The sequence below is a fragment of the Enoplosus armatus genome, chromosome 11 (assembly GCF_043641665.1).
Source record: "Enoplosus armatus isolate fEnoArm2 chromosome 11, fEnoArm2.hap1, whole genome shotgun sequence".
In the NCBI taxonomy this organism is placed as follows: domain Eukaryota; kingdom Metazoa; phylum Chordata; class Actinopteri; order Centrarchiformes; family Enoplosidae; genus Enoplosus; species Enoplosus armatus.
In genome coordinates, this window is record NC_092190.1 from 12,429,863 (window position 1) to 12,501,951 (window position 72,089).

Below are 72,089 nucleotides of genomic sequence, written 5' to 3' on the forward strand. Positions count from 1 at the left end.
GTTTAATAAAAGAGAAATATAAGAATGTATTAGAAATGATGTCTAGACGGTTTTTGCGTCGAACGGAAGCTTTTTGCACCAATGGAAGTACGACGAAATTCAGCGTCTTTCTTTTCTTTTTTCAGTAAGCGGCCTGTGCACTAACTGTCAACAAAATATCACATGATATAAGGAGATAGTTTATTAGGCTTAATTATAACCAATACTAGTGTGTAAATAAAAAAAAATAAAATGTGTCCTCATCAAAAAGAGTCTAATATTGTGACTTTGGCCTTTTCACTTGATGAAGACTTATTGTTCAAGACGCCAAAATGTGTTTTAAATTGACAGGTGTGTCTTGTGCTACTGTGCAGGAACATGACTGCATATCTTCGCCTTCTCTAAACGCTTTTTACAGGCCCGCTGATATTCATAAATATGTTGACAAAATTAAGGAGAAATAAATTATGACATGTGAAAAATGTTTCACGCTATTGACCCTCGAGATTTAAATGCTAAATATTGCATCTGCAGCCCCCGTCCATGTGACCATCTCTGCAGCAAAGAGGAATTTCTTTCATTTCATTCTCGTTAATCTGGTGGCCTGCCAGAGTCAGCACTGTGCGATTTATAGTCCGGCTATGGCTCGGTCTCTGGTTTCCTGTCTTATAGCCGCGTGTGTGTGTGTGTGTGTGATGCAGGATTTGTTGCATTACACAACTATAACATTAACTCTATAGTCCAGGGTAGTCCACTGGGACAAAGCCATTCTACTGGATGAAAATAAAACCTGGATCAACACCGCTTTAGTCTCGGTGCACAGATACAGGACTATGTGTCTGCTTCATTCTTCTTATATGACGTTACCGTCTTTTATTTAAGGTCACCGATGGCTAAGAGAGTCGCCACGTTGCACTGGGTGAATGGCATTAGCTCTCCAGTTGGCCTGTATGTGATATGGTGGCAGACCAGTGCACAGTAAATGAATGATGGAGAGCCAAAGACAAATCTAGCGCGCTCACACTGGCATTTCCTTTGATTAGAGAAAACAAATGGTGTCTGCGACAAAAAAAAAAATCAGACGTTGCCAGCATTTCTGCTACCACTGCTTTAGTTTAAGATTCCTGACTGATATTGAAAAAAAGAAAGAAATAAAGAAAGACATGGGGTCGTTGGGTGGGGGTGGACACCTAGAGGACTAATAAAGATGTGGCAGCCACCCGGATAGCAGGTCTCCATGTTTGCATATTAATTCATGAGTCTGGTGGGCTTTTCTTTCTTCCTGCTCTCTCACAGTATTACAATTTATCCGGTTTAAGAATATGAAGCCAAATTAGCTTCCTTTCATGTCAGGTAAATTAATAAAGTCAAACTCAGTAAACCGTCCAGCAATGTAAATTAGCTGTTGTTTAAATGTCCATATCCTAAGGCTCCTTGTTTTGAGTTGGGGGCAGACTTCTCAGATTTATTTTAAATAAAAGCATAATAGTTACTACAGCAAATTTAAAATCAGCTAAGACATTTGACACGTGCTTTAAAAAAAGGAGATGTCTAACAGGAAGGTCTGGGTTATGGTAATGTGACATAATCAACTTATAATCAACTTAGGCTCAAATGATGTGGTTTACATTCATCACAGTGCTCTACTTGTACTTTCACACGGCCTGATTCTTTGGCAGTTAACCCAAATATGCAGAGGTCGTTATGTCTCGTAGAAGGTTAAAAACAATTAAGTGATTAAAAAAAAAAAAGGTTACATCATGTTGGTTGCACTGACAATTTCAGTGCTTTATGTTTACATTTTTTTCCCCAGCCACATGGATTCAGAATTTGGAAATCTAGTATCAAAAGTGAAGAAAGTCAAGATTGAGTGATTTGATATATTGTTTACATGCACACCAACACCTTTTTATTATTGCCAGGCAGACTAATGATACTATAAATCCGTTATTACACCGCCCCAGATCCACTGTAGACTCTGCGCCCACCTCGTGATTCAGCATGCATTCCATACTAAAGCTACAGTGTTGCACTCTGTGTTCCTCCTCAGTCTCTATGTGATGGGATCACATTCTAAAGCACCTGAGCGTTCTACAGTGTTTCTCTCCCCATTCTAAAGCACCTCTCTGGTCACGTGCTTCGGAATGTGAAACGTTGCCATTCACTCTGGAATATAGCTGTTTGTCAAACTGCGTCATATGACCTCCACTGTCTCACAGTTATTGTGGTTTTCGTCGTGAACGAAAAGCAGACTAATGGATGCGTCAAAAAGACAGCCAATCAGCTCACACTGGCGCGTTAAAGGGTTGGATTAGAGACAATATAATATAGATTTAATGCGGTCTGTAGGCTTGACAAAAGGAATAACTGAAGTATGGTTTCCAGAATTAGGCTCAATTCAAACACACACACAGTGATGAGGGAATGTCTATAACCCCAAACTGGTAGCCTAGACTGCTTCTACTCTCAGAAACACGCACAATAAACTGCATTGATGTGCTTTCAATGGGACTTCTTCCGGTTAGCCGACATATTGTCCACTAAATGTATTTTTCTGTTACTTTGAGGGTCGCATGCCATTTAACATTGTTCTGGAAAAGCCCGAACATTAGTGTGTGTTCCCAAATCGGTTTCAAATTTCCACAGCTATTATCTTGGCCTGCGTTACAGCCTCCGCAGAAGTAACACTGGACAAAGTGTGGTGTATGGATATGCAGCCACACAGCATCTGCGGGTGTAACGTGACTGCAGCTAATGACAAGAGTGAAATAGCTGACCCCACCCATGGCCTGTAAGGAGAAGAGGCACGTGACTATAACGGTGCAGTGAGGATGACTGTGGAGAAGGGGCATATTGACAGAAATCCCCCCCATCGCATCTTCCTCATCATCAAAGGAAATGTTTGATCCAGTTGTTGTGTGCGTGTAAACACTGTGTCATCACTTAGCCATATATGTCTAAATAAAGAAGCTGAACATCACTCTGGGGTCAAGTTTTCATCCGTGACTGTCCCCTTACAGTCCCCACTGCACTTGATGATGGGCCACTGCTTTTATCACACACTTAAAATAAATACGTCAAAACGTCAGATCAAGACGCAAATAATCAATTCAACATTTTCCTTAATTGCTTCAATATTCTGCGTCCATTTTGTGCTCTCCGAGCGCTGCCATTGGCTGTCAGTGTTTGGATGCTTTTTACAACTGGAAACCTCATGACAATCATCACTTTTAATGGCGATGACTGAAGTAATGTTCACTGTAACTCCTCAGGACACACAGCAGTATAGACTGAAGGGAGGCGCCTCTTCTTCTCCCTGCAGACTGAAGTAAGAAAAGCAGATATACACTGCTGCGTTTTCATCGAACATGTCCACTTAGAGTCCTGCGTAGTTTCTAGCTCTTATGATCTGTTTTCAACTGTAAGTTAGCAAAAACAAATGTGTGTTAAATGCCTCAGCCCTTTAAACTTGATGGACAGTTTTGCATCAGATAATAGAAAGGAGTCCATTTAGGGGCCTAATGTTTGTTTGTTACTCAGTTTTGGGGTCTCAGAAACCTTTATTATTATTCAATTTATTTACTCTGATCATTTTAATAATGGACCATTTGGAAAGAGAAATATATATATATATATATATGTGTGTGTTATTTTCTTCCAAAGGCCCCGCATAGCACCACCTCTGTGCTCATTATATCACTCCGTGTTGTTGATGTCAGCGATTTAAACAAAAACATGCACGTTGCGACACTGCTGGAATAAGAAAGTCTTATTACATTTTTTAATGTTTTCATTACCTCACTTTACCGTCGCACTACTACACGTACAATGAAATACTAAAGAAATTGGAGACGGATCAGAGGAGGATATGGCCTTCGAAGGGGACATTTAGAGGAATGCATTTCTGAAAGTTGACTACAATTGTTTCTGTTGTATTCTTCTGTAAATGATGATGAGGCCGCTCATGGCTTCAATAACCCTTTTCTGTACAGATTAAAAATGGCTGCTGTGGTGTGCAAACGCATGACACATTGCTGAGATGTGGGGTCTGAAAATTATCACGAGATTTAAAGAAAAAACTGCACAGTAACAACTGCAATAGGCGATTACAGAAACAGGAATTGGGACTTTTTTGCAACTATTCAAGAAACGTGCTGTTTTACATAACAGCTGTCGATTCAGGACGGAAAAATGTATTATCATCAAAATGGATTCTCATACTAACTGTGGACTTCTGAGAAGTTCACAATCTGAAAACCTCCAGTTTTATCAAGGATATTCAGAGACATAGGCTACTGTATATTTTTTCTCTAAAATACTCGTTTATTTTCATAGAAATCAATGGCTCCATGAGTGCATGTTGCATGATATGGTCCATATGTTGCCTACATGTTCCAGCTGTGAATGAAAAGCTGCAACTGAGACTGAAAGAACAATATCGCCCTCTAGCGCTCCCATTACTTTTCCAATGGAGCTCCATCAGAGGTAAACACATTGTGAAGTGCTGTTTAAAATGATATGACTAATTTATTTGCACAAGTTTAAGAACAATTATTATTACCATTTAACTAAAAGCCTTTTCAGTTTCCTCTGTTTGAGCCTGGATGAGGTTAAATTAGGACGCATGGCCTAGTTTCATTCCACTACAAAATAAATTCATCAGACAGTAAAACTGCATCGGACACCAGTCAAAGTGAAGTTTTTTTTCCCATCGGTGGGAGTGCAGTTGATGAATAAACGTGACCATTAAGGTGGGGGTGATTTCCTCTAAAACAATTCATCGACCAGACACCCTGTGGAAAAGTGTCTACATTCTGTTTGTCAGCAACAGACGCAAACGCCCAAGAAACAGGGGTTTCAAAGGAGAGTGTAATTACTGGCCAGGCCCATAAACTCATTTAGGCCAGACGTCTAGCCATTTCTATAGCTTTATTGGACCGCGTTTCTTCCTGCTTTAAAGTAATTATTCGTACAAGTTGGACAATAAATTGGAAATCCGCCGCAACACCTCTCCCAATCGTAAACACTTTATTAGCCTACTTGTTCTTCTACGTTTCAAATCCTCTGTTTGAAAAAAATAAGTTTAACACTTAGTATTTAACTTCCTTTAAGATTAAAGATCCATTTCATCTCTGCAGATTCGATTATTAGCTGCAAATAAGAAGATGTAACTGTCAAACACTGACAGTCTCTTTCTCTCTATATACACACATTTTGTGTTGTATTTTTCTCTCGTGCAAGACATTGTGCTGCAGTAGCAGCCTCAACGTGAACAAGGCCTCAGGGAATATTCTTTGGTTTAAAAAAATCTAATTACTTGAATGAAACAACCCACCATCATACCAGAAACATGCAGAGAAAGTTGTTAAATGTGTAACTAGAGGAAATGTAAATAAATATATTGATGTTTAAGCTAAAATGGATAGTTTGCGTTCCCCAAATACAGCAGCAACTCACTTTGCTCTGTGAGGAAGAACGCACGCCTGTTTTTCAGCCAAGTCCTGATGCAGCATTTCCATGTGGGTGTTTACTGAAACAGATAGTAGTCAAAGAAGTTTAGCTGTGAAAATGTTTTATATACAACTCCAAATTCTTAACAGCTATAAAAGCAATAAACATAGGCACGTTTCCTACAGTGGGGGGATGCTTGACAAATCTGAGAAACCGCTTGAACATCCCAGTGTGTGTTTTTGTGTGTAATTGTAAAACAGAGAACATTTCAGATGGCTTGAATCCGCATTTGACTGATCCTGTCTGTATCCCACCAAGACGAATTCCTGCACATGTGGTTTTGAGACTGACACGCAACATTACGCTACCTTGAGGGTCTAGAAATATGAAATAAAATGGCTACCGAGGCTCCTAGCAAAATGTATGCAATTGTTCAGATGGCTTCCTTGGTACAAACATTAAATGTGTGAAACGGCAGCAGCAGTGATTTCATAGCTGCTCCTTGCTGCCTCTCTCTCTGTTCATCTTCTTCATTTTCATCCTCCTGTTCTGGAACCAGATCTTCACTTGTCTCTCGGTTAAACTCAGTATGCGGGCGACTTCATAGCGCCGGTCTCTTGTCAAATACATGTTGTAGAGGAACTCCTTCTCCAGCTCTAAAGTCTGATATTTGGTGTACGGGCATCGCTTCTTTCTCGTTGAGCGTGCGTGAATCCAGTTTGCCGCAGGGTTGCCTGGAAAAAAACACACACATGGGAAGAAAGATACACATGAAGCAGAGACACGTGTGATGAGGATGTTTTTGATTTTAAACTTCAATGACTTTCAGTGAATGGAGCCCAAATTGGAGATCTGGGACATGTAAAGGACACTGGTGTGGTTGCAGGAATCCAAAGTAAAATGAGAAATAGTTAAATAAATAGACAATGAGAAAAATGCGCAAAATGGCTCTATATTACATGTTTTCCTGTTTTTAGTGATAGGTCTCCACCAAAGGAAGAAAATTAATCTAACACTAAAGTCTCATCGACATGGAGCAATGCGTATCTATTTTGGGTGTCCTGTGACATGAAAAACTTTAGGATCCCCTGTAAGAACACTTGCAGGGCGGGTTTTTTTTCCCCCTTCCCGAGCCGCGGTATAGTACGAGACACTTTTATAGGTTAGTAAAAGTGGAGGTTTTACACACCCAGCTCAAACAGTTCTTAGGGTTGTAAATCAGGACGGGCTATTTCGTTTACTTACTTGGGTCAAGTTGTTGTTGTTTCTCCTCTTTTGGCTCGCTGTGGCTCGAAAGCTCACTTCCACTGTGCTCTTTGGTCGCCTTTTCCGGACGCTCCGGGACTCCACACGCGAATTCGCGGGCGAGCGGCCGAGCCTCTGCCTCCAACGCGTCGCCCTCTGTAGCTTTCGGTGGCAGGACCTCTGGCTTTGTCCCGTACGGCCGACCGCTGCTGGAGTGAAATCCGGCAAATGAAACGTGGTTGGAGATGGGGTCCATCCAGGAGCGGACGCCGACATATCTGCCGTCCGACGCGGGCAGATGGGACTGGTGGTGGTGGTGGTGGTGCACGTACGGGTGATAAATCCCCTGCGGATGAACCGAGGACCAGGACGACGAGAAAACGGCGGACTTTGGTGCGAAATTGCAAGAGGAGAAGTCTGCATTGTCCCCAGCACCTGACGGCCTCGGGGTCACCATGTGTGGAGCCTGAATAAAGCGAGCACCGTACACATCCTCCGGCTCCTGCCCCATTATAGCGTCCACATAGCAGTTACTGAGAGTGCCACTGGAAGACATTTTTGATCTCTTCCTACTCATATAATAAGGGTTGCACTGTTACGGGAAGCTTCCCTCTATGAACAATCATAGTATTTTTGCTGGCCTGCATCTACAGGGATTGGTTACATGGATCACGTGGTCATATTTACCAATACAGCGAGTAAATCAATCCTGCCCTTGCTCTCTTTTTTTCTCGTCAGGTTTAATTTAGCTTTTCATTTCACAAATAATAAAAAGCCCCATCAGATGTGACTGGAGGGAGAAAACAAACGCTCAAATGAACGCAAATGGTTTTCTTTTTTTTCTTCTGTTTCTCATGTGAGGGTGGCTGCAACAACACAAGCAGTTAAAGAAAAAGGAATAAGACTCTTTTTCCCCCCAAACACAGTCCAACACGGATTCTCTGTATCTTATTGTTTGAGGAAACTCTTATAATATCGTCCTGATACCCTCAAAGCTAGTAAAATGGTTTATAGACTTACGGAGTCCTCGTAAAAGAGATGTAATAACATGTTGTAAAATAACAGACGCCATTTCCGTTCACAATGCGGTGTGTCCATTGTTAATATTCGGCAAGGAAACATATTTTCTGGGTTGGTTTAATTTTTAAAGCTATAAGCCGGAAACGGCAGTTGTGAAATTATTGTATTCATTCAAAGGGAGGGCAATAAGGTCTTTATGTATCAATAAATGTTTTATGAGGTGCGTGTGATTATACATGCCGTCAATAAAAAAAAAAGAAGAAAGACTTGGAGAAGCCATGTGCATCTGTGCACTGCTGTCTGAAAGGTGTAATTTAAATGTAAAATACTTCTTGGCTTTTTAAGTTGGAATTAACTTCTATTTTTTGCTTGTTTTGACGCCGTTTGTTGACCTTCAGCCCAGACAAAAAGAAGCACATTTCAAAAAAGGAAAAGGTCCAGATTCAGTCAGATCCGCAGGCTGGATCAGACTGACAGTTACATGTAATTTAATCACAGAGAAATCTGAAAATATGAAGTGATTCTGTGCTATGAACAGAAATGCAGCGTGGCTACTGAGGCCTGTGTCGCTCGGAAGGAAAGAAGGGCAGATTGTTGCCTGTGAATTTGTGCTTGAACATAACTTTCCCCCGCCTGATGGTCCTGATAGACTATCACTTTGGTCACAAGCAGGCCTGAAAATAATAGCAACACCATGTTTATTGGATTACACGACTCCCGCCTCTTTGCGTGTCTCTGCTGCACCCTTCAAACACGCCAATAGACGATTGACAGTAAACGGCAGCAGTGGATGGAAGATTCTACTATTTAGGGTATTTTGGTTCAAATATTTTTTTGTTTTAATTTTAAGTTTAAAAGTTTAATTTCACACAAATCAGTCTGTATGTTTCAATTTGTCTTCAGGAAGCGGCAGCATCTTTAAAAGCATGTAATAATATGTTAAATATTGTATCACAACTTCAAAACCCGCATGTGTTAAAACTGCTGGTAGCCCACAAACTAAATATTTTACAGTCTAAGCTTTTAGGCTCCTCGTCAGATGAAGATGAAGCATAATTGTAAACATTTAGTGAAATTAGAAACACACGTTAAGAACATTTTTGAGATACCATTTCTCTTTGCAGTAAAGTCCAAAAGATCCGTTTAGATTCAGATAGATTTAGGTTCCTCCTCGTGACGGTTTTAAACAAAGTCGTGCCTGTGTCAGTGCAAATAAAACCGCAGATTTCCACAGTGATAACTGAGATAAATGTAGACCAGAGACTCCGATAGCATAAACAAATACAAAACAAGATTATTTGACAATTTATTGCAAGATACATGCCACAAACATGCAATAAATTCACAGATTAACATCGTTTCCCGACACTTTGAAAAGGCCCATAGAAACATCTCACTATCGAGCAAATGGCTTGCACCCACTGTAAAACAAATGTTGCACTACACGAGAATTAAATGTGCTTTCATGACTGAAACAGAGTAACTCTTTCCAAACAGCTCACCATCACGACACAACAGAATATCCATGTCTACTGGCGGAGGGAAGAAATCTGCTCCTCCAATAATTTAAGACCTAAAAGTGTTACCCTGTGATAACATAAAACAAGTACATGACGCCACACAAAAGTACTAAAATTGGCATATATAGTCACAGTTTCGTTGAAATTGGAGATAAACGTCTAATGCCACGAAAGCATCAAACTGTATATGAGAGAGGGGGGAAATAAAAAGACAGCTACAACCACAGGCAACATGCAGGCTCACGAAAAGGTGAGATTTGAGGTCAGTTCACGGATGCGGTTTTCCCTGCTCATTTTCTTCAGTTTCATCCTGCGGTTCTGAAACCAGATCTTGACCTGTCTGTCGGTCAGGTTGACGCTCCTGCTGATCTCTAGGCGGCGCTCTCGGGTCAGATACATATTGAACAGAAACTCCTTCTCCAACTCCAAGGTCTGGTGCTTTGTGTAGGGACATCTTTTCTTTCTCCCACTCTTTGCAGTTAACCAGTTGCTGGTCGGCGTGTCGCTCTTGCAGTCTGCAAAGATTCAAACAAGAGACATGTCAGTATATTTCAGCTCGAGCAAAGTCTCACCTGCTGCTTTGGATTTCACCTCTGGGAAATAACACACAATGTAAATGTTTTCCCAGAATAATTAAGTGCAGGGGGTGTTATTAGTCACGTACATGCCACCACTAATAAAATAGAAATGAAATTAATCCCCAGATGATCAAACCGCACATCTTCATGCAGCTGGAAACATTATCAACAAATCTATTAATTTCACAAGAGCTTGAAAAGCACCAAAGTGTAACCTCTGATTAAACTGTTGAAATGATCTACTTTAAATTGAATTTGAAATAGTGATTTTGTCACGTTTCAAGTTTCTAGTTAAAGATAGACTCCACATTACACAGCTGCAAAGGCATTTTTTTTAAGACTAAATTATGCATTTGTGCAACAAATATGGTCTCTATATCTGCTTACTTTAAATTCTTAGATTCTAAAAAGAAAACGTGCAATGTGCCAAAATACAAGGCAACAGATTGTGAAGATGTTTTTTTAAAAATTGCATATTATTTGAATTTAAATATCTGAGGAGAGACACAGTCTGCATGCTGCATGGTAAAAACCATTCTCTGTTGCCTATTACTGCAACCTGAGAAAGACTCTCATTAAACATTACGACTTTAGGGTTGTTTGTGTTTTATACTTGGTTTTATGGTGCTGGAGCCTTCTCAGCACTGCAGCGCCACAAGATAAAAGCTTCCATTGTAGCCAACCCACCTTTCCCTTCCGCCTGTAGCAGCTCAGGACTGGACACAGAGGCTTCCATGGAGCAGCTCTTCTCCCCCGAGCTGGACTTGGGATCCGGGCTTTCCGCGGGTGCCGGTGTCCTTGAGGTCTCGGGGTTTTGCGGGACGTCCTCGCTTTTCTTTTCCACCTCTGCGAAATTAGAAGACGCCGACGAGGACTGCGGTTTCGGGGTAACCCGGCTGAGTTGCATCAGTGTTGGGTTTGGACTCGGCGGCTCATGGCAGTAGTTTTCCTGATGCTTCCCATTCGCATAAGTTTGGCTCAGTCTGAAATAGCCCGGAACCGGGATCTCGGGACCATCGACTGGACAAGAGTCGGGAATAACGTTAGAATATGCGGGGACCTCTGACGAGCTGACTTTCTGTATTCTCTTATCGGAGTACATGCAGCAGTTACTCTCTTCCTTTATGCTCTGTGAAAATGTACAGTTTGACATCTGACTGGACGACTCTATTCTGCAGGGTCTATTCGGATCAGTCCAGTTATCTATCTGAGGTATGTACGAGTGGACATTCATGCCCATATTTTGGTGGTTGACCTCCCCTCTTTTGCCGAAAGACGGCAGGAGTCCACAGGTTTGCATTCCGTAAGTTCCCATTTCTGAGCCAGACGGCATGTACATGTTGCTGCTGGAGTAAAAGCTGTCCGTCCTGCAAGCACCAATTAACGAGTCCACTAAAAACGTGTTTGCCGCAGGAGAGCTACTGGGAAAGGACATTTTGGGGGGTTAAGTTCTTTAGAGGAGAGAGATGTCCTTTGTAAGCTGACATATCTAGGAAAAACAATCTCCGTGTAAGTCAGGATGCCTCCCGACCACATGACAAGCCCACCAATGAGATTTGAAAATGGCCTTGAGACGCAGCCTCCTCTCCCCTGCTCACACACACACACACACACACACACACACACACAACACACAAGTACTGCGGATGCAGACGTGGTCAACAGCGACACCTACAACGCGGACTTGAAATTGGCTCGCGCAGGCAAGCAGGGGGCATCGCGAGAGCTGTTCAACAAAACTGAAGCGATCACATTAAAAACAAAAAAATAAAGTAAAAATAAAAGAAAAAAAAGATTTGAATGACCTCAGAAAATTGTTCACTTTCCTTTTGATCACCTGTTCAACAACAGAAGTCCTGGAGTGTTTTCAATGTGTAAAATGCTTCAAAGGATGTGTGTTTCTTTGTGTGAGAGACAGACTGAGTGTGTGTGTGTGTGTGTGTGTGTGTGTGTGTGTGTAAAATGCTGCCTTCATGGCGCATAGGCGACAACTGCAGACTATTTGACAGAATGTAACCATGAATTTAATGTTTTTATTTTTTTATTCAACCATTCACACAACTCCAAGCCCACCGACGACAGAGCTCACGTTACCTGTATTTGCATTCATTTTACTGTCTCTTTGAATGAAAATAAGAATGAAAACAAAAGAATAAAGACGAATTGTAAGTGTAATGTTTGCTCAGTTTTTTTTTTTCATTAATTCAGGGTTTGAAGTATGTAACATTTTTTTGCACAGGATGTGAAACAGCACCAAACCATCTGATGTTAAGGACAACGACCATTTATATTTCCTGTAAGATGTCAGCATTAAAATAAGGAATCTATAATGTGGGTACATTACCAGATACAACAAGCTCTGTGTGCATGAAGGTCAACACTAATGGTCCTGCGAGGCTTTACTTTTTAAATAAATTACACTTCAGACTGATAAAAATTGGTCCTTTATTATTTGCACAGATTATTAAGCACAATATCTTTATGTCACATGTATTTCCGATGTTCAAATGCAAAGTTACAAAATAAAAACCTGCGGGAGGTGGCGGTGTACACAGCCTGGGGATTATTTTGTTTTAGTCTGTAAGGAAGGCAAATGTGCGCCTGATAAGCTGCTGGAGGGGAAAATAAAAAATACTTTGTACCTGAAAATATCTATCGACCAAAGATCAGAAGTCAGACAGTACATGTCTTTAGAAATAAACAAATGAACACAACACAGTAAATGCGGCTTGAAATAATTATATCTTTGGTATTTATGCGACCAGCTTTAAATAATCATACAACTTGTGTTTGAGGATCGTGTGCCCGGTCTACTAGATATTTACAGTTGGTGGTAAATAAGCATTTGTAGTATGCAAATCATCTCAACATCACAGGACACACAAATAACGAAGCACAGGCTTTTTACCCCAAATATGATGACGGAATATATGCAGAAAATACATTCCTGGTTGTAGCCTACCACAATCTGTTACATCTAACTGAGACGTCTGACAACATGAACATCATTTTTGTTTTAATAATCAGGTTTCTAATAATGACAATTGCTCAAAGATAACATTGGGCTATTTTGCAAATCCTGTAATGCACTGAACCGAATTAAAAAGATCTTTAATATGGGAGAATATTCTTCAGGTATAGTCAACAATTCATACACGCACAAAATACACGCAAGTACCGTAAAAGTGGGAGAAAATTAGACCTCAGGGTCATGTGGTTGGTGGTAATAATAATAATAATAATAATAATAATAATATACCAGGAGATCCACTGATATTTAAAACTTGAGGGTAAAGCTTATACAAATAAAAAAGAAAAGGGTTGAGTTACTCGAAAAAAAGGACAGACATTGTTGTAGTTTCAGGCAAAACCGAAAGCTTGAAACAACAAAAATACTTCTGTCCTCTTTTGGAGCAGATGAAGGAAAATGTAATAATAGTTAATACAGTTGCAAAACTGAATGAAATGAAAGGAAATGTATAGCATATTTAAGTCAACAATCCCCCTCGATGCCGTAACATCTGGAGCCTGCAGAGAGTTTGCGGCCTTCAGGTGAAGATCGAAGTCTGTATTTTAAATGGTTCAGATGACAAAGACACGCAGTAGACGCACATTTATTATGTTTGCCCTTCCAACACTTGAACATGACTTGTAAATGTATTTGTCGCCTGGAAGACACTGGATTCTCATTAATTAAACTGAGCACTGAGTGAAAAATATAATGTGTGTCAAGATAAGCTGTGCTCTTACTCTCTCAAGAGAAACTGTAGCCTGCACGCTTGAATGGTTTGATACATAAAAGAAAATGATTGTGGACATTTTTTTAAATGAAAAAAATATATACATTCTGTTGAAAACACGACATAGTTCGGGCTACTGGATGCAGTTTGAATTAAAAATAAAAGTGCAAATAAAAGCTGCGTTGAAGGGATTATTCCTCTACTGAAGGATTTTCATGTAGGGTGGATGTTAAATTTGGCTGAACTCTGCATTTCCACTGGCTGCCAAAGCTGCAAGTCTGCCCTCATGTGGATACACCGAGAAGCAAAGTGAAACACCCTCCACAGTTGGTAATGTCATTTCACTGTATGACATGATGACAACCCAATCAAACCTTTAATGAATCTTGGTTTTCTAATGGCCATTATGGGAAATAACCGGAGATTTGACACATCACAAATGAAATAAACAGGAATCCCCCTCCAACCCTTTTTTTTTCTTTCATAAAAGACGCTGAAACAGGGGGTGTAATTGTTGCTGCAAATATGTAAAGTGAAAATAATAATCCACTGCTGGCATCACATGAATTATCAATAAAGCGACGGTTTGTGTGGAATCAATGCATTTATTTACTCCGTCTTTGGTTATAAAAACAGCACATAGATATACATTACTGAGGTAAAGCATGGCGCCCAGATGATTTCACTTCTCGAAGAGCCAGCCTGGGGTTAATGTATAGTAAAGATGGATACGTTTCACCAGCATTAATCAAAGAAACGCGCATTTTACGCAACAATTGGAAATCTTCCTCCTTTGCAGATTTAGAGGCGTCAAAGCTACATTTCGCATACTGAGAACACTAGAAGAGCAGATAAACTTGAAACATTACCTATGCTTTCATTTGGCGGTCCTTGTTAGTATATCCTCCATTGCCTCCCAGCCAACACTGGTACACATTAGTAACATATCGGATGCGTAAAGGAGCTACATATGGACCGGGATGAGCAGAAGTCTCTTGAATCCTAACATTTGTAGCCTGGAGCGAAACTACTTTGAGACAGGAAAGAGATTCAGTCCTCTCGTGGTCTGGGGGTTGGGACACCAAAGTCCAATAGCCCCCTATTTAGACATTTACAGCTACGTTTATTATACTGTCTAGACGGTTCAAGGTTTAGTAAACAACACAGTGTTTGAAAGCAAAAGGAAATAACGGGACCATTCAGGCCTGCAAGCGCCAAATTTCTCCATTGATGAATCTCAAAAATTCCCCCTTTTCCTCATGCTTGCTTTTGTAGGACTTGGTTAAGTTCATGTGACAAGTTTCGTGACTATGATACATTTGTCGTGTCTGCTTTATTTCACACCACAACGTGCATTACATGCGTCTTATAAATGGACATTACACAAGTTAGAAAGCCGACATATATTTTATATAAATAACTTCAAAGCGCAGCTCGCACTTTGATGAAATGCGTGTTTCCAATAGCGTGAAAATATATATGAACACAAATAAATAAATGCAGAAATTGTTTGTTTTCCAAATGCCAGATTTTTGTAACATAAACTGTTTAAACAGGATGATACGGGTTCAAATATGCAGAGGGGGCCAGTCTTTCAAACATATGTGCGTTTAGCTCCTATTTTACTGCCGTGTGTGTGTGTGTGTGTGTGTGTGTGTGTGTGTGTGCACCACTATGTCAGGTATCAGAATAAAGGATTCCCAGTGAAATACTGTAGGCGGTCGCGGTTCAGCTTTTTCTCTTTCATTCTTCTATTTTGAAACCAAATCTTCACCTGCCGATCGGACAGGTTTAACATCCTGGACAGCTGAAGCCGCTTCTCTTTGTTAATGTACACGTTGAAGAAAAACTCTCGTTCAAGTTCTCGGATCTGGTATTTGGAGTAAGGACACCTCTTCTTCCTGGACTTGGTTGATGAACCTGCAAAAGAAAAAGGGAAACGCGCAAAAATTGTATTTCAAGTCATAAAATGTGGACTATAGTTCAGTTAACAGGTTGACAAATACTTTTATTTATTTATTAATGCGCAAAGGCGCTCTCTCTGTCTCACACACACACACACACACACACACACACACACACACACACAATGAGAGAGACAACAGAGGAATTAGCATTAATAAACTTATACTGATTTTTATGCATAAGCTGCTGTATAAAGTTAGACCGTCACATTACATCCTACATGGCCTAAAAGTGTCGTTTTACTTGCACAACATTGTTTATATAAGCCGATAAAATAAACGTTTGTAATTTTGTTGTATTCCTCATCAATACATATCAATTCCAGCACAACAGTATTGTTATTAGACACAAGGCAACCTTTAAAGTATGGTTACTTAACCGTTTCCCATTGTAAATACCTTTACAACCGTAAAGTAAACCTTATTGGGATATAAAAGCTTTTGCATGCTTATAAAGAGGCACATGACCCTGGACGGGCCACGCTGGTGGACACGGCGCAGACCAGACACTCTATTGTCTGAAGTGCACATCTTATATGCAAAGACAAAGAAGAAAACACTGACTTACTCTGTTGGTTGTTCTTGTCGCCGCAGTTGGAGGATGAGTCCTCGTCGCCGCTCCCGCTCGGCTCAGCTTTGTGCTGCTCCAGTTTGGTTAAAGCCTGATTGTTGGTCGCAGCGTCTCCGGGGGCAGCAGAGTCTGTCTTTTGTCTGGGGAGCTCCGCGTTGGGCTTGTCCGAGTTAGCAGAGTCCAAAAACTGGTCGAAGCCCTGGGGAAGAACCCCATTTCGGCCGACGTTGGTGAAGAAATTGCACGGCGAGCTCGTCCCCCCGTGGTGACCGTACAAGGACTCATTTTTGAATATCGCGTCCGCCCTGCTGCTGGAGGACTGGATCAAGTCCCGATGCATTATCTCGTCCGTTGAGTAGTAGGATGCGTAATTGCCCCTGTAGTGCCATTTGCTGGGATGGTCCAGTCCATAATCCCTGAATGCGACTTCTCGAACAGGTTGGACCTGGGCTATGTTGGGAGAATAGGGGAAATTAATCTGACACGAAGTAGTCTGCGGTAAAAAGGAGGAGACTGATGTAAAATCGGGCGTCGAAACGTAATAAGTACAGCTCGGTAAATACATATTTGACGCACAGCTGCGATCATCGTATTCCGTCATATCTCTTCTTCCCTTTTCCTCTTTGCAACAGAGGAAAGGAATTGGCAGCTTTGACTGTGTCAAACTTTGTCCATCTATAGCACCACAGGCGCGTGGAAAGACCCCGCCAGGGAGAAAAAATCGGAAACGTAGGCAGACCTGCAATACATCTTGATCGATTCTTGAAGTAATTGTGTCATGTGATCCGGCCAAGAAATTACCATACATCAATATCAGTCATTAAAAACTGTCGGAGAAACTCATGTGAGCGCATGCAAGAGCCTTCATTGGCTCCCTGGCTGCAGAGGAAACTCCTCTCCAGCCTCCCTGCCCTATAGCTCACGGAAAAAAAGACATTTGTGAACCACCGCTGGAATATTTAATTGAAAGCTTTTACAGCAACATCATCTCCACCGTGTAATGACAGACTCACGCGCTCATTCCTCAATACATTTGCGCACTTTGGAAGCAGGCGTCGTGTGTTTGTAGCAACAGTTAGGTTTTGGGAAGCATTGAAGTTGACCTCCGCATTTAAAGCGCAGAGCTCTCGGAGAATGGCACCCAAGGCCACCGTGCCTGCACTCCCGCTGCACAGTTAAACCAGGAGGCTGCAGAATGATATGCCATTCACAAGCGGCTCATTAAGTCCGTTTTTATGCAAATAAATTATAGGCTTCATTGAGTGTAATCACTGTGCAGCTTTATGCTTGGAGGATATTTAAATAGGCACAAACAAACGCAGCAGGAAAACATTTGAATTCATTATAAGACACAATCCTCTTGGCCTGCTGCACGGTGCAGAGAGGCTCGGGCGCCACAAAAGAAATAAGAAGATCACAAAACTACTGTGCTATTTGTAATTATTTCATAAATCACATTGCAAAGCACGCAGACCAGCCCATGTGTTCCTCAACTTTAAAATCGGCTTGTGTGAAATGTTAAAACGATGATTTCCTGCTTGGTTTTTCATTTGTCACACCATAATAACAAATGCAGATGAGCGCGTGTGGAACGGCCAAATAAAACAGCCCGCGGTCTGCTATTGCAAATGCAGAAAGGTTGATTTTGGATGCCACAAAAAAAAACCCATTAAGCTAAGTCCATTGCAAGCATGAATCACTAAGCACATTGAGCATGGCCAAGTCTAAAACAACTGGCTTTGACCGTATGTGGTGTAGGTGATGTCCACCAAGCATTCACCCACATGCCTCTCCACCCAAATCATTTTATTGCACGAAGGCAGCGCCATGTCTGCAGGGTTTCAGGCCCTCTTCTCGGTGGAGAAAACGGAGTTAAAACACTGCTGAACGGATACCACATGCCTTCAAGCCTCCATCTATATTTTGTGTTTCTCCCCTGTGAGTATGATTTTTATATTTGTTATTCGTAAGAAAGTAGGGAAGAAAAATATTTAAAGAAAATCAAGCACATCATGGTATTTACAGGCCTGATGCTGGACATTGAAGACAAAATGATGCAAACTGTGCACCTCCAGGAGAAATGCAGCTCTTATTTGAAGGCCAGTATTGCAGCGAGAGGACAAGTCGATTCCTCACTGCTTCACTCCTGAAGGTCACACGCAATGTGGGAGCAGCTCAAAGGCGACTGCGTTTATTGTTATTGGGGGTAAAAGCCGCTCTGTGGTCGGTTTCTCTGTTTTCAACCTTCAACCACATTTAACGTTGAAACCCCCCCAGGCAGTTAACAACAAGCAAAAACAAAATCTGTGTTTATTTACAAACATTAGGCTGAAAATTAGTGACGCATCTTTACTCATCGCCAACACTCAGTGTTGCAGTGAAATGTTGAAGGATGTAATGATCGAATGAGCCTGAATCACTTCAAGTTCTCAAACAGACAAATGGACGTGAAGGCGACCTGTTGCTGGACACTTGTGTGACTCTTTCTTTATAGTTTGTGGCTTTTATAGCCTCAATTTATCTGTTTGCTGTGAAGAATTTTAAATTTGGATTCCTTATTGTTATTATTACTCGATCCATTTTGCAATTTAATTCAATTCAATTTTATTATATAGAGACAAATCATAACAGAACTCATCTCAGGGCACTTTTCATAAGGCAGGTCCAACCCGTCCTCTTTATAGTATTATTTACAGAGACCCAACAATTCCCATTGCTCTTTGGCACTAAAATATTGTACAATGTTTAATGTGCTGAGCGTTAACTGACATTCAGACAGATAATACATTTTCCCTTCAACATGCAGGCCAGAAGTTTTAAGGGACCAAACTTGAATTTAACTTAAATATTCGTGCTACTGAGCCTGTTTTGCTGTGCGTGATACTGACGTTAATAATCACAATTCCACCAAAATATATATGAGAAGCTACTTCAAATTTGGTTACAGAAATATACATTTAGTAAATTCTATACCCTCACAAAAAGCAGCTTTTGTGCTAATATTGAGGGAAGTAGAAATGCACAGCCTACTAACTTGACCTTAACTTTGTTTTGGCGCCCCCACTATCTTAAGGAGCCGCAGCTATATGACGCAGTCTGGCTGCGTTTGGCAGTAAAGCAATAAAACAACAAATACTGAAGGAAAACGTTGCGTATCGGACGCATAGAAAACTCAGTGTGGCTGTTCAAAACAGTGTGAGCAATAAAAACTAATAGTAGGTGAAACGTGTTGTGAGGGAAGGACTTTAAGCTGAGAAAAAAAACAGGCAAACCTCGAGCTGGAACACGACAGGCCCGCAGCATATGCGTGCAGGTAGTGTGCAAAATAATATATTGAAAATATAGAAAGTTTGTGCCACTAAAAAGGACACATTTAGACCGAACAGCTCTACAAAATTAAAGACCAAAACTGGGAAAAACTGAGATCTGTAACGGTCACTAATGGAGGGACCATCTCTTCACGTCCCATTACAAATCATTGGGTTTGAAATGTTTCTGTCTTTCATGAACCTTTAATGTGACTGCAGCGTGATGTTCTGCAGAGAAACAGTTGCAGCGATGATGTAATGAGATGGTCCATTAATAGATTCACTCTCATGTGTGCTGCTCTGTTGGCTTGAGCCTCTGGCCTCAGAACCAGACGGACCACTTGTGACCTTAAACTTTGTCTGTTTCTCAACCACAATGTGAAAACAACACTTTACACGTTTTGGTAAATATTACAAGTGTTTTGGTGAATATAAACAATGACTCGTAGCATAGAAATGCTGAAAGCACACAGAGGAGCCTGTTTCGGGGGACGTATAAAGTAACATACATTATCACTGAGAAATGAAAGGATGCTTCTTTTTTTTTTTTTACACCAGATCTGTTTGGTCACAGCCACAGTAGCTTCCCTCTGACATGGAGTTTTTGCCTGTGCGTGTGAGCTGCTGCTGTGTTGTATATTTACTGTGAGCAGGAATTACGCGTCTGCGCAGAGTAGGAAAAGCTAAATAGACACAAAAGAACACGTGACTCACACTGAAGAAAACACAAATATACAAGTTTTAAACATATATGATATATATCTTTTCAAAGCACTGTTACGAAGTATTTTCTACTGAATTTACAACTAAAAGTGGATGGTAATACAATGTTGGTGATTTTGTTTTGCTGGTTTTTGCTGGAACTATTTTAATTCTCTTTTGAAGCTGCATGATGAAGACAGTTGTTTACTACAGGGACAGCTGAATGTTAGGACGTTTCATTTCAAACATGCTATTAAAGTGTCTGTGTATAAAAGACAACGAATACTTTCCTTCCATGCACACATGATCAACGTGTGAAGTGAGGAGTATTCAGTTCATCTTCAGAGAAAGGCAACATCTCCCGCACACGCTGGTCTTTCCAACGCTGCAGGCAGCCAAAAAAAACATTGAGGTCTCCCGAATAAATCCCCCAGACTTCTATTGTAAAACTGGAGAAATAAGTTGAAAGAGGTGCTAACTATTGACACATTTTATATATTCAAAGATAAATATAATGAGCTAGTGAGCGACTGACTGAGTGACCGTGAACAAAACTATAGTATATAAAGTTGAAGGCTATAAGTTCAATCCTCCATTCAATATACTGCCTACAAATATAAAACAATTCACATGATGTACAATCATTTGTCTACAGGTCATTTAAGAATAGTCTTTATTTAATCCATTTTACAAAATCTCTTGTCCGTGCGTAAAAAGATGGCTGCTCTAATGCGTATGTTCACCAATGACGTGCTTTCTGGAATAATTCATACCTAAATCCCAAGTGAAATATTTTGTATGTGTTGATGAGACTGGATCTACAGAGCCGGAGGGATTCTGATGCATCTGATTTGTGATTGTGCAGAATAGCAACACAACACCAGTCTGACAGCAAAGGTCCCGCTCATTTATAAGAGCTGAACCAACAATGTTTCGTATCCACAAACACTTGTTTTGAAGGCATTTGAAGTAAACACCTTCCAGCACTGAACGCGGCGCAAATCTTTTCCTCCACAGACTTTGAATGTGGACGCGGCCGCATAGAACAAAAAGCAATGTGACCTTTCTTAATTAATCAGATTTACAATCAATGTGGGGAGAAAATCAGGCATTTAATTGAATAACAGCAATTAGGAAATAGACATGCAATCATAATATATTTTGAAATACTGACTTTAGTCAATGTTTCATCCGTCCGTAAACATGAACTTGACTGTTTGCTTCCACATTAGACCTACACCACATGCGTAGACCGCCATACAAAATACACAAAAACATATAGAACCATATTCCTGATTAAATAGGTCTGACATCTGAGCCGGAACAGAAACAATAGGGCTTAACGGTTTATCATACTCCGCAGCTATAGGCCAGCAGGAGCCAGGGCCTCTGCGCATTTGGCGAATCTCAAAATCAGAAATGACAAACTCTGTAGAATATATTGCATCTTAACCTGCAATGCGTTTTCTTTTTTAATTACCACTCATATGATTGCAGTTGTTGGGACTGGATGGAACTGTAGCCTACTATGTGACAGGAATACAAACACTTTATACATATTTATAAATATAAGTCCATGCCACAGACCGAGAGGGCACGTGATGTGCTGCAACATTCATAGTAACACCGCATTATCACTGTGCGCGCTGCTGGTCACGATCAAGTCCAAAGGTCGTCAGTACGCAGAGAAAGCATGCTCGCGCACCATCAGTCGTTTCTTCTTCATCCTCCGGTTCTGAAACCAGATCTTCACTTGCTGGTCGCTCAGGTCCAGTCTGTCCGACAGCTCCTTGCGTTTCTGTCTGTTGATGAATTCATTCATCATAAACTCATTCTCAAGTTCAGCCAGCTGTAGCTTCGAGTAAGGCTTTCTCTTCTTTCTGGTTTTCAATTGTGACGAGCACCACGGGGCACCTGGAGGGAGCAGAGGTACAAACAAGTTTTATACTTTAAATTAACACCAAGTTCAGCCACAGTGAAATAAACTGAAGAGAAAATTGCTCCCTATTGCACTGCTTGTAGTGTAGCATTAGAAGTAAATAGTGGAAGTCACACCCACTGTAGCCTACATATAGAAAGAAACGGGCTAATATTACTATGAACCCCAGACACAGCAGGATATTATGGCAATATTAAAATAATAATGCTGCCACAGGAGATATAAACTGACCATAAAATAGTCATATGAAGTCATTACATGATGTCACACACAAACTATAAAGGTCTCCATGTAACTCCTATATAACAATATTTGATTAGCACTTTATACAGATGTGACAGCAACAAGAAGCACAGATCTGCTTCGTCCCTGTTGTGTTATGATGGTTTTGTGAACTAAATAAAAACAGTGGAAATGCTGCTGGAACAAAATAGTTCTATAAAATATAAAACAGGCTACTTAACCTTCTGCAAAAGTCGTCCTGGAGCATGTGTGACTTAACGATGCGTGAACGGGATTCTGCTCCCGTTTGGTGTCGTTCACATTTAGTGGACCTGCTGAATCCGGATCATGCTGGGCCGCAGAGCTGTGAGACCGGTCCAGACCCGAGAAGCCGCGGTCACTGGCGGCCACATGCTCCACGGCGTAAACTTCATCTTGTCTGCCGGACTCGTGCGTCTTGTGGTTCGTGTTCTGAAAGCATCGAGGCGACTCCTCCAAATGCGCCTTGACGTGGCCGCTGGAGGAGTTTGAATTTATAGACACCGAGTTGGACAGAAACGGCGGACAGTAGCCTCCAAAGGCGCGGCTCTGTGGTGGTGCTGCCGGTCCAGACGTGCACGAACTTGATGAAGTCCACGGGAGCGTGCACACCTCTCTCCTATTGTACTGGATCTGATGCAGCCCCGGTATGGGGGCTCCATTACCCCGCAAGTTGGAGAAATACAGCGACTCGGGGGGCGCAAAATTCAACAAAGAACCAACATAACCGGGATTTAAAGGATTCCGCTCACACATTTCCATTGAGCTTCCCTCAAACGCTTCTTGCAAGCCTTTTAGCAACTCCTGAAGAATAAAGGGTAGGTAATTGTTGATTTGTTAATACGGCGTCACGTGATATGCAAAATATGTTGTTCCGCCCCATCCTCGCTCCCTAAAGCAAAATACTCCATGAGGAAATATTTTGGTATTGGGTGGGTGGGGGATGAAGTTAAATTCTAACCATCTGGGTAGTCAGGAATATTTTGACAATATTTGGCTCATTTTAGTCTCATTTTTGTCTTTTGGTATCATTGTGCTGAGACATGAAGGACAACAAGGTGACCATCGACTGACCCATATAGTACAAGGGTAAATGCAGGGCCTTAAATGCACCACAGGAGACTCGAGACAATACAAGCCCGCATTCATAGCCTTCATGAAATACCTCTAGTGTACACTTATCATAATTACACTGAGTAATTTTGGGATATAAGGTTCATTGATATGAAATACTGTAATTTAAAGTACAGTAAATGAAGAATACCAACCACTATAGATGGATAGATGTTCATCAAAACAAAAGTCATAAAAAAAATCCACTTTTCCCACATGTAATCTCAACAACAATGCAACAGAAGCCTCACACAGACAGCATCCATTGGAGGACCATTGTATTAGGCAACATGATATTAATACAGTGCAGCCCTGGAGGTGTTGCTTTGTAAACAGAGTAGCTTTTGTTCGTGTCGGCTGAAGACTGAAAACAACATACGAGAAACAAAATGAAATGTATAGACGCCGAAAATCCATATCGACTTCTGCAGAAACATCCTCGGCCAGAAACCGTTCATCTCGTGCTTCTGTAGTATTTGAATGAACTTCACCATAACTCGCTTAAAACTGTTAGCAGCATTGAGTTTGAAAAGCCTGCAGGTTTCCATAAGGACCTAATTCTTATATCTGTAAGGCTAAAATAAATTTAACCTATAGTGCAATGTAATGTAATGCAGTTTAGGTTGATGGTGTCTATATAAAAGAAGGACCTTTAGTATTTTCCGAAGTGAAGAAAAGGACCATTACAACAGTCATCTCTGTATAAAAGCTTCTGCATGGCTCCTCTACTGTACTATTACGAGCGTGAATCTCGTCAAATGTTAGCACATTTAAATAAAGTGTAAAAGAAGAACATCCCCTTGCAAAAAATTATAACACTACGGTATACATTTAAAACGGAAATTTAAATTATAAATATCAAATACTGTGAAAATGTAGTTATCCAAGTACGTTTTACCAGTACGAAGGAAATAAATCCACACACTCCTCATATGGGGATTTAACAATCTGTAACTGGCTAATTGTATAACTGTGTTTTATAAATCACCACCATAATATTACGTTACAATGTTACACAAAACTACACCTGGAAAGTGTACTCAGATGAAAATTAAGTAGACTAATAACAGGCCTTCATTAGGCTATTTTTGTGGGGATCATTTTTTTTTCTGCAACACAATGTCCCCCTGAAATATCTGACGTGCCGGATTAAGTAAAGTGTGTGTGTGTGTGTGTGTGTGTGTGTGTGTGTGTGTGTGTAATGGGGGTGGGGAGTTCAAAAATACACTGACACTGAAGACTTTGAGCAGTTGGTTGTTCATTCAGATCTTCAGCACAGCTGATGTGATAGTGAGTGTCTGTGGTTTCACTGTCACCTCGCTGAATACAATAAAGTCATAATACTACAAACACACATCTGCAGGTGGGATTCCTTATGACTACAATTTTGTCTCCAGTCAAACAGGCTTATTTCATTTATTTGAATAAACCCTCCATCCTAAAGAGATTATGATGCGATATAAATTAGACAGGTTTAGGGTTTAAAAAAGTCAAGTTTCTCTTTATTAGGCAATCTTATAATTCCAGTAGTTGCGGCTGCATTCCAATAGGTGGCAGTGCAAGTTCATATTTGACCTTCACGCTGTCTTTGCTATTTTCAGTGTTTGTCAGTCGCTTAATTCGGCAAATAAACATCAGCGGTTCCAGTAATCACTGAAGCCACGTATATTTACTGTTTATGTAAAAAAAATAAAAGACGTTGACGGAAGAGAAATGTGAATATTACATAAACATGTATTTGTCGCAGTTGTGTTTGTTTCAAATTACTGTTTAAAGTAGGTTTAAATATAGAAAACAAATATAAAACATCTGGCAAAACATGTGTAATATCGACGAAAGAAAATTATAATGTAGAAAATTAAAGATTACCTAAACAACAAGTGTTTAAGTCTGAAATATATGAACATAACAGATCAAAATTTTACACAAAATAAGAATCATCATTAGGCTACATAACTAACTGCATTATCTCCAGAGGGAAACCAAATGAAAGCTGATTTCTAACCCTTTTGCCTTTTTACAAATTGGATCTGCTAGGAGCAGCTTTCTTTAGAAAACTATGCTTTTACATATTTAGAATATATTCAAGTGTTTATATAATGTGTTTAATAGTCAGGCCGAACTACCGAGATATAAAAACGTGTCGAAATCACATGTGGCCATTATACAGCAGCCAACATAAAGCAAAAGAAAAAACAAACAAAACGTGAGCCTTATGAATTGAATTAAAAAAAACATTATCTCATCAGAAAACCTGTGAACGTATTAATAAAAAAAAACATGAACATATTAATTTTAAAAAGTTGAAAAAGAAAGTAAATTAAAACAATCGTTTCATCTCAATTAACACTTAAACTTACTGTTATCAATGACTCCTACTGGCAAATGACCAGTGTGTCATTTTAGTCTGGTGTACATTTTCCTCTCAAAACGTGGTGTTTAATCACAAATCACATCTTCTGCTTAAAAAGATCCAAATGCAGAAGTTTGTATTTCCACATTAAAGTTTTGCTGCGATAAGTAAAGTCTACAGGATACAGCCTCGTGACGCAGAGGTAGATGGGCTCCCACAATTACAAAATTAGGAGACGTTTTAGTGTTCAGTTTTAGTGTCATTTACTGCTCTCCGGCCTTCATGTTTAGGGTGTGAGGAGCTTCAGTCTGGTTGGTTTCCAGGCCCTTTGAAGGAAGCTATCCGCCGTCTATTGTCCTTGGTAATAAACTTGCTGCTTCCCTCGTTCAAGTTCTCTGGCCTCAGAAATGTTGCCTTGAATCTTCCAAGTGTTCAAATCTCAGTGTTTTGAGTCAGTGGAAGTCAAAGTAGCTTCACAGTTTAATTCCTTTTCATTATGATTTAAAAGAGACTGCAGGCTCACATCTAAAAGTCCACTTTCTTCGTGTAAAGTATAAAATGATTTTTTGTGACCTAATTATGTCCATTTGAGACTGAGGTTGCATCTGAAACTCTTGTTGGCCTTTAAAGTACAGACTTGTTGAAAAGTAAGGGGGGCAATAGAGCAGGTTTACAAATGTGGGTTTTATTTATCGACTATATTTATCAGTTCTTTGAAAGACGGAAAATTAGGGAAATTAAAAAAATCTGAGAAGTAAATGAATGTATCGAGACGGAAACTGGTGTAGAAAAGCGACGAGATTTTACCTGGAGACATTTGAACTATTAATTAACTCACACGGTTTGAAGTTTCCCATGAGCTTAATGAGTTTGGTCAGCTTTCAAAATAAAGATCCGCAAACTGATCACACAGAGTTATTCTACTTTAGAAGAACAGCCTCAGCATCTGCACGTTATCCACAGAAAGGGAAATGTCGGTAAGACAGTCAAAAGACAAATTCAAACCAACGTAACCACAGGCTGCACTGGTTCATCCCTTTTCATTAAATTACACCAACGTACGCTGAAAGACATCCTCACCAAGATCATGTTTAAAAATGACCACAATGTTAAGATTTAACAATATTTTACACAAAGTTTTGTTTAGGTACCAAGAACTGGAACCAACTTCAATGAATCAACAACGAGACGGTCCGGAGTAAGTCTGGCTGGAGGACTTCAGATAATAATGAGTTGCTTGTGAGTAGATCTTAAGATAATGTGTATATTAAAATAGTAATAGTGTAATAAAGAGTACTATAATGAATGGCTGCTGAATGCCAATTATTTACACATTATTTATTTAGTCTGAACGTTAATTCTGTTCATATTAGTTGCTGTTGTTGAGCCTCCTTCAGTATCGTGCTACACTTTACTGAGAACTCACCAGTGTTGTAATATAACTAAGCACATTTACTTAAGTACAAATTCGTGGTGCTTGTACTTTACTTGAGTATTTAAATTCAACTTTAAAGTATACTTTTACTCCACCTCCACTACATCTCAGAGGCAAACATTTAATTTACCTGACAGCTTTAGTTACAATTCTTCACATCCTTCCTGTGCAGTGAAAGCCATGTATCTCCATTTTATTCTGATAAACTGATCTGATGAAGTGTTCCTTTATGTGTGGAGAAAATTCTCCTCTTTCTTAAGCTAAATAAACTATTTAAACCCTTCTTGGATTGGCTGGAAAATGAATCGTCACAAAGCTGAAAATTGGGATGTTTTTTTTCTGAGCTCATGACAAGTTGACTTGTTAGAGATACGTGGTCTTCAAAGGACAGCGAGGCTACCAACAATATGATGCATTGCTGTAGATTAAACTACCCGTAGCGGCAGCAGCAGCAGTAATTAGCTCAAAATGAAACATCTACAGCAGTAAAATGCAACATACACATTAAAGCAGCAGTAATATTATCTCAGAAACATCTCATAATAAAATACTGACAGGGAGCATTTTACTGCAGAATACTTTTGATACTTTAAGTAAAGGTTTTGAATGCATGATTTTTACATGTGGTGGCGTATTTTCACAGTGAGGTATTTGTACTTTAACTTAAGTAAAGGATCTGAATACTTCTTCCTCCATGGGTAGTTACTATGTTACTTCGTGGTCACTTCACCTCAGTGTCCCATAAAGCACATTCCCACCAAAGTGACAAGCAGATATTGATTTTTTTTTTTTTTTACTGGGAATCAACAATTAGTTTCCTAATGACAAAACCGAGGAAGCAGGAAAACGGCCAAAGATATTTCGTGGCTTAAAGTTAAAGTCACAGAAACATGCGTGATTTATGACATAACACTCGAAAACATACGACACTGAACTTTATTTGGGGCAAGATGCCGACGCCTTTTACTGTGCGATGATACGTTAAATATTGAACAAACAGCATCTCGCTGTTCCAAGCATCTGTGTTTGATATGCTAATGTTTCTGATTTCACTGGAAAAAAGACGTGTGCATTTTATTTCACCACGCACGATGCTGGACATGAGGAAATGTATTGTGTGCCTTCCAGTGATTAAATAAAGAAAAGTTAGACTCACAACCACTTATTTCAACATACTTATCTTACTCAGTATTGCAACAATCACATGTAATTCTGCGTCGTGCCCATGTGATTTAAGATTGGATGCGTTATTGTAGGTTAGGGGCAGCAATTACTTTGGTGCCTGACCTGATTTATTTGGTTTGTTTGTATTGACAAGAAGTCGCCACTAGATGGTGCTCTCAGTTAAGGAAAGAAGTCTGAACAGAGCAAAGACACTAGTTGGTCTTAACAGTGAACTAGCATGAGATTGTCATAAAGCAACAACTTCACTGTATTATTCAACACTGAAACATTTGATTAGGAGTTGGTTCAGCTCACTGTGGGGGTTATACTTGAGCCAAGGTAGCAGCCTCGTGCTAAAGTGCTTAAATTACGTCATTTAGCATAATTTGATATCCAAACTGTTATAAACATTCAGTCAGTTCTGACAGGATCCACTGAAATATTTCATTCATTTCATTTCGTCTATGTAATGATGTGCTCCATATTTCTCAGTGGCTCACAGCAGATGACAGGTGTACCATGCATGCTGTAAAGAGTATGACTGTGTGGGATTATGAAGCAGGCCTGTGCTGGGAAAAAAGAAAATTGTGTAACATGAATACAAAACGTAGGATTATTCTGCAACCACATACTGTGTCAAGAGTTGCACATAGTTCTACATATTGATCTGAACCACAGTTTATTAGATACACATGTAAAGCAGGGTGTAATCTGTGGCTCAGTAGTTATTTGACTAATTTTGGAGGATAGAGTTCATTATGACTGATCTCCATATCTATTGTCTTTGATTAGGCGAGACATTCACTCAGTCCCAATTCAGTTTTTACGCAATGGTTTAGTTCTGCTTGTTCCTATCTGGGCACACAGTAAGTGCAACCTCTTCAGGTGATTGATAAAGAACCAGGGCATCTTACATTTCAATACACAGAGTTTGACTTGACCCCTTTTGCGTGCTTATTCACCACATGTCCAGTCATATCGTTACTGGTTTCTTCAGATTTCCTGAAAACAAGTTGTCTATTACAAAAGCTGCACTCAATCAGCATCTATCACGTATCGTTAATGCCATTAGTCATTAAAAGATGAAACTATTTAAATTAATCCTTAAAGGAATGTTTGGAGCAAGCAGGCGACCCGCTCTTTCAGCTTTCAACAATTTATCCGACCCACTTAGTATTAACACACACCTTCACAGCTTCATCAAATGAACACATTGTTTGAATTATCAAGCGATAATCAAGAGAGGCAGTAGTCCATAGAGTGCAAAACAATGTGCTTAGTTATACATATGCCTACTTAGTATGGGCTTTTAAAGTATGACAGAGGCCAGATGAGAGCTGAACAAGATAACATGCACTTTTTCCCCATTCTGGGGAATGATGTCTAAGAAGATCAGCACTTAAAGTTGTTGTTTCGCTGACTGTGCTAATTGTCAGGGAGCTGGTGGGGGTCCTTCAGAGAGGTAAGGTCTTATTGTCAGGAGCCCTAGATTCACCCATGTACAGACCAAGTGAGGGCCACCATGGCTGAAAGTTGAGGCCATTGAAGTGCACCAAGTTGCAGTTCCTATAATGGCCACTAGATGCTGCGTCCAACAACACTGACTGTATTGTGGCGTTACTGTATGGTGACTGAGACACCTGTGCTTTTCCTACGATAGCAAATCAAACTATTGATTAGTTATTGAAAGCTATTGTTCTACCACATGAAAGGTCCTGCACACCCTTGGTAAACACAGAGGGGATTTTAATTATTTGGCTGATTAGACCACTTCTCAGGACTGTGTGGGCGTGTTCAGACTGAGTTTGATTGACATCTCCATAACTCTCCTGTTAGGGCGGAACAACTCCCACCCTCATCATTCTTACAGGTAGACTGAATTCTTCTAGTGACTCCCATCACAGCTTGCCCACCTTCAACCTGATCAGAGGTCTGATCAGCAGAATAACTGAAAAACACCTGCGTGGGTGTGCAGGGCCTTTAAGGCTTAAAGATAAATGTGTTCAAGGCTTTTTGCTTGATTGGCAGCCGTTTCAGCCCATCAGAGTCCTCCATGTTGGCTGCTGCTCGCTTGTCACCTCCACCCAGGCTTCCTCCTCTTTGTCCAGATTTGGATTTTCACACACTACACACCTGATTTTCTGTCAGTATTTAAAGGCAACACTTAATGGTCATTTAAGGTTTTTTTTAATGTGATAATAGCTTTTAAGCTCAGTTGTGTGCAGCATGTACCTGCTTCTGGGCTTGGCTGTAGCTCACTGTTATGCTGTTTTCCCATGGCATTACAGTAGCCATCCAATGGATGAATGAGCCACGTCTCTCACCAAGACTGAAGACTTTTACTCAAATTCAATTTAGCTGTTTTGGTATTTATCCATTTAAATCCATGCATGGCTTTTGTGTGCAAAATGTGGTTATCAACAGTAGCTTATTGCTAATTTGTGCTTTGTTGCTTTACATGGACAGATAAAACCTATTGAATAGTGGATGTTATCACTATATTATTGTGTCTACTTTTTCTGCTTCCTGTTTTGAGAATGCTGATTTTGTTGCCGTTGTTGCCACTTCTGCATCTTACTGTGCTCCGTTTGTATTTCGATAACCCGTCACTTCATTGGTTGAGAAGATCTTGCCAAAGGACTGCAGTTAAAAGTCAGCCGGCTGGCTAACACCGGCACATTTACAGAAATGTTGATAAATGTGCATTGTCCTTATAAATCAATAAATGAAATGTATGACCATCCTTTTTGATTTACACCTCCTTGTGAAATCTTGCCAGCTTTACAGATTTAAACCTGTCTGGTGTGTTCCATATTCATGTTTACAAACGTCAATAAAGAATAATTGTATTTTTGAACAGTGTTCATTTTCCATTAGCGTTGATCATTATGCCCAGGACTGGTCCTCTGAGGCTTCATCACATGACTCTCAATACAATTAATTTCAGTTTGCCTAATGTTTATTTCATTACACAGATGAACAAATTACAATTTTATTACCACACAAAAAAATGCCCAAATGAAAGAAGAGTGAGATGTAACAAATTTTGTCCACAAAACCTCACTAATGCTCTTTCCTCTCTACTCAAACTTTGAAGTCTAAAGCTTGATCCTCTATAGGATGAGGGAAAAGTAGTAATTTGAAAACAACCAGAACAGGTTTGCCCGACCTGAGTCTACTTCCTACTAATCTACTTTCTCAGCATGTTGCTAAAGTTTAACATGAAACTTGGCACACCGGCAGCTCCACATGACAGAGAAACTCTGACACTTGTACGATTGATTATTGCCTTCCACTGTGATTTACAGTGATTCTGTATGAATTCTCAAACTTCGGATTCATATCTACAGACCCCAAATACATATCACACACACACACACACACACACACACACACACACACACACAGGTCCATTCAGAGTGAGGTGCAACATGCATCTGTGCCATTAATCAGCCTCTCAAGAAAAGCTTGAGAGCCTAAAGTCATCCACATGTAAGACTTCATGTCCAAGTATAAATGTAGAAGAGAACCCCTCCACTAAAATGCCATGCACAAATAAACACTTTCACTGTGACACCAGTAACAAGGGTGAACAGTGAATATTTGCTGTAGCGTTAGGAACCTAATTATCTGTTTATTTTGACCCAAAGATAATCCTAATACTGAAGAGATGACAGTGACATACGAGCATGTGAATGTAAAGAATATCACTTGATGTCTTTAATCAAACAATGTGACCAATCAAAGGCAATATTGACACTTTTGATCTTTTTGTGGCTGAATAGAACTGAGATTTGCTCTATTATGGTCAACAATGGTAACTAAAGTAAGGTTGAGAGTAAAGATACATTTCAAAAGTCTAAGATCATGTGATTATACAACTCAGACGTACCCGCAATGTAAAAATATCTCTTAAGGTAAAACTCTCTTCACAGAACGATTCATCAGCTGCACAATTAATCCGGTACATGTATGCAAATGACCTAATTATATTAAATGTAAATTCCTAAAGCTCTTAGGAGACTGCATACCAGTGTCTTACTTGAATACAATGTTATTCTTTTAGTCAAAAATAAGAAAATAATTGTGTTCTCTAACGAAGCGATGGGCGCATTTAACTTCTGTATGATTTAGTGAAAAAATGTATTAATTGGACCTGCAAGTTGTAAAACATGATTCTCCTAAACAAGATTAGAGCATTAGTTTACATAAACACAGCTTTTGGAACAAATGACTAAGTGGGCTGAAATATATTTAAATTAGCTGCAGGCAGTACGTTGATATTGAAATTCAAGCTTCAATAGGTTCTTATCCTGAAGCCTTGTGTTTGTCAATATTTAGTCTCATATTCTGTGTGGTAGCAGAGGGGAGGGCAGACAGTAGATTTTGAATCCCATTATGTTGCACACCAGTATTACAAAAACAGGACAGAGAGTGTCAGGTTAGGGGAAATGGCTCTTTGGCTCTTCAGCAGCTTCCAGCTCCTTTAAAATGAATTTCAGCAGCCTAATTAAAATAACTATCGATATTATATATTTATTCAATGCCATATACAGTATAGTATTGCCTGGAAATGTTCCCAGAGTGCTCAGGACAGACAAGTCATGGCATCAGGTAAACCACACCTCCCATTCAACACCTAATATCAATGACAGCAATTAATATTAAAACCTGCAGGAGGCGCCAGAGGACGTGCAGAGGATAATCTGATGGCGCCTTTCGAGTCATTTCACATCGACAAGCCAAGGAGTCCATGCATGGGTGTTATGTCTTCACATATCGAGTTAGAGTTAATATGTTGCATACATGTGTCACTTATTTTCCTATAAATACCCCAACTAACCTACTATGATGCTAATAAAGGTTTCGACACACAGACAGTCAGAAACTGGGAGGACATTACTTCAAAAACAGATAAGATACTCTGTTAAAAATGTAAAATATACAAGTATAAGCTCTTAAATCGGAGAAATTCGTTTAAATTCATCAAAATGAACTAATTAAATGTAAAGAATTAGCTGGATCGAAAGTGCCTTTACAATAACAGTCGTTAAATTAAAGATTACTGACGTTTTAAAAAAAAGTAGCTTTCCTTAACATACAAATAGGCGTCTTCTATATGCATTAATAAATATATATATATAAGTGTGTGCTGTTGTCGGTAAATGCGTAATAATGAAAGCATCATCACCACATCAAAATGTGCCTTTGACGAATAAAGAACTGCAAAATCTAAAAAAAAAAAAGAAAAAAAAAGAAGAAAGAAAATGCTCTAAAATCAACATGGTGTTAAAAACTAGTATAAAATAACTCTTATCACAAACTTGCACCTTAATCGTAAAGCACTTCACATAGTGATTAAGTCGCAGAAGTGGTGAAAAATAATAATAAAAAGAAATAAGGAGGATAAATAAAAAAGAACGATTAGAGGGAGGGAGGGCGAACAGAGAGGAGGGAAACAATAGAGAATCAAAGCATAATAATATTCCTAAATGAAGAGGGAAATGTTGCACCGCTCATTTTATTAATCAGACTGTCAATTTCACCCAAGAGGCCAAACCCAAGAGCAATCTAAAACAGACTCAGAGATCAACCCAGGGACAAGCACCTCGCTCCTCACTCCTCTCTTCCTCTCCACTTGGATATTATTCGTCTGACCGAAGGCCGCCTCCATCATCAAGTGACAGCCCTCTCCTATTTATTTGCTTATAAACCTGTTACAATAAATGATCATTGGAGCAACGTCAGCCGAGCATTTTAACAACGAACAGCAACCACTTTTGATGAATGACATTTCGCTGCTGTGGGGAGGATGCACGGCTCATCTTGAGCAGTCGCTCGTCGATTGCATTCAGATTCTTTCATTTTTTGCGTCTTGCTTATAAAAAGCTTTAGAGACAGTTATTTAGAGACAGTTGCTGAGTTGCATGCGGATTTAGCTGCGACACAACTCATTGGTGCTCCAGCCCCCTGGACAAGTGTTGTGGGGTTGTTTTTTTTTTTCCCTTCCTCTCTTCCTCGTCTTGCACGGCTTAATGATGGAGAGGATAAGAAAAGAGATGATACTGATGGAGAGAGGACTCCACAGTCCCGTCGCAGGGAAGAGGCTCGCAGACACGCCTGGAAATTCAGTGCTGGAGGCCCTGGAAAACTCTCAGCACAGCGGACGGCTTAGCCCGAGAATAACTTCGGCTTCCCTTCATGGAAATCTTGGGGACATCCCGACGAAAGGCAAATTTGAAATTGACAGTCTTTTCGGCACACACCACAACAGTGAAAATACCTCTTCGGCGGAAATTTCCTCGTCAGAAAGCAGAAAGAAAATGAGTCTTTACTCCGAAGTTTCGCCAGATTCAGATATTAACAGTGATGTGGAGGTGGGATGCCCTGCGCATCGCTCCCCGAGCCAGCACAAGGAAAACAACAAAGGTAAGGTTTCATTTTACTACACATTTGCCTTGTTTTCATTTCTGCTGGTATATTTTGATGTTAACAGAGCGGGTATTATTAGGCTATTATTGTTAATATTATTTGTATTATTCTTTCTATACAAACTACGAAATAAAGATAAATCCAATATTATTATTATGGTATTATTACCATTATTACTATGCTCATTATTATCATTACTTAATTATTATAGGGTACGATGGACAAATGTAGCTAATATTAATACAAATAATATTAACAAAAACGTTTTGCATTTGCCTCGACATTTTTACATCAACCTTATTATCATTACGTTGTCAAATATACTGCAGGCCCACACAGACGTGCATTATTTCAATATTATCAACATCAATAACACTTTGTTTCTTTTTTATTTATTTATTTATTTTTCAGGTTTTTCAGATTCTGGATCTTCCAACGCAAGCTCAAACTCCCTCGCGAATATGAACGGAAATTCATCGGGAGGATCAAATTCAGACCAAGTGAGGAGGTATCGGACTGCTTTCACCAGAGAACAAATCGGACGACTGGAAAAAGAGTTTTACAGGGAAAATTACGTTTCGAGACCAAGAAGATGTGAATTAGCCGCAGCGCTGAATCTGCCCGAAACTACGATTAAGGTACAGATTCATCTTCATTATCCTTGTCCACTGTGTGTGTGTGTGTGTGTGTATGTGTGTGTGTGTTTATGTTGAGACAGCAATGATGTGGGTGTAAAAAGAATATAATAATACTCTGCAGTAGAAAATATATAGTAAATATGGTCATCATCATCATCAGTATTTTTTCCTCACGAAATGTTGCAGTGTGATATTTTGATTCTAACCTGTACACAAAATAATTGTATTTATTGGTTAACCCAAATTGATGTTAATCAAGTCAACCGTTGTGTGCAATTAATTTATAGCCTACCCATTTCAAAATAATTGCATAAAACAAAATATTTTACCTCACATGTTTAAGTTAATTTAGATTTTAACTCCTGCAGAAAGCGACAACTGGTCGTTTTCATGTTCAATGGCAGCAGCATTTCTAGTAAATCTTAACATCAGTGCAGGGGTGAGGGTCTGTCCTGAGCACGCGCTGAGCCGCATTCTTCACAGGACTAGATTTAGAGGTTGGAAACAACATGGCAGCTTCAATATGGGCCTTGTTTTGACTCTGTGTGCAGGTGTGGTTCCAGAACAGGCGGATGAAGGATAAAAGGCAGCGTTTGGCGATGTCCTGGCCCCATCCAGCAGACCCCAGCTTCTACACTTACATGATGACGCATGCGGCAGCTACAGGAAGTCTACCTTACCCTTTCCACTCGCACATGCCTCTGCATTACTACCCGCACGTCGGTGTCACGGCAGCAGCAGCCGCCGCCGCCGCCACCAGTGCAGCCTCGTCACCTTTCGCCACTTCCATCCGGCCCCTCGATACCTTCCGAGCACTCTCCCACCCCTACTCGCGGCCCGAGCTCCTGTGCAGCTTCAGGCACCCGGGACTCTACCAGTCACCCGCAGGCCTGAATAGCTCAGCGGCGGCATCGGCGGCGGCTGCGGCTGCGGCGGCGGCGGCGGCGGTCAGCGCCCCGGCCTCCGGGCCTTGCTCGTGTCTCAGCTGCCACAGCAGCCAGGCGGCGAGCGCGCTGGGCTCCAGGAGCGCCAGCTCTGACTTTACCTGCACAGCTTCCGGGCAAAGATCCGAGAGTGGATTTCTGCCGTATTCTGCCGCTGTTCTCAGCAAGACCTCAGTCCCGTCACCAGACCAACGAGAAGAAACATCACTCAACAGATAACTCATCATGCAGCCTACGTGACCGTTTCCTATTTTGCTCTAGTCCTACTTTAGGGGACAGGCCTACTTTAAAATTCACACCTGGGTAAAGCAATCGTTTATTAGGCAGCATTGTAAACACACATACCAACACACACGAAGATTTATTTCTGAAAGTCCAAAAGACTCTTTGTAACGAAAAAGACGTGAATAGCTGAGCACCGAAAATTTTGCAACTCACAAAAAAAAAACTTTTCTAGAAGCTTGTGCCCTCGTGCTGTGCCAGTAGACCAATTTTTTTTACGGACTGTGCAAAATTAACGTATACATATTTGGAAAAATAACAGACCATGCAGTGTGTCCATTCTGTCCCCATGCCTCAGCCACTGTGCCATTTATTTTAAATTCATTCATTTGTTTCTACAAATCCCACAAATTAAACCCAGAAATACATCCGAGTCTCATTCCGTATATCTGCGGCTCAAATGTCCAATATCCAGCGTGACAAACCCAGCCTGGCTACCTTGGCTCCTTTAGTGTTAAGATACAAACGTGGGCTAATTATACAATCTAAAATTAGATAGCAGAAGGTCCTGCTTTTCTGCGCAGCAGCATATCTTTCTTCACTAGGCCTAATAGACTGAGATTTTGGCAGCAATAGCTTCTCCAACACCCAGCCTCTGCTCTGTGGGGACACCCCTAATCAGCTAGAAGGTGCATATAATTTTGCACCGCGTCTTTCGTGTCAATTTTTATGTTAATAATGAGAGGATCATGACAAAAATTGCCAATCATGTACCTAGATGGAGCTCCTTTGAATACATGACTGTAAGAAAGTTCCTCGTTTTGAGACCCGCTGTCAAGCGCTAACAACCCGCGGAGGGAAGTCATTAGACATACAAAAGACCTGGAACAAAGCGACAGTCCTGGTACACAGAATGCACTGCATAAGGATCATATTTGACAGATGTAGGGTTTCAAAATATTACACACAAAAGCAGCCTATAAAGAGCATCTCAGATTTAGTTTGCTGATAATGGGAAATACCTCGACATACAGGAGCCTCTCTTTTTATTTACATTGCTGAACCTCATTATATCAGATCCAGTATTTTCACAATTGTGTAATCCCTTTAGGAGCCCTCCACTCAGCACACACACACACACACACACACACACACACACACACACACACACACACACACACACACACAATGACGGGACTGAGCAAGGCGAAGGTTCAGCCTGGCTTTACAATCTGTCTGCGCCTGGGTAAAAAAAAAAGAAAATGGCTATGTGCGATTTTATTCGTTCCTAATGGGACATCACCAATATGTTAATTATAAAACATGTGAACTGTAAATCGTGAAATATTTTGCAAATATCATGCATAGTCCTACTGATAGTTGAAAACTGAATTATTGATCGCCCTGGGAAAAAATGCTTCATGAAATGTGGATGGTAGGCTATTTTTTAAAAACACATTTTTCTTTTTATTTATTTTGTGTGACTTGCTGAATGTTTTTATTTTAAATGTTAAAAACACTGGATGTACACAGCCAACAGGACCATCACGTAGCCTACAAATTGGCCTGTAAACTCACCAATAGTCCAAAATTCATGATTTGTATTTCGTGCAAAATGAAGGCTGAATTGTGGAGGTGGAGAACATTTCTTTACGGTCCACTCAAAAAGAGGCTTTTTAAAAATAAAAAATAAAAAAAAGGGCTGATAAACGAGCACTGAAATTAAATGATGAAAATAGTATTGGCCTTTGTCCCTAGGGTCTCTGTTATAACTCTATATCTCTGTATTTAAAATATCAATGACTGTATGAATTTAAATATTTTAACTTGGAAAAAAATGTGCAATATGAAATGTAAATCATGTTATTTATTGATCGTGTTTGTTCTTGGAAAATAAAAAATCTTTACACATTTCTGCTTCTTGGCATTAATGACAGACATAGCTGCAAAATAAACAAAATAGAGTTCGACTCCAAAGTCGGATTTCGAGGCAGTAGGTCAACAAACTTCAACTTTAATTTAATTGCTTGAAAGAATGTAAACACTATACACACATTAAGAACATATGTTGTATTATGCATGTTATATTGCATATTATTCAACACCGACAATGAAGACATCTTAGGCTTATTTAGGTGCTGTGACACCATTTCTATAGAAAACACTGTCTGATATTAATTAAAATATACGCGGAAAGCTACAGGGAATATGACGCCTGCCATCACGGGTCATTCCGGCCCTATAATTTACCATTATTTTTACATTACCTCTAAATGATACAAGCTGATACTGTCGTTAATTGCACTTGGTTAAAATATAGCCTACACCAGAACGCCCCCGAGGGACTTTAAGATAAGTTGCTTTTTTGAACGTCCCCATTAAAAGAAATAGGATTAGGGCAGCAAATATGGGCGTGATATATCACCATGTTTCCTTGCTCTTTACTAAAGCGAGGGCTGCAACCCATACAACAAAAGCATTGAGATAGATGGAGGTGTAAAAAGGAAAAGACAAGAGGCCAGAAAAACACTGCCCACAATAACACGATTAGTTTTGTATCCAATGTGCACGACTGAAAAAAGAATTCATCATAATGCAGAAGACTGTCTGTCACCTTCGCTGAATGGCTTTTGACAAGAAAATAAATCTTTTGGGTTGTTTAATATATTTTATATTTTCTTTATTTCGGTGCTAATAGAAAACCCAAATTAAATGTCCAGCAGCGAGATAGAAATGCAAAGATCGATGATCCTGCCCCTACTGTCCAATCACCCCTATTTAATTGACTGTATTTTCAGGGTAATTGAACTGCTTGTTGTAAATTGAGGATTTTATAGAAACGACATGAAAACTACATTTACTGACATTCATCGCATCTTTGACATTGATTATCTGATCAGCGCCGTGTCATGCTAACCTCCAATTCTTCATTACACACTGTTTATGAGCTGTTACAGAACAACTTGCTTGTTCCAGAGTGATTGATTGCCTTATTAACGCGTGTTCTTGTAAGTGTGACCGGACTGATTACGATGCATATGTTTAGAATAATGTTTCATTTAGCTGACTGCGAGTAATGCAGGGTGACAGCTGCTGCGGGAGGACAAAAAACCTAAACTACAGGGAGCAAGCGGGGCCAAAACGCATTTAAGGTGGAACTAGAAGACAGCACAGACCCCTAATGGTCAAATGCAGTCACTCAACGCCAGATGAAGGACTGGCAACTCAGTAGGGTCTTCAGTGAGCCATCTGAGGACTAAAATATAACATGTAGTTTTACATGTAGTACTTTTATTCCTATAGAGCAGGAACTTATATCCACAACTGTGAGAAAACACTCCAACACAGCTCAGTCTTGCTCTTAAAACATATTGTCCCCACATTTGAATCTCATGCAGTACAGTATTTACAACTGACATCCCAGCTGTTACATCAAAACATTGAAGTCAATCAAATCCCTGCCAAAAAGCATACCAGCACTTCACACCAAAACAAATCCTCTTAAGGTTAGGAATCTTATCTATTTAGCCAGAATATTTTTGCAGCCTGATGAGATTTATGCCACCATTATGCTTCTAAAGTGGTCTCTGCTCTGTTTGTCTCAAATCATTGCCTCTGTTCAAATGTTACTTTCATATATTACATGACATTAATTCAACTATAGCTCATTAAGACAGAATGAAATGGTTAAATTAACTTATCAACTCATAATGATGATGAATGAGGTATTAATTCAGATACAAGCTGGGCAATTTGCAATTTTGCGCGTTATTATGGTTCTCAAATAACATTTAATATAACGGGTCATCCCCTCAATCAATTACATGAGCATATGAGTCGCTCGTATGGAAAATCCTTTTTTCATGCATATGTATTGAAACATGTTCTCAATTATCTTTGGAAATTGCTTTTATTGGCTTAAAGACTGATTCTTCCAGTGGTCCTTGGCTCTGGATATGGTTAAGGTGGTACAATAAATTGCTATTCTTCCGTCTTGATCTTGAAACACAGCTCGGGACACCTATATTATAAACAGTGGTTTTTGTTTGTTATATTGGTTTCATAATATTTGAGAAATTTAAAAAAGTACAACATTTCTTTAGTACCTTTGAGGTATATTTTTCCTGTAGAAAGTATTTCTGGTTACATCGGGTCACATTAACAAGTAAAATCTCTCAATCATAAAACATTTTTATGAAGAATGAGATTTAGGTGGGACAACGTGTACTGATTGTGTGCCAAACTGACTCATGGTAGGAACTGATGGGTCTCTGTAACGATATTATAAAGAGCACGGTCTAGACCTGCTCTGTTTGTAAAGTGTCATGAGATCACTTGTGATTTGGCGCTATATAAATAAAATTGAATCAAATCAAGTTGTTAAAGATTCCCAAGGCAGTTTATCAAGTGCCTTATCAATTTCCATGTAAAACCATATTTCATATATGTATTCTGAAACATTTTGAGTCCCTGGTTAATTCACTCAGTCGTTGGATTTGGTGTAGATGTGAAAGACAAGATTATTTCTCCAGCAATAAGACTAAAGGTAAGAAAGGATCCTGACCTGTCTGAAAGCTTGTAGCTAGAAGTGTGTTAAAATCAGTGCTCTCAACAATGAGCACATTTATAGAAGATGGACTCAAACAAGTGTGCAGCTTTTTTTTTTTTTTTTTTTTTTTAATTAAACACGCACACACAAGAGAAGCTGTGAAAATTCCTCTCCCCGGTGACCAGACAACAGGGAAGCTGTTCAAGTCAAAATGGAGAGCGTGCTTAAAAATAACACATCGTCCTTATGCATGTATGCAGGATCATTTCTTACGTTTTGACCTGATGTACTTGATCTGCCCCTGAATACTTTCATGAGTTAAAATATTAAAGATTAAAAAAAACAAAGTGAAGCATTATAAAAAAAGGTCTTTGACCTTCAACTATATATACATAGATGAATTGAACAGTATATGAAATAATGAATACAAAAAATGAAAAGGTCTTTCAAATCATTGGTCACAAAAGAGTAGGGCTCACCCTACACTGTTTACCACACAAGATGAATATAGGAAGTAAAAACATTTGACTGACGGCAGATTGTCAACTTCACAACACCCAGACACATGGTGAGACCGCCTACCCCGAAACAGCATTGGTTATCGGTTCAAACAGATTTAAATGGTCCATGTAAAGTGACAAAGAAGAAAGTTGAAAATGTGGCATTCATATAGGCCAACGCTAAGAAGAGGAGGCGGTCAGGGTGGACGGCGATCAGAGAAAGCACCCTTAGTGTGACACTCTAAAAGGCAAGTATCAAATACTCACTCCCATATGTTTAAAAGGCAGCTGTAAAACTTGGTTGTTCTTGCTTCTTAACGAACAGTGGCTGTGTTCAACTTCATGGCACATGTGGCAAACAAATTCCAAAATTCCAATGGTGAGTTTTAGAAAGACTTCCCTGCTGATGCTCAGTGTGTTCATGACAAAATCTGACTAAATACATCATCTATCAGCCTCACAAAAAGGGTTGTTGGAGTGAGTGAGACAGTGCATTTAGCCATGTTTTTTTGTTTTGTTTAGTTTTTTTTTTACCAATGCCATCGATGTGGCTGATGGCAAGTCGATCCACCACATTGGACCAGACTAACATATCTCAACAACGTTTGGATTGACTGGCACAAAATTTTGTACAGACATTCATGGTTCCTATATGGTGATTTATACTAATGACTCTGGTAATACCCTGACTTTTCCTCTAGCGCCACCATGAGGTTGACATTTGTGGTTAGTGCCCAGTGTTACTGGAAGGATTGCCATGAAATTTGTTCCCCACAGGATAAATTGTGGTAACTTTCATTTAGCACCATCATCAGGTCAACATTTTAATTTAGGGATGGTGGATACATTGAGGCACTATTTACTGTGTCTCATATCCAAATAATCCAGAAAAATGTCCATTTACACATATGGTATATAGGGGCAGATCACCAGTCTGATTGCATCCATCTTGCTTTTCCTACAATGACAATAATTCTGCATTGACCTATCAAAAGAGAACATGTGAATGATACCCCCAAAACACTACCAACCCTAACCGAGGGGCAGGCGATACATATAAAACCTTACATCACTGTATATGTAGTTTCATATTAAAGTAGATATGACTTGATACTGTATACTTCATGGAAATTGAGTTTAGAAACAATAGATAAAATAACCATATGGGATGATGTGTGAATTGAATACCGGAAAAATGAATGTAAATGATCACATTGATGCAAAAATCCATTAATTCCCTCAATACGTCCTAGTCATAAATTTGCAACATTGCTCAGAATGGCGTAAGCAGAAACATTGTGATTTTGAATTATATTCATGAACTTGTCTTCACTTTACAAGAAAGCAAACTTGGTATATACACAGTAAAGCAAAAGATCTGAATTTATGTGGCATTTTAGCAATAAAGGTCCCTAGCCGGACATGAATCAGGGACATTGTGGTTACATGGTATATGTCTTTACCATTTGGCTAACAGTTGTCCTGCAAGTAGAGTTTGATGAACCGTGGAATCATACTCAAACTTTGTTTTCAGTAACACATTATGCATATTCAAAACACAGCCAGCAAAGACATCATTGGTAAACTCAAAGCAGTTTGTAACATGTTATTCGTCTTCAACAAGGACAAATTGCTCAGTATTTCACACATAACCTCCAAAATCATGGGCTTCTTACCTCCAACCTCCCAAATCTCAACTGCAGATGCAAAGCACTCACCATAGCACCACGTTCCTCACGTTACTCCTATGAAGAAGTACATTTTGTTAAGAGTCTTGTCCCTTCGGCTATAGCAGCTTTAAACACAATACCAGGCTAATTATAGCGTTATTATTATTACTATTATAACATTTATGTTATATATGTATATGTGTGCGTTTGTGTAGATGGATGTTTGTACTGTATGGACATATCTACACTATGTTAAGTACCATAGTTGGCATAATCATCTTCATGTCATTTCTTTTGTATTCACCTTGTTCCACATCAGCACGTCATCCTTCATTGGTGCTCTTCAGAGAGTCTCCTGGTGACGAACTTGATGTAGAAGTAGTGAGCCCTTTCTAGTCTTCAGCATTGAAACCAGGGCAAGGGATCAACTGAAGATGAAATCAACCAGGCGCACAGCCAATAAAAAGGAAGAATCTTTCAGTTTGAGAAGACAAAAGCATGGATTTCTGAAAATGAACACATACAGAAGTGCTTTAAATGGATTGACTGCAGTTAGCAAGCGAAGAGTATCTAGCTACAGCCACTTACAATGATCACAGTGGGACCGGGCACACCCTTTGCTGTGGCTGCTTATGCTTGGCTGTGGGTCGGGCACAGAAACACCATTTGTTACTATGGCTATGACTACTGCTATAGAATATGACTGCCTGGCTACTCTATACAATACCTAAGATAATAACACTAGTCAGGAGGAATCAGCCAAAGCAACCATTACATGCACTACATGCACAACCCCTGCATGTACTTGTTGTATCCATAAAAAAAATGTGTGGTAATCACAACAGCCACAGCCAGTCACAGCTACAGTAAGTCAAAAATTACAACTACAACCACAGTCATAACTGAAATCACAGCCAGACAAAGCTAGAGCAGTAGTCATAATCACAACAATCATAGCCGTGGCAGCAACCATAGCAGTCAATTATGGTCAAGCTTCAATACTGTCAGCCACAGTGTAGGGAACTAACTAGTGTTTGTGTGTTCAGCCATCAGATCAGAACAATACAAGATTACCATTATCCATGAAATGTGCCTCAGTAATCACTAGCATCAGTAAAGACTAGCTAACCAAACCACTTCAAGTCCCCACATTGTTATCAAGCCAACTGCTTTGTCTTTAAACTGAATAAACCTACATTTAGATTGACATAATTGCTGAACTGTTGCAAAGCTCTTCACTTGCAAACTGCTATAAACTCAGCTAATCAGTTGCCAACCCACAGTCGGGCATAGCTAACCACAGCAGCATGTGTTTGCTCAGGCCTACTCCAACAATGTCAGTAAAACATTAGAAAGCATGAGAAAACAAAAAGGTCTTTGTTTTGAATACAACCCATCCACAGTGCAACATTCAAACGTTTTAACTTCACATGTTAAGTTTGAACATCAAATTACATTTGTAACCCAACTTCCTTGCTATTGCTCACTGAAGCATTCAGCCAGTGTGACATCACAGCAGTGATGACATGTCGGCCTATACTTGAGTATAAGCAAGGAGGCACAGTTCATTTGTTATGTGGAAGTGTATTGCACTAGCATGTGCAGCAAAACAACACTAAATAGAAGATGCAAACCCTGCACAACCACCCCTTATATACCCTGCAGGCCCCTAAGTGGAACTGGACCAAACCACTAGTAGGGAAACTCACTATATGCATTCACCTAAACAGACAATTTGGCCAAATATATTTACAATTCATACAATTGTGTTCAAATATTTACAACAATTACAACTGACAAAAGTCTGTGTAACTGCTAGCTTCAGGAAAACCCCATTTTGTCAAAAAGAGACGTATGTTCCCCCTGCTCCTCAAATATGGTAGAACCAGGAAGTATAAATAGACATTAGATCCTCTACTCACCCTTTTGCTTGATGATCAGAGAGCTAGTGAGTAACAAGGTAAGACAATGCTTTGATATTTCAACAATGTTAATAATGCTTACTTAACCATCAAACTACAGACAGCCTGCTTGTGGTTACTGGCCAAACTGCTCACATACTGTATGTTTCATACTTTGTGTAGGACTCACTACCATGGCTGCCAAGAACTGCAACGACAAATCTTCCTATGTTGGACAAGCACAAAGATGAATACAGAATGGTTTAAAATGCAACCCCATAATTGTGGAGGAGAATCTCAATCACAAGCGTAGTGTTTGTCATGCAGCAAGCACTTTCTACCCTTCAGGAGGTGGGAAAAACAAGGAAGCATATTGCTGCCCTTGAGATAAAATGGAGCAGAGATCCATTTTGTTGTGGTGTGTAGCGTTTGTGTAGGCAGTTCAGGATTCTGCTCCTGATTCCAGATGAGCAGAATCAATTGTTTTACATGGAACCAAATCTATGCCACTTCTGCCCACTGATGCCCTGCTAGTTTTGTTTTGTTTTACTTAACCATGCATAGACAACACCTTAAAAAACATTTTTTATTTTTTTTAAGGTCCTCAAATTGCCTTAAGATGGATTTATACTTTTCATGTCAGGGTGTTGCAGAGATCTTGTACAAGGCTCTATACTGTAGTTCAGCCAAGTTACTGCTTACATGCATCTCCTCAAAAGGGGATACAGGTATGTCATGTGGAGTCCACAAGAACTGTAACTAGTGATTTTAAAGTTTTCAACATGTGTCTGGTCTAGATATCCAGTTTCCCTCCAGGCTACATCCTAGACCACGGCCTACCTGACAACCTGGCTCTTCATTTATACTTTTTCAAGTGCTGTCTACAATAGAAGAAATGGGTACATTAACATAAAGCTTGAAGGAAAAAAAATCTGTCTTGGTCAGTGGGCTATGTACTATAAGTCTATCTGTGTTGAAGAACACTGGGATTCAAAGAAACCTTTGAAATCTGTAAGCGGTTATCTATGTGCTTTTGTGTGACTGGCAGTTATGTGATTTTGCTCTAACAATTTCTTCTGTTGAACACGTGATTTCTCATGCAGAGGAGATCTTTATCTCAATGAGATTACCTGATTAATTAAAGGCTATATATAAATCTGGACTTCTTGTTGGTTTATTGAGACACATACCATGTCATTGCAATGTCTCTGCTTTGATTAGAGTGGGACCTTTTGTTGCAGGTCTTTCCCTCTCTCCTCCAATGTTTCCTGTCTGACCATATCAATAAAGGCTAAAATAAAACTATTTGAAAACAACAGAAGTAAATGTCTGGCTGTCATGACTTGTTTTATCTAGCAAGCTAACTAAATGTTTAATTCTGCAGTGTATCCAAACACAGCCAGGCCTCTGCACATATTTCCTATAGTGGGTGTACAGGTGTATAAACTACAACTATAAACTGTATAAACTGCTACAACTGTCAGGTTACATTTCGTTGCAACCTAGTCATTCACATCAAAATTTAATTTGAACACAATTAATGGCAAATGTAAAGAATATCATGATCTATAATGTCATTTAGAATTAATTTCAGTTATTTTGGTGCTCCTTTACATGCAGTACCATTATTGTCTCTCCCAAAAGAACTGACTGGTTAACAGGTAGTCAGACAAATACAGCTTTATAGTTATCAGCTATCCCATGATGTTAATCAAAGCACAAACTATGTTACTCTTGATCACAGACATCAAAATTGTGGAAAGGATAGTTGAAGTTGCCCTCCTCTACTAAATGAGCAAACACCACAGCCCTGCCAACCAATGAGGCTTCAGCATTGGCCGTCATCGAGTCTCTGGTCGGCCGCTGGCCAGTGTTTTTGTGGTGTGTCTGTTGGCAGCAGTCGACCCTTACGATGACTGAGCATGTTGAAGCAGTGCTGGAGGCAGTCGGTCAGAGTGAGATGTCTGACTGGCTGTTCAGTCATTTAGTCTAGGTTCTGCTTATGTTTGACTCCAGCTTTTCGTTTCTTCTTCCACAACCGAAAAATTATGGGCTGCCAATAACAGGACAAAATTTAACATCACCAGTTGTAACGCTTTGGCCATGCTACCTGTGTGGCTCTAGGGATGGCAATGTCAGTCTGTCCACCACTTTGGTCCTGACTAAAATATCAACAGCACATTTTGAATGGATTGCCACGTAATTTGGTGTAGATATCCATGGTGCCCAGATGATATGTCCTCATGACTTTGGGAATCCTCTGACTTTTTCTTTAGTGCCACCATGAGTGAACAATTTATTGGATGGATTGCCATTACATTTGGTGCAGACATTATGACAAAAAAGAGGAAAATCGAATGGGTACTTTTCAAAGTTACACTCTGTTGTACATTTGTGTGTTATACAATAATGCTCGCCTCCAATGGACATGTGTGAATAGTGTTTTATGACAGAACCTATCCTTTAACTTCAGATTATTGCTGTTTGTCAATAGTGGCACATGGATTATTTGGACTGTTTTAATGACACCCAATACACACCTGCTGGACAATTAGGTTAATACTGGCAGGAGAAACCAACAAGAAATATTGAAAATTTCCACACATTGCAAGAAAATGCAGAAATACTTTTTAAGATGCCTTAGAAGACCAAAGCTGGTACTGACACATGGAGCATTTTTGTTTCTCTTTTTAAATGGAACTTGTTCAGATTACTTTTATTCAGATTACCTCCATAAAGTTATGGAAGAAAGTCCCTTTACTTACTAAAACAGTGAAGGTGAGATGGTGCTGGTTTCTCTGTGGTTCTTGAAAGCAATTTGCAGTACTTTTTGGTGGTTCACCAGGGGTATTAAACTCCCTTTGAATCACGTCAGTTGTTTTTTTAGGGGAGATTTTCTTGCCTAAGCAGTTTTTTCTTAAATTAAATAGCAAAAGTATGGCATTTAACTGTCATTAAAGCAAATAATTTCGTACTTTTGGAACATGTTCTTTTCCGTTTCCATTGTTTAGTCAGTTTTTACTCCTGTGTTTTTACCAAATAAAGGGCTTTTTGTGATCTGCTCTAGATTTTATGAGCACCCTCAGGCCAGAGCTGTGCTCACATACTCACTAATGAATCTAACTATTAAAGATATATTTTTAATTTTATGTGTTAAACCTACAAATCTAATCATGAATATTGGAAATGATATCCACTGGCATTTTACAATGTTACAAAACATTTGTTGGATTACATGTAGGACTTTAGTGGAGAATGTGTGATTGCATTTTGTGTACAAACCTAATACATCTAATGCTTGCTTTGTATTTGGAACAGATCAAAGACAGCATTGTCCATTGTTGTGACAATGCTAACATTATTTAAATTTATTCTAAAATATGCAAAAAGCATGACAACTACTTTCGTGCAAAGTGACTTACATTTTTACCACACACATAGTAGGCTATGTATATGCTAAAAATGCAATTTGGGGTTCAGTGGCTTGCACAATGACCCTTCAATATGGGGGCAGAGGAAGCATTTTGGATTAAACCACCAACCTTGCAAATAATGGCCAATCACTGGTCAACTAGAAGGGTTGGTTAATAAATAATGAAAAAAATATATTATCACAATAAAGGAAGACCCCCATCCAATATCAATATCACAATGTATTTTATTGCCTGTCAGGTAAGTTAGTTCATCTCAATGGGCTGCTTGATGTCAGTCAAGTCCAAGTGGACCTCTCAGCAGAAAGAAGTCACTGTGGGAGAACTCTGATTCCACAATAAGATTAAAGTTACATAAAATGAATGATGTATTTTGGTATATTGCCCAACTCTAACTAAAAGTCCTCATATTTGTTTTTAACCACTCATAATACTACTATTATTACTAGTAGTGGTAACAACTAGAGCTACAACATCTAGGCCTACTACTATTACTCTGACTAATCAGTGGTGGAAGAAGTACTCAGATGTTTTACTTAAGTAAAAGTTGCAATACCACAGTGTAGAAATATTCTGTTACAAGTAAATGTCCTGCATTAAAAATTTTACTGAAGTAAAAAAAATATTCTCATCAGAAAACAACACAAATTACAAATAATAAAAGGACTCATTATGCAGAATGGCCCACTTCTGAATAACATATATTATATTATTGGACTCTGATTTTTGATGCATTAATGTGTACATTATTTTAATGTTGCAGCTTGTTCAGGTGAAGCTTACTTTCCACATACTGCTGGGTAGCGTGAGAATTTCAGAACTTAAGTACAGTACTTGGGTAAATGTACTTAGTTACTTTCCATCACTACAACTAATATTAGCCAAACTAAGTGGTTCATAATAGTCATCACCAATAACAGTCTCAGAATTCAGTGTTTTCTTTTGGATGATTTTATTTTCCTACGCACGCGTCTACCAGGTGTGCATTAGAACACGTACAGTTTAGTTTAAACATTATAACTTTTTCATTTATTGGGCCCCATCAGACGCAGACCAGATTCCCGTGAAGGCCCAGCAGCGCTCATGTTCCATGCTGTTCTTTTAGTGGACACTCCCCCATCTTGGCTCGCACACCCTCCGTGTAAAGACAGCGGGACTGCTGCCCTGCCAAAGGCTGTTGAAACCGGACAGCTCAACTGCCAAGGTAAATACACCGCTGTGCTTCACACTTGGCTGTTATTCATTCACTTTCCAGCCACATTATTCAGTCCCGCTTGCTTACACTAAGCAGGGACGAACGTTAACAAAGTTAGCAATGACTGCTGTTAGTTGTCGTGATGAACTGTGGGCTGCGTTAGTGTTAGCATTACCGGCTAGTGGCTAGCTACCCATAGTTAGCTAGTGGTACGGCAATGCTAACGCTACCTGTTTACTGCATTGATGCACTAAGTGGGTTAAGAAGTTATTTGGGAAACGTTAGTTGCAAATAGCGACATGTCAAACTCTCCCTGTGAGGTCACCGCCGCCGTTAGGTCACCGCAGATTTCAGTTAACGTCGTTATGAAATGTGAGCTGCCTCAGAAAACAGAAAGTGATGTTGTTTGGTTTGCTAACTTAAGTTAGCAAGGGTCGTTTAGTTCAGCCTGGTCACTCATAAAGTTTTAAACATGGTGTTTGAATGAGTTTCACAGATGACATACGAAGATTACGATAAATTAAATTAATCGAAAGGCTATGTGCAGCCGTCAAAGGAGTTCCGTTTGAAGTCGTGAACCCTTGTATGTGGCAGTCTTGCCTAATGTATGTTGCTGTTTGAACGAGTTAAGTCATCCTCGGACAGGTACACGTGTTTAAAAGTAGTGCATTCAAATACAGCAGCCCTGCAATACATCTTAATTAAGGTAACCGCGTTCAGTTTTTGTTGCAGCAGTGTTTGAGGTCATTTTCGACGCAGTTATTTGTGTTGCTGTTCAGAAACACTTGTTTGTATGACTTGTGTGTATATAGACATTGTGTTGTTGGACATTGTTACTTGTATGTACATAATAGTTTTATGTTCATTTTGACCCATCTTTGTTACAGGCTACTTGTTTTTAGCTTTCTTATCTTTCTGTACATGTTTTTTGAAACTGTGTGTAAGTTCATTGAGAGCTACTCAAAATGTGTTTATTGCAGGAGTGCTGTATTACACTGCATCCGTTGTAGCTCCGTGTATAAAATTGCCAACTGAATGTATGATCAAGCTCATCACTGTTGTCAACAGGTGGAGAGGTTATCTGTGAAAGAAAATCAGAGGAGGGTCCCAGTAACAGAGTATTAGTAGTATCCTGCACTCCCTCTTCATCAACATGGGGGCTGTCATCTCACGGTGGAAGGTTTGTTTTAAACCCTTTACTAATTATGTCTTTCTACTTTATGCTGCTGTACCAATTTATGTTATTGCACATTAGTTGGCAGTACTTAGCTTTGTAATGTTTAGTTATAGCTTAGATTGAATAAGCTTTCAGTTTGGAAGCACATGTAGGACTTTTACAACATCACAATTCAGATATTTATGTTAATACTCCTCCTTGGTATATTGGCATGCATTGGCTAGCGAAATTATATCTTCAACAACAGAAGAACACACTCATGATACAAATATGCGGAAGTGGAAAGATTAAACAGGAAGTTTTTTTAGAAGTTGCTTTCACAAAGAGCACTGTTGTAATGGCAAATGTCATCATTTCTTCTCTCTGACTGGGATTTCAAAATGTTTGCATTGCAGGCTAAACCATCCACTGTGGAGATTTTGGAAGGAATCGATAAGGTATGCTTAACATAAAAAAAACATAGACGCCTCAGATTGTCAGAAGTGCTGTTTTGAATTCTCTAAAACACATTTTATTCTAAATGTATAGTTTAAGAAAGTTTTCCTATTTATATTTACAAGGGGTGTGAGATAACAGTCAGTCATTTTACTAAAGCACAACAAATCCATGCTCTAAGTGTTTTGTAATATTTACAGCCTAAACTGCACTGTGGATGGGTAGACAAAGCCCACACGAATAGGAAACATTTTCACAAACATTACTAAAATAACAAGTGATGTGTATATATACTGATAGAGATTGTTTTCCAAAAATATTTAGTAACACTCAAAGTAATTTGTTAGAAGATAGTCTGTACATTAAAAACAAAATGGTGGAGATGATTCAGTACAACTTTTGCCATTGTGGTCCTCACTGAAGATAAAAAATGGGAGGGAGAAAGTGCCTCATGCAAGAAATTCAACAATGCTCTCTTTATTCTGTTATGCCCTGTTTTAAACAGAAGTAGAGTATTTTACAATAAATCTCTTGAGGTTGGGTGTGTCCAAGCAGGCGCCCGCTGTCAAATGAGACACACATGAAGCATTATCAGTAAAACTGACCTAAGGCATCTGGAAGTTTAATTATGCCCAATGATGTTTATAAAGTCCACATAGTCCTCCAGAAACACTTGCATGTTCTGTACACACTCATAGACTTGGTAAGATTAGGGATTTTTGCTATTCACACTGTGGCAATACAGTCAGTGGGACAAATCAAGGGAAGGCTACTAGTAAATAGCTTAATTGTATGTAAAGTACTTGCATCTTTTGACCCTAAGAAAACCGATGTGTCAATGATTTCCAAATCAGCTCCTCATTTGCTGTTTGATAGGGCTTTAGTGCACTTCTACAGTTAAGCTAGTGTTAGGCTATTTTCAGCACCTGTCCTTGGAGCAAGAGACGCTACACATATACAGAAGAGGTCAGGTGGCAGTGAAGTGGTGAAGAGATGTGTGTTGGGCCTGTTAGTTTCTTCTAGATAACTCCTGTCGTCTATTATGAAAGAATATTGTGGCGTTAATAATTTTTCATGTGCATGGTTACACCACACATAAGCAAACATATGCATGATATACTGTAAAGCTGAATGTGAGATCAGTTTATCTGGTGCTTAGAGTGACAGACACACATGTTACAGTGGAACCATAGCGACCAGAGTCGGTCCCTTTATGTCCGCCAGCTATTTTTGGATGGGGTAAACAGCATTTTAATGCAGTGGTGTAACCTTTCTATGTTTAAAAAAGATCAGAATCAGAAATACTTTTTTGATCCCCGGGGGGAAATTGTACTGTACCGGTGCTCCCATTCAAGATTAGAAAGCAGCATAAATTTAGAAATAAAAGTATGTACAAAATATAAAAATAAGAAATAGAAAATCAAAAGTCAGTATTTTAAAAAGTACTGAGTTAAATAAAAGGAATAAAGGAGAAAAGTAAGAAAAAATAAGAAAACAAACAGGAGCGACTGTAACAGGCTGCATGCACGGTCGACGCATGCGCACTATTATAGATAGAGGCTATGCTACTATGAATGAGCCATTTGTTGCAAAATGATAATGAAGTAGGGTTAGGGTTCTCTGATATCCTGCATGTTTTTTAAATTCTTAGTCCTGACGATGGTTCATTGTCAAAACTGATAATCCTAATAGAATTTACTTACATTTGCATCTATATAAAGACATGACGCCTACCCACATTTTTGAAAGATGTGGCATTAAGGCAGTGGTGAAAACACTGGATTGGCAGAAAGAAATTCCGATGCAAAGTGCAAACTTTGAGAAATAAAACTGTTAAAATATTCACAGTTCAGTTTCAAACTTGTCCTAATGTACAATATCCAGCAATGAAGCAGCAACAAGTAGTTATTTTCCCCAAAGGCTTGTACTACATTTAAAATTACATTCTATTAGAATATATAAGGAAATATTATATAGGATTATGGCCCCACCATACTGGAAAACCCTGCTGTGAAACTTCACTTTAACATCATTGGTCCAAACCTGAGAGCAGGAACAGGACCGTAAAGAGTTATTATTTTTACCTAGGTGTTGTGTGTTGGTGGTGTCTATAATGTATTTGAACGATGCAAATGTAAAATATAGGAAAGAAATAGAACTTTGCTTATAATTTCCTTAAGTTTATATGTGTAAAACAATAATGGTTATTCTCATGGCACTTGGATTGATTACGGTTTGAATGAAAAAAACAGCTTCACGTAACTACAGTCACACGAATAGGATCACATTTGTGTACAAATATATAATGCTTCTTTAACTTTTCCCCTGCAGGATATACAGCTTCTTGAAGAATACAGTGAGAAGTATCAAAGGCAGTTGAAGATATGGGTCGGGCGACTGCTTCTGTACTCGTCTCTTCTTTACCTGATCACATGTATAGTTGTGTATTTCTGGTACCTTCCTGAACAGTTGATGGGACGGCTCATATTGTCGCTTCCCTTCCTAATATTTCCGTTATTGTAAGTGTACAAGATAGTTGATCATATTTTATCTGAACTGTTAACTACAATTTCACCAATCAACCATTTTTTTGTTTCTTTTCCCTTTTAGAGTTTGGTTACTTAGAAAAATGCTTATAATAATTTTTTCCCGAAGAACTGAAAAAAATAGTAAGACCCTTTTTGATGTTTATATAGAACTTATAGAATGGTCATTTTTTAAATGTTCAAACTGGTGTTGAATTTAAAATTTTTTGTTTTTCAGATGACAAATTAGAGGATCTTAAAGCACAAAAAAGGAAAATAGTAAGTGATGTTTTTATATTTATCCAGTTTCATGTGCTTGTTGATTGACTTCTCATATTTGGACTATTGTTTTTCTTTGCTTTCCACTCAAAAGACTTAAAGAGCGTTGAAACCTGTGACACTTAAGGTTAAAACAACCTAGCATCTTGCTGCTAACAAAAATATTTTCTGTAAGGATGGACAGAGTTGCCCCAAAATGTAAAAAGTACTGAAAGTCACTTTTCACCATTTTCTACCAGCTACGTTATAATCACGTCCATGTATTGTGATTTAAAACTGAGGCTCAAGCACAAAAAAAATTCAGTTTCAAAGCACAAAACACTATGGCACAAAGCTGAAATGCTAATTTGGCACGTTTTTACATGGTTCATTTCATGTTTCAGTGGAGATGGGAACAACAAATACACATTTCAATACCACATTTAGTGATTTTTATTTACCATGTTATCACACTTGAGCAACTGCCCAAAATCATTGAACAAAAACAACTATTATAAACTTAGATATGAGGCTTACTGAGTCCATGCGTAGAACAAATGGTAGATAATTTTAAACAAAGCCATTCAAAGAAAAACAAAACCAAAAATCTATTAATTAAGTTGGTCAGTTGTAGCTGCTGTCACTTATCTCTGGCTTGCACCGTGGTCAGATAAGTGAGAAAAACATATATAACTCATAACCTCTGTAGAACACATTGTAATTTTGATGTGAAGTGCAGACATGTGCCTCTTTCTGCAAGTTATGTGGGATGCCTTGTAGTATTGCTCTTATTGATCCTTTAATGCAGCATTTTGCAGCAAGACACTAGGATCTGTACAGACGGTATTTGATTGGTACAGTGACTTAACCCAGTAAACCACTCTGCTAATGTCACTTTAATTAATAGCATTTAGTGCAGGAAAGAAATAAATCTGAGAAATTGCTTGTCATCCTCTGTCAAGTCTAATAACTTTCAATAATTAGGGCTGATGGATTTTCACACACTCCATCATCGAAGTAGTGAATGTAATTATTCTTCATATTATATGTAAACATTTAGAAATGTTTGCTAGTTATTTTAAATGAAGATGTACAATTTAGTGAAGTAACTTCCTGGTGCCCTTTCTCAGTCATGTTTACTTGTAATGTTATGGTAGGTGAATCTCAGACCTACACCTATTAACTACATCAGATGAATTACTCGTCAATAGAGCTATTATTATTATTATTATTATAGGAATAATTGTGCAATGTATTGAAAGACTGATGTAAGCATGTATCTTAGAATACCTTTTTGATGTCTTGTTTTTTTTCCAGCTTGAAGAAGTTATGGAAACAGAGACATATAAAAATGCTAAAATGATTCTGGAGAGATTTGACCCTGATTCCAAGAAAAAAATTGTGAGTTATTTTGTTTTTACTTCATAACATAAATCACTTTGTCTAATTGTGCTCCATATTAAATACTTTTGGTGTACTCTCTTATCTGTATGAAGGAGCTTGAATGCACTCCAGTTGGACCTCAGATGACTCCGAAAGCAGGACAAGGTAGCAATGAGTTCTGAAGAAGACAGTATTTCCTCACTCATCATTGTTACTATTGTTAAGCAACCTGCAATGTTTTCTTTGTTAGAGCTTCGCCAGCGCCATGTTATCCCAAAGACCCCCTCCATGGTGGTGAATCCTGCAAGCGGAGCAGCTGCCCGCCCTCCTCTTTCCTCTGGGCCCACCTATCCTGGACGATCTTCCCACTCTGCTCCAGGTGGACCCCCAGAGAGGAGCCTGTCGGCTATAGCTGCTCAGCAAAGCTTGATGAGGAAGCCTGTGACCCCTGGAACACCTGTTCCAGGAGTCGGTGAGTTACCTGCACACAGGGGGACCACATCATAATGTGGTCGATTAAGGTGTGATTTACTCTTCCCTGGCTCTGTGTCCCCAGTTGCTCAAGGCTCTGTGGTGTGTGTTGTCAGCAAGGGTGGTATATGTTATACACTAGTTGTAATTGGTAATTATATAAATGTAGTGTTCAAATATCTTACTAAAAGGTCCAACCTTTCTCAAACAAGTGTATGATTGTGAACTGAGATTAGAAATAGGTGACAACTTTTGATACAGTGAGATATTTACCTCGAGAATATGATGCTTGTGTCTTACATCTTTAGTTGCTTTTAAAGATTAGAAAAGTAGCCCAGCCAGCCAACATGATGAAACACTTTCCATAGAACAGTTGTTGTATATGGAAGACATCTGTGGAGTGTAGAGCTGTTGAATATTCAATATAAATTATTTCTGGACTATGAACACTCAATAGAAGATGCAAATAAGTGCAAACTGTAAAGGAAATGTGTTCCTAGTGGAAGCTGCATGCTGTAATTGCCATGTGGAATGCCAACTGTGAGGTATGCACGAATCACGATTACATTAACTATGATTAATTAGCCAGACCAGCGTTTGTTCTCTGGGCAATGGTGGTGGAATCTCACTAAATGTCTTTTAATGCTTGGTGAAATTGCCTTTGGCATTGGGAACACCTCACAAATGGTTTACATGACTTGATGTTATCACCTGCTTCTGTGGAAAATTGAAAGTGAAAAGCAATTTGATACAAAGAGTCACCACAGAGTTTCCATATGTTGGTAAATTAATAACCAGCAGGATACTGAGACTCTGCCAAGTCTCACAGAAATGACCAGTCATCTTCCTATGATTGCTCTTGATGTTAGATTATATTAATTACTACTCGCCAACACAGCAGGGATTCTGGACGTGCTTTGCAAGTGAGCCAGTGTTAAGTCATTAAGAAAAAGGGGCAGGGTTTTAGTAAAATTCATCATGGTTTGTGCAATAAACTGTGAATCTCAGCCTCACTATTTCACTTAGTTTTTACTATAAGCAGCCCCTGTTTATTGCAGCTTGTGGTCAAGACTGCAGACTGTGTCTAACAGGCATTGATGTTGTGCTTTAACAGGGATGCACCCCCCAGGCCCGCCCCTAGCCAGACCTGTGCTCCCAAGGGAAAGAGGCGCCATGGACAGAGTCATTGAGTATCTCGTTGGAGATGGCCCTCAGAACAGGTACACAACCTCTGCTTTTGAACAGAGACAATCTCTTCTCAGTAATACTCTTTTATATATTGTATATACAGTTTCTCACCTTGGAATATAAGGATAGTTAATATATCAAGCATTTTCTTATCGGACTTATAAATATGCAGTGCTGATGCAACACCTAAAATTACGTAGTCTGATCATTTATCTGATCATCACAATAGATATTCCATATGTATCTGCCAGATTGATCTCCCCCTTGCTATGGAAATCAATGTTAAAATGCTGAAGATTAACAGTGAATTGCTGAAACTTGTGCTCCCCTTGTGCTGCGAACAATGTCGTATGTATGTGTCAATAAAATGATCTTATCTAATGCCAGCCCATATACTGTATGCTGTCTTTCCTTCCTCATAGATACGCTCTGGTATGTCAGCAGTGTCTGTCCCATAACGGCATGGCATTAAAAGAGGAGTTTGAATACGTTGGTAAGACTTAGAGAAACACAACACTCTTTTGTCAGTCTCCATCAAACACTGTGCCTTCATTTGCCCTCTAGCATTTGGCAGCGTAGTATATCATATGGCTCTTAAATGCCTCTGCCACTACCGACCCCTGTAAGCAAAAACGCACCAAGATTGAATATGCAAACCAGTGCTACACATCAATCTGAAGTGTTTATGCATCTCAGGCATTTTTTGTCATTGGTTCATATTCATGTATATTAATCTATGTCTGTTTGAGGATGTATTAGTCAGGTGACATAAACTATATGTATGTTTTTATTTGTGTTGTTTCAGCCTTCCGGTGTGCATATTGTTTTTTCTTGAACCCTGCAAGAAAGACCCGGCCTCAGGCACCCAGACTCCCTGAGGTCACTGGCGAACTGAAGATGTCATCTGAGGCGCCCTTGCCTTCATCTGGTGCTGACGTAGATGACGACCAATTTGTTTTAGGTGATAATGACACTCAAGCAGGATTTGTCCACACAAGGCATATACCTCTAAAGTGTAATAGTAATCAAGTAATCAAATGTTACCAATATTAGTACATTTGGAAATAAAACGTTTAGATTGTGAATTCTATTGTACACATATATACAGTCGTGCCCATTTTCCTCCTTTCTTCTTTGAGTCTTTTTATACTGCATGCAAATCTAAACTGAAAAATTATCTCTAATTATCAGAGAAAACCAAGCTTGCGGATGTATCTGCTGAAACGGACACCCAAGAGCCAGGCACACCAACAACCACAGAGCCCAGCCCTGCGTCAGACAGCCAAAGCACCCCCGAGTCACAAGATCTGCCCTCTGAGAAATCTGACGGAGAGCAAGATTTGTCTTCCATGGAAGTGGAATAAAACAGCGGAGTAGTGATTTCAACACAAGTCAGGCTGGAACTTCTTATCTTTTCTTTGAAGAAATGTGATAACGGTTAACTTATAAGTAAAAGCCGTGAGTTGGAATAACGCAGTAACTCCGCAGTGATTTTCAACTTACAGTACAGAATGTCCTTTCTTTTGAGAATTGCTTTTTATAGTTCTAGCAATAGTAATGAATTAAATATTAAATTGTATAGCACTAGCATTTGCAACTGTCAAACAAGCAACCTTTTCAGTATGATTACACATCCAGCCCATTTTCATAACATCATATTGAGAGCAATAAGGATTATGCTGAATTAACTTTGTTGTATTTTTAGTCCTTTTTTTTTTCAATGTTTTATTTGTTTTTGACTGGATTTCTAACATTATTCTGTCTGGGTTAATTGAAAAGTGCGCAAACAAAACAAGAAATATTTTGTGGGAAAATACATTTTTATTTATGGGAAATTATTTATAAATATTTTTCTATAATGCTGTGCCTTTCATGTCAATGTTGACTAGGGTACGCTACAGCACAGTAGTGCTAACATGTTTACACAACCATGGTACCATATAATAGGAATCCACATACAGAATGTATTTATTGCTAAAAGGGAGGAGATTTATGTCTGTACTGTGCACCTGCCCTAAGTGCCTCTCATATTTTCAGTCTCTACTTCAGAGTATTGTTGATGAAACCTATTTACATATAGACCATAAAGTCATTTGACTGTTTACAGACAGTATGTGTTTGCTGAATGTCTGAATCCCTTTTCTGTATGAATAATACTAAATAAACTTTTGAGAACATCTGTGTACACGTGTGCTCAGGATCACAACGCATTCATCCAGATAGAATTTTTTGTTTTGTTTTAAAGGTACGTTCTGGATAATTATTTGATAGACGTTGCTATGAAAACGCGATTATTTTAAAAGTGATTCTGCATTAACAACAAAATCTGAGCAGGAAAGGTCAAAGTAATGTGTAAAGAGCCATGATGACAACAGCTCCTATGTATTCCTGCTACCTGTATTGTGTCATGTATTTTAAATTGCTGCCCCATTTCTTCACTGGACAGCTTCTCGCCAAGGAGCATGTTTAAACAGTCCGTTTTCATTAGCGGGCCAATTTTAGCTTGTGATCATTTTATTTTAGCTCATTGATCATTTCAGACAGCGTAAGATAATGGTGCTGACACAGAGCCCGACCAGTCTTGATTGCTTGACCCTCTTCATTTGCAACAAGAAAGTCATTGCGGCTACAAAGTTGCTCTGTGCCATCACATGACCCTTTTCCCCTGAAGATAGACCGTAGACTATTGGTGAGGTCAACACCCCACATCTACTATGGGTTTTGATAATGTATGTTTACAGAGACGTGACCTCCTGGGCCTTGTAATGCATCAATGTGACATCAACAGTAACGCCTGATTCCACCGCATGCTGTTTGAGGTTGACCTCTGACAAGAGCCAAACAGGGAAAAAAATGGGACATCAATAGGACAATGTTTGGATGTTTTTACACCTTTGGGAGGTTGTCCAGTATACACAGCCTGCACATACGTGCATCATCATAAGTAATATATCACAAAAGATCTCTGCTGTGTGGTTTGAAAATGTATGTTTGAGTCATATTTTTGATTCCACAGCACTGAATCATTTCTTGACAGTTTGCACTTCATAGTCAGTAGAATTATTATTTGTGTGCAAGGTTTTCAACTCAGTGGAACAACATTCATTTTTTTTTTTGGGCTTTTTTATGAATATAATGCATGAAGAATTTCACGGAGATCTGGAGGTTGAACAGAAACAGTTGCAAAATTCAATCTTTGTGTCACAGATACTCTGTTACTAGCATTTGTGTGGTGAGAGGATTTTAAACAGAAGGCCTATTTAGGCACAATCAATATTTGGGATGGCCTTTCAACTCCTTTCAGGATGTTTATACTGTTGTCATCATAGTCTGCAAAATAATTGACCGTCATCTCAACCTATTACATGAACAATTCAAAGAAATACTGTTTACATAATGTGAAAACAAAAGATACACTCAGGTTTTTTGTGTCCAATTGTCCAAACACTCAAAGGATTACATCTGGATTGCTATCATGGAAACACTAATTAATTTTCAAGGATGACAAATGACATACAAAGCCCCAGTGCCAGGGTAATTTTGAGCAAGAGATGAAAATGTACAGTGGGGCTGTCCCAAGGTTCATAGTTCTTTTCATACTCATCTCTCACATGTGCATTCGAGGCCACTTGACATAAATTTATACTGATCTTTTATTTATACCCAGAAAAAATGGCAGATAAGAAACATAAGTGTTCTTGATATTGTGTTTTGTCATATCTAGCAGCCAAAGATTGAAATCCTGCGAAACAATTTTCTGAAGAAATGAAAGAGCGTGCCCTTCTGAACCCTGGAGGAAAATAACCCCACGGTGCGAGGCAGAATATGAAACAGAGGCACAGAATAAGTAAAATAGACAAGTGCACCAGGCTTGTCACTTTTCCATTTGCTGCCCCCGAGTGTGAGCACTTCAAAATTCTCCTCATCTCAGCGAAGACCTTCATCGTTATGCTCTATCTACTGTACTGAATACGAAAAAAGTACCATATCAGACAAAAGGTAATAAGGAAGGGAGTTTTAAAGATTTACCATGTTTCTGTCGATCATGAAGTGGGATGCAACAAGAAGAACAACAAAGTCATAAAATATACAGCACAAGCCATTGTGCATTGGAGACGATGCGGAAAATGCCGAGATGAGTGTCACAGAAGCAGTTAACATGGTTGTGATATCAGACATCACCATTGGCTCTTGACAACAGCATCATTACACAGTAATAAGAGCACAATCTCCTTCAGAGAAGCATTAAAATCAAATTAGATTATACAAGAGCTGGGCTTGATGAGCTGCGAGGGGTGATGGTTCCTGAGCAGTGGATCCCTGGTTATTACTGTATAGCTCTTTAGCTGCTTGGGCTTCAATTGCCACTTGACAAAGTTGAGTAGCTTCTCACAAAAGGTCATCAGCTTCCAAGAAATTAGTTTTTAAAATTCAAGTCATTTGAAACCTACACACCCAGATGGATGGGTTTCCATTTTTCTCCCCCCCACGTTCTATCTGTCAAATCACGAATGCACGCCGCTGAATACATGATGCCAGCAATAAACCACCGTGCTGTAGTTTATGCCAGAGTGACATTCAGGGATCAGAGAGCATTGTCATTCTCCGTCCTATCTTGAACTCATTACACCACTGAGCGATGACATGTGTTTGAGCACTCATACAGTTTGACAATTATTACTGCAACAATCCACTCTGTTGTACCTTAATTAAATACTACACTAGAAGAGGACACAGAAAGAAAACATACCCAAGAAAATATCTATTTCATCATAGTATTAAAAATCTGCCTGGCTTAAGATTGAGGTGCTTCCATATTCTGATTTACCTTCCAACGCAATCTATTTTGGCTGTTTGTGCATACATAATTTTTGTGCTTGACAATTGATATATTGATTAATTTTATATAGTGTTAGGATAGAACATGCCCTTGGAATCAATAACATAAAAACAAGGTTAACCTAAATTTCTTTTAATTTTAAAGCCCTGTCATATGCAGGACAATAATTCAGTTATAGAGCAAAGAACAAAAATTACTTCTTTCTCTTTGTTTTCTTGCTGTTTTATCAACGTATTACATATTCCTGTGGGGGGAATGCTCCACAAAAACCACCAAAAACAGAAAAGAGAAGAAATGGAAGGCCGTGACAACACACCCCTGCCACTACCTCATGTGGAAATCATACAAAGCATCCTGCAGGCAGCAGGTTCATTTTATAGCTTCATCTATTACCACACTGTCATTGTTAATTGTCTTCTTTTTACCTCTGCAGGATTCTCCAAATTGGTCCTATCGAATGTGACAGGAGGAAGAGCATTAAGCATCTGACAAGATGATATCTAAGTTCAATTTCCTACTCCTCACCTGATTTATACCTGCAGCAGATCATTTTCTTTTCTGTCATAAAGACCTCCATAAATCAGTGGTGCTTATGGAAGCACTACAGAACCGGGTCTCTGGATTTGTATCCCCTGTGTTTGCTATTAGGAAGCCATTACAGCCACATTTTCCTCCTTCAAACAAAAATGATCAAATCTAATACTGGCAAGATTAGAGAGATAAAGAGAGAAAGCGCTGGCAGAGCTGTTCAACACAGTCCCCTATCTAAACAATATGCTCTAAACTCAATAAAAACAGGGCTTTTTGCTGGTGACACCATTATCCATCTGTTTGGACAAAATTGCTGTATCATGGTATAAATCTGCGATACAAGTGACATATCCTCTAAAATAAAAGGGAACATTAACTGCTCTATCTTCTAGAGGCCATGGGACTAGCTGGCTATAAGCTCAGTCAAGTGTGATGGCAGTTATACTGTGTTTTACTAGACTGCAGACAATTATACTTTGCTCCTCTCCCCTAAGAAGACAAACTGCCATGGCTTCAGCTGAAATGATTTCAAATAGATTTTCCAAAATGTCTGTCGCCAGATTGCTTCCATACATTATTTCACTTAAATGGATAGAAAAAAAGAGGGAGCAAATCCACAAATCAATCACAACAGCCCACTTTACCAGATGGAAAGACGAGAGCTTTCAGTCTATGTATGTGTGTGTGTGTGTGTGTGTGTGTGTGTGTGTGTGTGTGTGCGCGCGTGTTGAAGACCTGCAGAGAAGGACAGTTACAGGATGTGCACAGTCCTGTCTCTGCTATGTGTCTCACTCATCTTGAAGGATGACACAGAGTATCTATGTTCAGTGGTGAGCTGGCAATGCTGTAAAAGTGTCATAATGTATAATGAACTGACCGGTTGACTTCTGGCTAGTTCAACAACTACTTCATTCAACCAATCATGTGTAATCCATTAAGAGAATAGGGAAATAAAATTATTTCACACGTGACAGGTAACAAAAGAATATTCTATAGTGCTTGATAGGCTTATTTCTGTTGCACATTCCCTGACCAATGTATAACAGCATCTGCCTCAACATCTAGTTAAACAGGCATATTTTACATGTATTTATGTATTTCTCTACAGTAAGTAAACATCTGCGTGGAGACAAAGGATGCAACATCCACGATCAGCCAATAGGAACGCTGGGTTTCAGCCAGAACTTCATCCAATCAGAGCACGACTTTTTCCGCGAACGCCAAATAATACTAACGGTACGTGTCACGTCATTATCTCAATCACAGTGGAGAAGTTAGCTGATATGTCTTTAATCTAGCTGGAAGTGGAAAACATTGACCGCTAAGTAAAAACATTGACAGCTAAGTTTGTGGCGAGGAGAGAATGAAATTTCATTTGGAGGAACGCTACCATGTTTTTAAATTAGCTCGCGAGAAATTGCTAACGCTACCTAGCTAGCTCAACAGGTGGAGCAGAGATGGTGATGTGCTTTTCACCTGGAAACAACTCACATGGTAATTTAAGTGAGTTTAAGTTAACTTAATTTAAGTTGTACTTCCTGTGGGTGATTTTTCCATTACATTTTACCCTTTCTAAATATACCAGCAGCGGGCAGCCAAAGCACTGTGCCAAAGGACCAAATTCTGAGGCCAGAACATCCATCTAGGGCAATGGTAAGTTTACAAAGCACTTGTGTGTTTTTTGCCTCAGTTATCACTTTGGGATTATGCTATCTATGCAGAAGTTTCCTAGCTTGTGTTACTTGTGGTCCCGTAAACAATGTACATGCAGAGCTTGTGAGGCAGAAGAGGCACCAAACTAAGACTGTATTCAGACCGAAGTCTGTATATATGGATCAGACAGATATTAGCACTGTGCAAAAAAATGCAGACCCACATTCATTGCGGATACTGGATTGATGCAGCAGATGTACCAAGGCATCACAAGGCGTTGTCATCCGGCATGGTGCTGCTTTGGCCAATCAAATGCAGTGAAATGCAAAGTTTTCAATGCAGTGCTGGGATCTGTCTGAATGCTCTCTAAAATTGCCTGACTCAAAGAGAAGGAGAAGTGCTTGATGGGTTGAGTTGAATAAGAGCTGTTTATGGAGCAAGTCATGATATTGAGCGAGTCCCCTCAATATCACACATGCTTCGCTGATGGTGTCACTCTGTGCAACACAATGTTAGCAGTGTACAGCAGATTAAATCTAATACTGCATGCTAACTTGAGTGTTGTTGCTAGTTTTATCTGTGCTAGCAAATAACAAGAATAACATGAGGAACAAATGAAGTAAAGTCGATTTTGGTTTGTTAATTTCTGCTGTTTTGCTTGTGCACTCACTCTTGTACGTTTCATTCAATTCCCAATTCAATTCAAATACTTAGTCTGTCCCCCGGGTGGCAATTTGAGGCAAGCTGGATGGAAAACATAAAACAAGATCAAACATAATATAAGACACATTCCTCAATTTTCATTTTGAGAAATCAGGCATGTACATGTATTTTCAAACAACAAACTGCATCTTGTACTGGACTACCCAGAGTCTTTAACTTCCTGTGTGAGAACAATTGAGAAACAAACAAATTTTGACAAACCATTGTTAAATGGACATTTGGCTTAATTTGCACTGGTTGTAAATTGTGCCAGCATAACTTTACAAACAGTGGACACATTAGCAGCATGGTGATAGGAAGACTTAGGCCTCTGGTTTAATGCCAGCAAAGTAGGGGATAACTATCGGGGTGTGTTCACTCAGGTCTTACTGGAATCTCCCGTTGGCGCTGGTCCACACAGCTGCATGCAGTGTGGAAATCCTGATGTCGGTCTGTTATGATATTCGGCCTCCTCTTTCCTGTTATCGGCAGAGCTTCCGGATAGCTTGCACAGACTGACACTCCCTTGTTAATATCCCCTGTTGATATTATCTTAATATCATATGAAACAAATATCACAAAGTCATTGTTGAGTAGCTACAACAGAATGTACCATATGACATGTCATATTGCATGCAAAAGTTATTTGTGGTTTCACAATGCAATGTGCAACAGCAATAAAGAAAGTCCTCACAGCAGGGAACTTAGGCATAAATAGTAGATAGTAGTTCACAAAATGAAGACATAAAATAGGAATTATATTTTACTGTATTTATGAGATGATATCTAATTAAAAGTTTCTAAAGTCAGTTTGAGTGACATCCATTGTTGCACATATTTCATGTTAGTACAAAATAGTATAGTATGTAATTTAGTATGTAATGAATGCTTTTTAGTAGTATTATAGTTTGGACTTGGGACAAAGGGCCTGACCAAAGCATTCTGGCATAGACGTCAGCAGCCTGTTACTTACAAAAAAAGCATGTGTAAAGAAAATGAATGAAACTATGAAAAAAATTGTAGATTTTATATAAAGCAATGTTTACACCCCCAAAATTCACTCACTAAATGGTCTTAAGTCTGAATAGAAACTGTTCAAACAGACATATGTCTCAATCTCAATGACATGTAACCTGACACAAGCCATATAACACATGAGCACGTGCCATGTATTCTCAACATGTAACTTTATACTTAATTAAAAGACCTGCACAAATCCCGTATTGTCTTTCAACCCATAAGGAAGCAGTCGTACACATTAAGGCACTGCTGCAATTCAGCATTATAGTCATGCACATTTATTACATTTACTCTGGATGCCTCAAGCAGCCATGCATGACTCAATCCATCTCTGTTTTGTGCACATACAGTTGTGTGTGAGATGAATATATGCAAAAAAACTGCCACAAATTTGCAAAAAAAATTGTGCTGAATTGAAACAACAGATAGATTAAAGAGCTGCTTCGCTGATTTCCATTTTCTAAACGAAAGAATTACAGCCTCTCATGGTTCTTTATCATCATTTTGACTCTCTCTGTGTCTCTTCCATAATGTGTCTATTTTATTATAATGTCTGGATGAAGATGAACAATAATCTACCTTCATTTTAACCAATCTGCGTTTGACCCTTGGCTATTGCAAATATAGTTGAAATAAACTGAAATGAACCTTGAAAATAATTTCAAGCACACAGCACAATTACAGTGATGTGAAGATTTAAGCCTATGCTTATTATATAACACACACTTTTATTTTTAAGCAAGCATTAAGCAGCCATCGTTGATCATGGAGCAATCAGTTTTGCCAAACAAAACATAAACCTCAGCTTTAGATTTCTAAGCTCACAGTTTATCAACATTTTATACTTAACTTCCAAATACCTAAAAACTTAATGACATAACAAAGACTACTGCATCAGTTCTTGTTATGAACTAATTATAATGTATAGTATTTGCATAAAATATAATCAACAAATATTACAACAAGTATAAATTATAACTTTTTAAATGTTCATAGACTCACATTTCACATTTTGATTCACATTTAGATTAGGTCTGGTAAATGTTGTACTAAAGATAAGCAAAAAGCAAAACGTTGCATAAGTACAGGTCAAATGCAGCAATTTAAACTAGTGAACAGGTAAACATTTGAGCAATACCTGTTAATGATCAACAAGTAATTACAACACAATGAAAATACATAACAATGTAGGTATCTAAGTACAGTAGTTTTAACTATACATATTTTATATTAACATTAAGCAAGGCTGTACATACTTTTGTTGATTGTTGTTGAATCAATGTGATTTCTTCTCAAATTTGTATAATTTACGGGTCACTTATTGACATTAAATTCATCTTGAAGCTTGAATTGTAGCTGTATGATAGGACCGCAACTCTGAACATGCACAGTAGCAGCCGCCCTTTGTACTTTTTTTAATCTTCAAGGAGAAATTTCTTCAGAAAACATAGAAAGGGCAATAGTGATTGTGCCCTTGATGTTTTAATGTGTGATGTTCGTCATAAAAAAGTGTAAGAGTCTGTACATTATAGAGTGTTTATAGAGTATCTTGCCTAAAAATGCACTCTGGGCCCTTGCAGTCTGATTAAAAAATCGAAAAACAAAAACAAAACATCTGTGAGGATAGAGGGTGGCAGCACAGAGCGTAGAAGATGGCAGTTCAAAACAGCATTTAACAAAATTTAAATACAGATTTTCAGTGTTTATTACATCGCCAACAGTATGACAGCCCCCAGACAACATTCATGAAAGTAATTATCTCAATAAAGCCTAGGTACAAAAAACAATCCAGTGCCTCTTCTTTGTGGACATTAGCCTGTTGGCGACGCTGAGCTGAGACTGTACGCCAGATAGTCCTTTACAGGGATATTCCCTGTTGCCAACCATAATTAATTGCTTTACAGTCTTCGAGGCCATAATGCTCATCAGTTATTAATTAGAAATTCATTTCACTGAATAAATAATGCTCATGATTGATGATGAAACTTGTAATTAGGTTCTTGGAGTAATGCACAGGGGAGAAAGCCTTTACACTTGAATCCAGGCTATTAAATAGTGCTCATTTAAGGGACTATACCTCTTGTCATAAACCCGGGCTGCCACGGTAACATCTGGATTCAGGGAGGAGGGACATGAGTTGTTATTCACATAGGTTATGTTAGACTACCTGCCCCAACAACAACTCATGATCCTTTATGCTACTGAGCTCTTTTGTTCTAGAAAACTAAACCATTCATTCCCAAAGCGTCAGTTTTAGAGCAGCAGTAACCTGTTATCAAGTTCAAAACAGCAGCCTACAGTGTTTTCACCAAAGGCAAAACAGATTAGGTTATTACTAATCAGTGTCCTTTCAAACATATAGCGTGGTTGCTATGTTACAAAAGTCTCATGGGTCCTTCCAGGCATCATATAGCCTACAGTCTTTTTAAATGACGAGAGAGAACTGTGAAAACTCAAGCCATCTATGGCTCACTATTGATTTTACACAGAAGACCCAACCATTGTTGATAGCCTTTTTGATATATTTTCTTGCAACCACCAGTCCCTTTGGAGTTTTGTGGAAAATAAACCAGTCAATATACACCTATTAGGATTTCTTGATCTGAGCCCATAAACCTATGGTGTACTGTGTTTCAGATGCTCATTGCATCATAATAGCAGGGAGACCAAAAGCTATTACTTTCAGAGGATGAACGATCAACAATTTAATGGCTTTCTGTAATATTCTACTTTTAGGCCAATTAACATGATTGACCAGCAGTAGAGTGGAAGGTGCGCCATGACGCCCTTCAACAAAAAGACGGAAGAAAAACAGCAGCTGATGATGGTGTACCCTCATCAAGCAAGAATACTATTGTGGGTCCTTTTCACCTGTCATCACGGGTGGGAGTGAGCAATGGGAACCCCCCACTCCTCCTCCTTTTGCTAACCAGTATCTGCCCTATTAGCAATTTATAATGGAGATCAAGAAGTAGTCAGTGGAGAATGAAGACAACTGTCTGCACCCATTCCTAATTGGCTTTATGTTCTCTTTCTGATAAATGGCTCGCAACTACTATAGAGTCCCGTGGATTTTATTGCCCTAATAGGACTCAGTAACTGGATTTACTAACAGATAGCAGGTCAAAAAGGACATAGAGAGCAAAAATGTTAATTAATATCAATAATGGCCAATTATTAGTTTGACAGAGGGATCCAAGCTAGCTGTGTGCTCTAATGACTCTGAGCTAACTTGAAGGGAAACACTGGCGAATTAGCATAACTGTGTATGCGCACTCCATGGAGGTGCCCAGCAAACATCTGTTATGTTAGAAATTCAAATAGAATTCCTATTAGTAACCCTGGCTGTGGTTGCATAATCAGTCATTCTTCTCTGGCCATTTTTGAGGCACTAACAATGCCCCTGTGACTGGTGGAACTCCTCCCTTTGGGCTTTCCAATCAAATTTGGCCCCATGTGGACCAGGTCCTAACAACAGACGAGGCAATGTGGACTTCTAAGGGGAGCTTTGTGCTCTGACAGGAGCTCAATCTATCCACCCATGACACATGACTGAAGAAAGGGAAACTGTTATTTATTTGAATACAGCAGATACGAGTTAAGGAATTAATGTTGAAATATAGCTTTCTGACCCGCTGGGATACAGCTACTTATTTTCCTGCGCGCTTTGTGTGTTTTAACCCAAATGCAAAGTGTATTTCGAGGCATTTTGAGCCTATTTTGAGGCAATTGTTTGCAAGTTGTATTTATGCCATGAATTCGACTTCAACACTGAATGAATACATTGAAAACAATGAAAGAAGATGGTAAACAGGGATTTATGAATTCATACTGAGGTCATCTGAAGACAGTAGCTTCTGTAGGATATTGAAAATAGAAAATATTCTGCTATGGAATTGATTTTCTATTTGGAGCAAGTAATGTTAGCTCTCTTTATCTTATGGGAATTACTGCATCCTCCTGTATGGATGCTAGCGGGCATCTCGCGTTTGTTGTTGAAGGAGTGCTTTCTTTGTAATCAATGGCTGCTGTTATACAGAATAAATGCACTCAAAGACAAAAATCATCAACATCTAAGATCCATCCTTGATATTTGTTTGCAATGACATAAAATAAAAATGAAATCCAGTTATCTTATGGACATTATTGAGGTGCGTGGGTTGAGCGTAATTTTCCATACTGACGCTGGTGTGCAGGAAAATGATGGGATAACGAGGAATGGACATTTTCATGGGCCTTATTCTTCCATCTGCAACCTCAACAATACAATTTAATAGCGCTGTTAAATTTGTGAACATATTTTCAATGTTATATTCCAGGGAATACAGTGTGCCCAATTTTAAATGCAACATTTATCTCCACAAGATATCAATTACTCAATTTCCCTCTTCCTCCACAATAAATGATAATTAATCAAGAACACCATGACTAGTTGTAGACTAAGATTTGTTTTTTTTCTGGTGACTTCTGCATAAGACTAATTTGGTTTACCTACTATACTTTTTGTCTGCTTCTCATTAATATGCTCCTGTGTTTGACATTCAGCATGAGCTTATGCTACCCAAGTATGTGTTCTGTCATTATATTTTGCCTGTGAAACCCACAGTGGCAGCTGCAAGTGTGAGAACATCTAGTAATAATTTCTTGTGTAAAGACTTCCAGTATATTGTAGGGATATTTCCATCTAACCTTAAATTCCCTGCCTGCCTGACAAGGGTCGGTATATATAGTATATTAGGCTCAGCTTAATGTCACTGCATTAATTCTTAAAGTAATATTAGCCCTCACTATCACTGCGAAATAGTGTGAGACTGCTGTCATGACTTACAACTCGGTGTGACCTTCTCTGTTATAATCTGAGCATGTAATTCCCTCTAGTGTAATGTCATGTTTGATCAGAGGAGCTACTAGTGTCCTGATCTCAGCAGCACACAGCAGGAGGTGTGGTGAGTCAAACCAGAGGTTCCCCTTAAGGGCAAAATTGACGCTGTCTGCATATTCTTCCCTCACTGTGGTTGGCTCTGTGGGACGATTTCAAATTTTAGATTCTGAAGCCGTCAACAGTGTAATATTTGAAAGCAAATAAGTGTCATGATGATGACTGATTCTTTAACTTACACTAACAAGGAGGGGTTGACATGAAATCAAAATTTAGGTTAGTGCTTGGAGGAAAAAAATAGCAAACTCCCATAAAATCAGGTGCCATATTTTTATCAGCATTTAAGTTTATTTATTTATTCATTCATTTATTTGGTTGTAGACTGCTTTCAAGTGTTTTTTTCCCATATGTGAAGTAATAACGGCGTCCTGAATTAATATCTGTTTGTTAATAAAAAAACAACATATGTTTGGTGCACAGTGCTGCATCCAACAGATTTGGGTACAGTATACATGACTGGGCGACTCCATGGTTGTATATATGAAATAGCTTCAGCTTTACGCTCCTCTCCATTCCACGGCCTCCGGTGTATAAATTTAGTTGATGGTTTTCGTTTCTCTCTCTTAATTCATTGCAGTCGGATTCCTCTTTGATGCAGTTCTGTTGTCCCCTAAACAATTGAAGTGGAGACAATGGAGGCATAATGATAGATCCGTGTACCCACCATCTGTAAGAGCAGCTGCTCCCTTGCATCTGTACAATATGCTGGAGCGGGGAGCCTCAGTAATCTGCATAATAAGGAGAGGGCTTATCTCAGTCTAGTTAATAATCACAAGCAATCGATGCACTTCATTCCCTCACTCTTGACTGATGAAGAAGGCAGCAAAGTTTTGGTATGTTTGCCGTATCCTCGAGATAGGCAGGGGTCGCGGCGTAATGCCAAGCTGTTGATTTTGCCTGGAGCTACAGATTTAGTCTGCACTCTATTTCATCTTTTCATGAATACCATAATTACAGGAGGACACTCTGAGTTATCATATTGCTTCTCCCCTCCTCACTCCCTTATAGGGTTTATAGCCTCTGTAGCAATGCTGGACCTCATATCAGAATTGGCTGTATGACTCAAAGTCTGTGATAAACACATAGCTCGTGCAGTGTTGATAAGAGTCACACCTTACAGGCAATGCTCTTAGACTGGCGAG

At 39.1% G+C, this 72,089-nt stretch overlaps 6 protein-coding genes across 6 annotated transcripts; 2 read left to right on the plus strand and 4 right to left on the minus strand.

The window, feature by feature from the left end:
• Positions 1-5,919: 5,919 nt before the first annotated feature.
• Positions 5,920-7,252, minus strand: hoxd9a (homeobox D9a). The gene is made up of 2 exons (XM_070914758.1): positions 6,676-7,252; positions 5,920-6,164 (listed from the first exon to the last, which is right to left on the minus strand). The coding sequence occupies exons 1-2, from the start codon at positions 7,250-7,252 to the stop codon at positions 5,920-5,922; spliced, it is 822 nt and encodes a 273-aa protein (XP_070770859.1).
• A 2,203-nt stretch (positions 7,253-9,455) lies between these two features.
• Positions 9,456-11,280, minus strand: hoxd10a (homeobox D10a). Its single transcript, XM_070914857.1, is given in 3 exon segments — positions 9,456-9,730; positions 10,481-11,234; positions 11,236-11,280. Coding segments are annotated over 3 exon segments (1,074 nt in total).
• Positions 11,281-15,217: 3,937 nt separating this feature from the next.
• hoxd11a (homeobox D11a) lies at positions 15,218-16,876 on the minus strand. The gene is made up of 2 exons (XM_070914696.1): positions 16,066-16,876; positions 15,218-15,453 (listed from the first exon to the last, which is right to left on the minus strand). Exons 1-2 carry the CDS (start codon positions 16,874-16,876, stop codon positions 15,218-15,220), a joined length of 1,047 nt encoding a protein of 348 aa, XP_070770797.1.
• A 4,877-nt stretch (positions 16,877-21,753) lies between these two features.
• On the minus strand, positions 21,754-23,040 carry hoxd12a (homeobox D12a). Its single transcript, XM_070915021.1, has 2 exons — positions 22,482-23,040; positions 21,754-21,992 (listed from the first exon to the last, which is right to left on the minus strand). Exons 1-2 carry the CDS (start codon positions 23,038-23,040, stop codon positions 21,754-21,756), a joined length of 798 nt encoding a protein of 265 aa, XP_070771122.1.
• An 11,338-nt stretch (positions 23,041-34,378) lies between these two features.
• evx2 (even-skipped homeobox 2) lies at positions 34,379-36,576 on the plus strand. Its single transcript, XM_070915250.1, has 3 exons — positions 34,379-34,772; positions 35,187-35,413; positions 35,965-36,576. Exons 1-3 carry the CDS (start codon positions 34,379-34,381, stop codon positions 36,574-36,576), a joined length of 1,233 nt encoding a protein of 410 aa, XP_070771351.1.
• A 13,229-nt stretch (positions 36,577-49,805) lies between these two features.
• On the plus strand, positions 49,806-59,429 carry lnpa (limb and neural patterns a). The gene is made up of 13 exons (XM_070914602.1): positions 49,806-49,834; positions 50,894-51,005; positions 51,398-51,439; positions 53,769-53,956; positions 54,048-54,106; positions 54,201-54,241; positions 55,538-55,621; positions 55,717-55,768; positions 55,854-56,075; positions 57,189-57,294; positions 57,685-57,755; positions 58,068-58,223; positions 58,454-59,429. Exons 2-13 carry the CDS (start codon positions 50,979-50,981, stop codon positions 58,624-58,626), a joined length of 1,221 nt encoding a protein of 406 aa, XP_070770703.1. The 5' UTR covers positions 49,806-49,834; positions 50,894-50,978; the 3' UTR covers positions 58,627-59,429.
• Positions 59,430-72,089: the final 12,660 nt, after the last annotated feature.

Bases quoted from the DNA above. Each gene is read 5' to 3' on its own strand.
- hoxd12a (XM_070915021.1), bottom strand. From the start codon at position 23,040: ATGGAAATGTGTGAGCGGAATCCTTTAAATCCCGGTTATGTTGGTTCT. The intron at 21,993-22,481 runs GTTAAGTAGCCT...TGCTCCCTCCAG, and splicing joins CAGGACGACTTTTGCAGAAG to GTGCCCCGTGGTGCTCGTCA.
- hoxd11a (XM_070914696.1), bottom strand. From the start codon at position 16,876: ATGTATGGTAATTTCTTGGCCGGATCACATGACACAATTACTTCAAGA. The intron at 15,454-16,065 runs GTAAGTCAGTGT...TTTCTTTTGCAG, and splicing joins CGACAAGAACAACCAACAGA to GTTCATCAACCAAGTCCAGG.
- lnpa (XM_070914602.1), top strand. From the start codon at position 50,979: ATGGGGGCTGTCATCTCACGGTGGAAG. The intron at 53,957-54,047 runs GTAAGTGTACAA...TTTCCCTTTTAG, and splicing joins TTCCTAATATTTCCGTTATT to AGTTTGGTTACTTAGAAAAA. The intron at 55,769-55,853 runs GTAGCAATGAGT...TTTCTTTGTTAG, and splicing joins GACTCCGAAAGCAGGACAAG to AGCTTCGCCAGCGCCATGTT.
- evx2 (XM_070915250.1), top strand. From the start codon at position 34,379: ATGATGGAGAGGATAAGAAAAGAGATGATACTGATGGAGAGAGGACTC. The intron at 34,773-35,186 runs GTAAGGTTTCAT...TTTATTTTTCAG, and splicing joins GCACAAGGAAAACAACAAAG to GTTTTTCAGATTCTGGATCT. The intron at 35,414-35,964 runs GTACAGATTCAT...CTCTGTGTGCAG, and splicing joins TGCCCGAAACTACGATTAAG to GTGTGGTTCCAGAACAGGCG.
- hoxd9a (XM_070914758.1), bottom strand. From the start codon at position 7,252: ATGAGTAGGAAGAGATCAAAAATGTCTTCCAGTGGCACTCTCAGTAAC. The intron at 6,165-6,675 runs GTAAGTAAACGA...GTTTTTTTCCAG, and splicing joins ACAACAACAACTTGACCCAA to GCAACCCTGCGGCAAACTGG.